General features: G+C 39.2%; 2 protein-coding genes across 3 annotated transcripts in view; both read right to left on the bottom strand.

Annotated features, from left to right (window-relative positions):
- The window catches only part of FMO2 (flavin containing dimethylaniline monoxygenase 2), an 18,438-nt gene extending 14,987 nt beyond the window's left edge, over positions 1 to 3,451 (bottom strand). The window contains exons 1-3 of one of the 2 annotated variants that reach the window (XM_012765158.3): positions 3,344 to 3,451; positions 2,850 to 3,020; positions 48 to 236 (exon numbers count right to left, since the gene is read on the bottom strand). In XM_012765158.3, coding sequence (XP_012620612.2) covers positions 48 to 236; positions 2,850 to 2,981 — 321 coding nt within the window. In that variant the 5' untranslated portion in view covers positions 2,982 to 3,020; positions 3,344 to 3,451. The remainder of the gene's footprint in view (positions 1 to 47; positions 237 to 2,849; positions 3,021 to 3,343) is intronic. The other variant, XM_076000379.1, reaches the window with a different exon arrangement.
- Positions 3,452 to 40,304: 36,853 nt separating this feature from the next.
- Positions 40,305 to 63,508, bottom strand: FMO3 (flavin containing dimethylaniline monoxygenase 3). The gene is made up of 9 exons (XM_012765165.3): positions 63,336 to 63,508; positions 62,199 to 62,336; positions 56,160 to 56,348; positions 52,278 to 52,440; positions 51,615 to 51,757; positions 48,082 to 48,281; positions 44,658 to 45,013; positions 42,696 to 42,768; positions 40,305 to 41,901 (listed from the first exon to the last, which is right to left on the bottom strand). Exons 2-9 carry the CDS (start codon positions 62,328 to 62,330, stop codon positions 41,559 to 41,561), a joined length of 1,599 nt encoding a protein of 532 aa, XP_012620619.2. The 5' UTR covers positions 62,331 to 62,336; positions 63,336 to 63,508; the 3' UTR covers positions 40,305 to 41,558.
- Positions 63,509 to 72,089: the final 8,581 nt, after the last annotated feature.

The following is a 72,089-nucleotide window of genomic DNA, read 5'->3' as shown; positions in this document are numbered from 1 at the left end:
GAGCTGCACTAATGTAGAGAAACCCATTTGCCCCCAAAATACAATACCTGGAAGCGAATATATTTTAAAAGATCAAAATTTTTGGCAAAAATCCTGAAATATTCCAGAAGTTTAGAATTGTGCAGGAAGTTTGGAAAATCTTCAGGCATTGGAAAGTCACTGAAACAGGACATTTCTTTGCTGGTGTTGGTGATGACAGACTGATAGATACTGGCTCGGCCATCTTCCACATTTTCCTAAAGGATCAAATAAAGTAATTAGCGATGATTATGCATTCAAAAAATTCCTTGATTTCCTACTCTTCTTCCTACATCTAACCCTGAGTGATGCGATTGTCTTTCGATGCTGTAGTACGACTGTAATGTTTAGGTGATGAGGTGCAGCCTGTGCACTCCATCATTCTGTGTGATGGGGTCTGCTTATTGCTTACCTGTGTTGCTTACTGGGAGCAATGTTGGCATTGGTGGGGGTGGGCACAATTCTTTTGGCACATTATATGTAGCATCCCAGGTCTCTCTCTGTTTAATATCAGTCTTCGTGACAATCAGTTCCTTTCCTAAATTTCCCCAGGGGAGGCCTCTCACCTGTACCTCTTTAGGAACCAATAAGCGCTGGCACACTGGACAGAGAACATAGTATAGAATTCCAAGGAAAATGAGTATTTTCGGGTGCCTGGAGTTTTCACGTCTTGACTTGATCCCCTCGGTCTTCACTTTATGCTTTACACAAATCAACCTTCTTTAAGCGACAAGGGTGAATGGCACACGCCAATCAAATCTTAAACACGAGTCTAATTGTTACTGAATGTACTTTGGTAAAGCCTGAGGCAGTGCCTGCTATGGTTGAGTTTATAGTTTTCTCTTCAAGTAGTGCCGTGTGTAATGTTCTTTCTATTAAACCACGAAAAGAGCCAAGTATGGTGATTCGGTGTCTTTGACATCAGCATACTACCAAATAGGCTTGTATAAGAAAATTTAAATAATGCTACTCCAGAACTCTTCTATTGATGCTTCTGCATATATAGAGACTAAGGCATAATCCAAGTAAATAGTAGTTGCTTTTTAAACTCAGAATTGGGGCAGATGTAAAGAGATGGAAAGCTTGTAGAAATGCATTACTTGAAATAAATTACTTCGTCTTACATTATCAGGACCATAGTCTCTTCCACAGAGTGGTAACATAAGGAGAGTAAACATTCGCTTCTAATCTAGCCACCACAATAAATCAATCATGCATGTTCATTTCTCATTATTCATAGAAAATCATTACTTTCCTGCCCAATCTTCAGATAAAGGCTCCTTAGGTTTTTGACAATTCTGAACAAGGCAGCCTAGACTAGCAGAAGGAGCTTGGTCTTCAGAGTTAGATTTGAGTTTAAGTCTTTCTTATTCAGACTGTGTGTGAGCCTGGACCATGCCGCGCTCACAGGATTCATTTGAGACTCATAAAAAATGCCCAGAAGATTTTGATTCAGTAGGTCTGGGCTGGTGCCCAGGAATTAACATCTTAAGAAACTCTCTCTGTGTGTTTTATGGTCATATGCATTTGAGAAACCTAATATTAAAAACATCCCTTTTGGTATGAGACTAAGTTTGTATTGGCAAAGCATAGGTCCTAGACGAACTTGCCATTCCTCCAACTGGTGAGTGTGTAGGGAGAGGCCTTTGGATGATCTCTGCTGAAATGAGAGTTTGCTTTTCATGCATTCAAACCTTTTGCTTCCATCTGATTATTCTCAGGTGTTTTTAATATCTCACTTAGATACACCTGATACATGATCCTAAAGTAATTGCTCTTGAGTTCTGAACTTAAACGTTGGTTGAATCCTTTTGAGCAATAATGCAAGTTAGGACATAATTAGAAATAGGGATTTAGCTGTTTTTGGGTCACGTATGCCTAGGTCTGAATGCCAATTCCTCCAGTTGTGTGATCACAGCCAACTCCCTTAACCTCCCTCATTTTCTGTTGGCTCAAGTATAAAATATATTGTTATTGTTAGTAGTTAACATTTATTGAACTCTATTATAAACCAGGAATTGTTCTAAGTTTTTTACATGAATTACCTCCTTTAATCTTCAAAACAGCACTATAAGATAATCGCACTTTTCTATTATTATCCCCACATGTAACTGACTAAACTGGGACACAGGGGTGTAAGTGACTTGCCCAAGACCTCACAGGTAGGAGGTGGCAAGCTAGTACTCATTCAAAGGTTGTAGGAAGGAATAATTATAAATCTTTATAGCTGTCTGTCTATGTATCTTTCTAATTTTTATGCAAATTGTGAAGGACAGCTAGCATTGTCAATCTTTGGGCTTGACTAATAGAATGAATTTAATTAATAAAACATATTTGGTGAAGAGTTTCACAGCAGTTATAACAAAGCATTACAGATGAGTAAAGTTTAGCAAACAAACAGGGTTCATTTGTCAGGGAAAAACAGTAGTGACAAGGGCTTACTCTCTGAAGAAGCATTTGGCTCAGTCATTGAGACAGGAGTGGCGTCTTGAAAATAATCCATGTTACTTCTATTTTGCAAAGTGTTCTCTAATATCTGTATATTATTAAGTAGTATATTAGAGAATCATAAAAATATGACCTGCAGCAAAATTACTGCATCCAAAAGAAGTGGTCCTTTCCACACCTTGGTTGGCTATCTGGATTGGGATGGCAGTGACCAGGGGAGAGAGGCCAGCCTAAGACTGCAGATCCTGTAGGGCTGCGTAAGTAAATACAAATAAAATCTGATCAAAGTTGCTTTAAAAATCCCTCAAAAAGGCCCACCAATAGCTATGATTCACCCTGAAATAGCAGCACAAGCTGTCCAAGACATAAAAAATCTCACTTACTTTGAACCTCCACAGCCCCCCGATATCTTCTGTCCTCTCGAAGCAAGTGGGCTCCAGGCCCTCGTCCACACAGCACTTCAGAGAGATCAGGCCGCTGACCCCTGCTCCGATCACTGCCACCTTTTTTGCCATCGGCTTCTGCCAAGGAGTGAATCAATCAATGCTGCTTCGCTGGGACAAAAGGTAAGAGAATCCTTATGGGATGATCAGGTCATTGGTTGTAAACACTGCAGCAGTGGCAATTTAATTAGCAGCACTCACTGGATAAAATGCCAGGCAAACCCCAGTCTCTTCTTCCCCTTGAGAAAAGCCAAGCTGTCTTACGGACTTTGCTGCAGACCTTGTTTACAACATCTTGGTTTAATGTTTAAAAGCAACCCATTAAACAAAGCCAAACTATTTAATAAGAAAGCATGGTAGGGATGTGAGCCAAATCTCCGGTCAGAGTTCGGAGCTTTCTCTTTCCAGCTTCTTTCCTCAGCTGTCATCCTTACCTTTGTTTCTGCCTTTTGGCACCGTCCCTTTGACAGGATGGTTTTCTCCCTGGGTTGTGCGCTAGGAGGAGGTCAGAAATGTTTTTGAGAGTTGGAGGTGGCTGTGAGAAATGGGAGGGGCTTCTTATTCCTTCAGCATTGTGCCAGCTGGAACGTCAAACACTCTCAGGAATCCTAAAATAAAGAAAGGGATTCATGCCCTGAGGTCAAGAGTAACAATGGAATGTCTTTATAGTAACAACAGATTCTACAGCATAGGTAGTTTAAAAATCCTTTTTATAATGAGGTAATAAATGTTCATTAACAATTGAGCAAATACAGATAAATAAAAAGAAGTGACAATTACCATTAATCTCACCACCCAGAAATAATTACCATTGATATTTTTTGGTATATCCTTTCACCTAATTCATATATATACACATACACAAGCAAAAAATGGAATCCTAGTCTAAATATAATTGCCAACTTGATTTTTCACTTTCCAGTATACAAATACTTTTGTACGCATAGCATCATTTTTCACGGTTGCATGGATTTCATTTAGTAGATGGTATAGTCATCCATCTAACAAATATTCATTTCTAAGCGGTAGGCACTATTTCTGGCGTAGCAGTGTGCCCGGATGAACAAGACAGATCATGTTCTGGCCTGGCTCGCTCAGACTTGGTGATTTCTGGGTTCTAGTGTCCCGTGGTTACCTGTTCCTAGATTGCTCGTCCTGCCCAGGCCCATATCTTATCTTGGTTTTTCTGCTGTGTGTATGCTGGCTTGGATGACCCTAGTGGGACTTCTAAGGTCTTCCTATCCACTGCCTTCTTTCTGGTTTGACATAGAACTGGATGACTTACCTTTGCTTACAATCTCAGTTACCAGCATTAACGTTTATTAGAAAACTAAATTAGGAGACTATAAAGTCCTTGTATACCTTAGACACAGTCTAAATGATGGAGGTAAAGGACTCCATTCCCCAACCCAACAAGGCCAGAGGCTCTCAAGACACTGAGATGTTTTATATACATTCATTCAACAAATATTTATTGAAGACTTCCTAGGTGCCAGACACTTTCTAAGTCCTGCAACTTTCTAGGTAATGAACAAGAGACAAAACTCCCTGCCCTTGTGGAGCTTGCTTTCTAGTGGAGAGAGCCAGATAATCAATGAATCAAATAAAATAATGAGAGGTATGGAGAAAAAAAGGAAGCAGGGAAGGGAGCTCGGGAGTGTAGGAATGAAGGGTTATTTTATAATGTTAAATAAGGTGTTTGGGGAAACATCATTTTCCCTGGAATTTCCCAAACTGAATTTGGTCATGATAAAAGGCTTTCTCTGTCTAATAAATAGAGCAACTCTGTGACAAGAGTAACTGACCACAACAAAAGTGATGATCAATGGTTAAGGAACAAAAGAGCTGAACACGTTTCTCAATTAAAAAGAAAAAAAAAAAAGCAAGCTTCTTTGTCAACAACTGGGTCACAAATTTTGCAAATAGCCTGTGAAAAATTATCCAACTGTATCTTCATATCTCTTCTCTAATTAGTTATGATATCAGTGGAAGCCCTATTGGAAATAACTAACCCTGACTGTCATACAGAGAAAGCAAAATACCTAGATATGCTAGCAAATTTGTTAACTGAATCCATGGCAGATGACAGAGGTAGATGGCCTGGTTCTCCCCAGAGACAACCTATGTGGAGATATTAATGCCTTCTTGTGCCAAACAAGTGTTATGTCTGAGACACCTTTGTCCACAACAGCACCCATCAGATGAGGAGCAGGTATCTTCTTGGCACCAGTATCAGCTGAGAAGGTTGCACTACAGAGGTAGCCCTGGCTGGCAAATGGTACTTAGGTGTACACCAAGGACCAACAAGCTTCCCAAAAGAATTCCGTGTAGTTGATGGTTTCCTAAGCTTGTCAGTCCTTGGCATTCCTGAGTATATGCACAAATGAACCATAAAGCACCTGGCCAATTTTCCATTAGTAAAACTTTAAGTTCTTTCAAAGATTTTGCTTTTATAAAAATGCTGTGTACTTTATGTATATTTTTTCTGCACTTATCTAATCATTTCCTCAAGATAAACACCTAAAGCAGGAATTGCTGAGTGAAAGTGTTTGCACATTTTTAAGTCTACAGTGCTCTTCAGACTCTAATGGACATATGAAACACTTGGCAATCTTGTCAAAATGCAGATGGAGATTTTGTAGATATGGAGTGGACCTGAGATACTTTATTTCTAACAAACTTCCAAGAAATGCCAGGTATGTTCTTAGGCCACATTTTGAGTTGCAAGTTTCTAATATGCTTTGCAAAGTTGTCTTCTAGGAAGCAGATGCATTTTAATAGTATTTAATTTTACAAAGTCTGTTAAATTGTAAAACTACTTTCACATACATAAATTCATTTTACTAGTTCAGGACTATAGGTAATGTTATCCATTCCTGTTTTATGGATGTGAAAACAAGCTTGGTTTGGCTACCAGAGAGTTTAAGAATAGCCAGCATGGCAATGAGCTTCTTAAAACCTTGTCACATAAAGAGCCACTGAAGAGACTTTCGATGTTTAGCCTAGAGCACACATGTTGAAAAGTGCATAATAATTACCTTCAAGAAGGCTGCTCTATGGAAAAGATCATACAAGGCCTATTTTGGGTAGAAACAAGTCTATTTAGGACCATATATGTGAATGTTACAGAAAAACTGAATTTGCCTCAGTATAAGGAAGAACTTTCTAGCCAACAATGCTGTACAAATACAGAGCGAGGTGTTTTGTAAGGTAGTGAACTATTGTTGTAAGTGCTCAAATAGAGGCTGGATCACCACTTGTTAGTAGATAATGAAGGGATTGAAGCAGCATGTGAGAGGGGAGTAATGTCACTAACTACAAGAGTTTCAGGCCTGAGATCTGAAATCTTATCATTATCACTTAAAAAATTTTTTTTTATGTACACGCCATGGAATACTATCAGTTATAGTTTTAAGATAGGTGCAAAGATGCTGAGAAGACTTTGGCTTGGATTTGAAAGTACCCTGGATACTAAGAGGGTGTTGACCTTTTCCATCCATTCACATGATTGGGGTCCCATAGTCACCCCCTGACCCATTGTTGGAAGAGTCCAGGCTCCTTTAACTGTGGATGGATACTTCCACGAGAACAAAGTACACATCAGCCCTGGTATCTCCTTGTCCATTTTTAACTTTCTGTTACATATTTCAACAGAAAACTTCTTAAACCATGTGGCACTGTCTGAGGAGCATAGAGCCATGAAGACAAGTTCTCTCATTAAGTTGCTTTAGAACTTAGACAAATGAAAATACACACTGGCCTTCATAAATCCCTTCACCGTGATTTGAGTTTTTCTGTTTGGATGAACTCATTTGTACCTCCTGTATGATGTATATAGTTCTGTCACTTCTATGCGCCTGATATTTTCTGGGGCAGCTCTTTTTCAAAATAATCCCCTGGAGCTTTTTAATCAAGAGAGTGAACTGAGAAAGCACATTTACCACCCCTTTCAAAACTCTCATCATAATAGCGAGAAAGTCACACAAAAGGAATAAATCTATGACAGCACTGAGAAAGTGAAATTTTATATGTACCAGATTTTTAAAAAGCAGTTTTATTGAGACATAATTCATATAATATAAAATGTACCCATTTGAAGTGTGAAATTCAAGGATTTTTAGTATATTGGTGATGGTTGTGCAACCATCACCACAATAAATTTTAGAACATTTTCATCACCCCCAAAAGATTCCTGTATGTATTAAGTTACTCCCCACTGTCCTTCAATCTTTTCCTACCCTCAGCCCTACACAGCCACTAATTTACTTTCCATTTCTATGGATCTGCCTATTCTGAAATTTCATTTAAACATATGGTTTTTTGGTGACTGAGATCTTTGACTTAGCATAATATTTTCAAGGTTCATCCATATTGTAGCATGTATCAGTGTTTTGTTTCTTTTTATTGTGGAATAATATTTCATTGTATGGATACCATATTTTATTTATCCATCTGTCAGTTGATAGACATTTGGGGTTGTTTCTACTTTTTGGCTATCATGAGTAATGCTGCTATCTACATTCATGTGTAGGTTTTAGTGTGGACGTGGCTTTTCATTTCTCTTGGATAAATACCTAGGAGTGAAATTGCTGGGTCATATGGTAACTCTATGTTTAGCATTTTGAGGAACCGCCAAACTGTTTCCAAAGCAGTTGTAATATTTTATTTTCCCACCAACAATGTATGAGAGTTTCAATTTCTCCATGACATCTCCAACATTTGTTATTATCTGCCTTTTTTGTTATAGTCATCCTAGTGGACGTGAAGTGGCATTGCATAGTGGTCTTGATTTGCATTTTCCTAGTGGCTAATGATGATGAGCATCTTTTAATACACCTGTTGGCCATTTGTATATCTTCTTTGGAAATGACTATTCAGATCCTTTGCCCATTTTGTCTTCTAATTGTTGAGTTGTGAGAGTTCTTTATTCTAGATTTAAGTCCTTTATCATATACAATATTTTTTCTCATTCTGGGGTTTATCTTTTAACTTTCTTGATGATGTGCTTTGAAGCACAAAAGTTTTAATTTTGATAAAAGGCAATTTATCTATTTTTTCTTTTGTTTATACTTTTGGCATCATATCTAAGAAGTCTTTGCTATCTGTAGAATAGATTTTGGTGAAATTTCTGAAAGATAGAATTTGCATGAGATCATCTTGACAAACCAGAGTAGGATCCATGGTCTAGAAGAGATGGGAGAAGCCTGGAGCAGAGACAGGAGGTGTTCTTACCAGTAGAGGCTGTGAGAGGCTCATAATCTCCATCACTTTTGTGTCACTTATCATTTACTAGGCATTGTCTAAGTTTTACCTAAATTAGCTTGCTTGTTACCACAACCTTATGAGAGAGTAAATCTTGTTATTAAGAAAGTTGATACATAGAAGAACTAAAATGCTGAAAATCACGCAGAAGGGGATTTTGAATTTAGGTCATCTAATTACACAGGGCGAGCTTTTAATTATTGCATCAAACAAACTCAGAGGTGGCACGTGTGGGGAGAGGAGTGTGTTGTAGATTAATCAAGGTAATTAAGTAAATGAGAGCCTATGCAACAGCTGGGCTGGTTCTTACTCCTTCATACTTCCGTTCATCACCTCCCAATACAGAAACTGGGAGCGGCAGCCTTTACCTCCAGAATTAGTTCTGACAGAAGGAAGTTAAGATTCCTTAGAATGCTATGTCCATTCTCATAGTCTACCACATCCTCGCATTCTTCCTAGACTAATTCCCACCTAATTTTTTGCCATTTCCTCCAATTTAGCCATTTGCAAAGAGTCCACACTTTTCCAGTTAAAAAATGCAGTCTAACACTTTTAAATCTTTAATTGAAATGTTTGGCTGGGTGTGGTGGCACACGCCTATAATCCTAGCACTCTGGGAAGCTGAGGCAGGAGGATCGCTTGAAATCAGGAGCTCAAGACCAGCCTGAACAAGAGTGAGACCCCATCTCTACTAAAAATAGAAAAAATTAGCCGGGCATGGTGGTGAGCGCCTGTATCCCAACTACTCAAGAGTCTGAAGCAGGAGGATCATTCGAGTCCAGGAGTTTGAGGTTGCTGTGAGCTAGGCTGATGCCACGGAACTCTAGCCCAGGCAACAGAGCGAGACTCTGTCTCAAAAATAAATAAATAAATAAATAAAATAAAAAAGAAATGTTTAATCTATTTGCATTTAATCTGTAAATCTACCATTTTACCGTTTATATTCTACCTACTGCATTTGTTCTATGATGCTCATTTCTTTTGTGCTTGCTTTTAGATTCATAAAATATTTTTATTCATTTTCCCTCACTAGCTTGCCTGTAAAATTGTTTTCTATTATTTTTTTTAATCTTTTTGTTTGTTTTGTTTTCTATTATTCTTTTAGGGATCCCCTAGGAATTACACTACACATTCTTGCCTTTTTTTTTTCTTGCCACTATACTAACAAGAACTTGTCTTCTTGAAGTATAAGATATATTTTTATTTTTGCCACTTCCAAGATAATGAAAGATCTACATAACACTTTAAATTCATTTGTTACCCTCTCACATTTTATAGTACTGTTCTCATGTATATTTGATTCTCCATGTGTTTATCACCTCACAACACACTTTAGTTATTGACATACTTAGTCAATATTAATTTAAATTTACAGACATATTCACTTCTTCATTCCTTAGTATTTTTATGCTTTCATGTAGGATCATTTTCATTTACCCAACAAACTCTATTATTTTCTTTAGTGTGGATCTTCTTGTAGCTAGCTCATTTTTTTTTCTTTTATCTTTTTTTTTTTTTTTTTTTTGAGACAGAGTCTCGCTTTGTTGTCCAGGCTAGAGTGAGTGCCATGGCGTCAGACTAGCTCACAGCAACCTCAAACTCCTGGGCTCGAGTGATCCCTCTGCCTCAGCCTCCCGAGTAGCTGGGACTACAGGCATGCGCCACCATGCCCGGCTAATTTTTTATATATATATCAGTTGGCCAATTAATTTCTTTCTATTTATAGTAGAGACGGGGTCTCGCTCTTGCTCAGGCTGGTTTTGAACTCCTGACCTTGAGCAATCCGCCCGCCTCGGCCTCCCAAGAGCTAGGATTACAGGCGTGAGCCACAGCGCCCGGCCTTATCTTTTTTTTTGAGTAAAAATTATTGTACTTTCATTTTTGAAAGATGTTTTCAAAAGGCAAGGAACTTTGGATTGGTAGTATTTTTTCCACGGCACTTAGGAGATATTATTTCTTTGCTTTCTCATTTCCATTATTTCAGCTGAGAAGTCACCTGGAAGTCTTATTGTTGTTCCTTTGAAAGTAATAAATCCTTTTTGCTACCCTGTGGCATGTCTTACTCACCTTGTATTTGGTTTTTGTCAGTTTTCCTACAAGGTGCATAGATTATCTCTCTGGGGTGTTGTAGAAGGCAGTTAGGTTGGGTTTGGCTAATTAAAAGCCCTGTATGAATCCAGCCAAAGGCCTAGGATATTTGCCAGCCCCACTTTGCTTTGAACTTTAATTTTTGCCTCCTCAAACCCTTGATATTTCCAAAAGTCCATTCTATCAGCAGCTGTTTTCTAAATGGCACATGCCTAAAAAACACAAAATGAAGCCACATGGCTCATCCTTAGTGACTTCCTTTCCTTTCCTTTCCTTTCCTTTCCTTTCCTTTCCTTTCCTTTCCTTTCCTTTCCTTTCCTTTCCTTTCCTTTCCTTTCCTTTCCTTTCCTTTCCTTTCCTTTCCTTTCCTTTCCTTTCCTTTCCTTTTTTCCTTCCTCCCTTCCTTCTTTCCTTCTTTCTTCTTGCTACCCTGGTAGCTCTCTGCTACTTCAAACAAATATATATATATTTAAATAATGTCTTATCTAGTTTTTATGGTTGTTCTCAGTGGAAATGTTGGCCTAATATAAGCTAGCCAGTCATAGATAGAAGACTTCAATTACTTTCAGCTATTTCTAATAGTTTTGTGCGTTTTTATCTTATTTAGGTGAAGAAAAAATTATTTCCTTCTGCTCTGGTCTTTTCATCGTACCAACATTCTACTGCCGATGGAAATCCATGCTCATAAAGAAAGCTCAGTGATTGGAGGCATCAGGAACTGCAAAGATGCTGGTAAGGTGGTAAGGGGACGTATGGAGGGATTGGTTGAAAGTCTGTTTAAAGGAGAGATCTTTTTCTTCTTTATCCTGCAAAACTACAAGACTGACCTTCCTCCATCCTGGATGGAGACTGGAGGTTTGATCTTTGTAGCAATTGAACTGATTCACTTCCAGAATTAGAAACATGAAAAAGATTCCAAACCAAAGCAATTGGCCATAAAATTTCAAAACTCCAGAGATAAAAGGATCCCACAACCTTCCAGAAAAGGAAATATAAGTCATACATAAAAGAAAGAGAATAGAAATGACAATGACAATGGACTTTTCAACAGTAATACTGAAACTCGAAGACAATGGGGCAATGAGTTCAAAAGTCTCAGGTAATATATGATTTTAAGCTTGCCCTTTTATATCTGGCTGAACTACTAATCAAATCGGAGGATGGAAGTAATATATTTCGGGTGTATAAGAGATATGACATACGCTGCTTGTTGGCTACCCAGAAACTTCCAAGTTCCCTTTTTACCTTGCACTATAGGCTGGGAAAGAGTAATCATTATTTCAGATGACCTTGCACTTAGAAGTCACCATACAATCTCCATTCTGGCCAATGAGATATAAACAGAACTCTCCCAGTGGATCTCCAGAAAACCTTTTGATTTTCCTTCATTTGTTCATTCCTTCCTCCTTCCCTCCCTCCTTTCCTTCCTTTCTTGTTCCCTTGTTTTCTTCTATCTATCTATCCATCCACTTATGTTCCATGCAGTTTTTCTTGGATCTGTCTCTACAAAGTCTAAGACTAGATGAGAAAGGAGGGCACAGTGAAAGATCACACACTATGATTCAGTGATTTTTCTTTTTTTTTTTTGTTTTTTTTTCTTTTTTTTTTTTTAAGCCTCTAAACATTTGGCAGTGATTTTTCTTTTATACTCACAGTTATTTTACAGTTTTGGCATCCTCTGTCTTAAAGTTATACTGAAGGCATGTTTTGGTATGGAAATTACTTCTTTCTCGTTTTCAATAATTTGATGAGGAGAACCTGGGAGATGTGTTGCTATACAGCCATCACGTCTTCAGATACTCCAGACTTTTTGTTTACATGTATGCCTGTGTATGCTTACATGTATGTTTAGATCATAAATTCTTGAGAAGAAGGATCTAGCTTTTTTCTTCTTACCTTATAGCACATTTCCTTGCATGTACTAGGTGCTAAATGATTATCTTCTTCAGGTTAAATTAATTTGGATTAACGTGGTAACTTAATGCACTAGGATGACTTGAGGATTATTGATTATTGATACGACCCTACTAGTTTTGAATATACGATACTTTTTGAATTTAAGGTAAAGAGACTGACTAGTATTTATCTTTTAGGGTATCAGTGAAGATTAAAGAAAAGTTTGAATGATGATTTATTTTTAAATAAATGCAGTATGATTACTTTCAAGTGTGGCAAGGACCTTGGAGGCATTTTCTTCATCGTGAGATCATCAATTATAATTGTCATATTCTTATTTTTGTGAATTTTGTGTTATAATACTACCTGATTACAGTTTGTTCTCTTAAATAGATTAAGCGTTCCCCATTGGAATATTGCTCACTTTATTTGCTTTTCGTAGGTAAAAACAGATATCATAGTTAGCAAAAGTAAATTTTAGCTCACACTGCATCTATGATATTGTGAATTCTACATAGAGATTTAGCGAGACTTATAGGGAACTATTATTTTTATAAAGCCTCCTAGAAAGTGAGATGCTGAATTTCTTATCACTCGCTCTTCTTTTACTCATCCTCACTATCAGGCGGTTCCTTATTACATTCAACCAAATCTCATTAAAACCTGTTATCAAACCAAAATTGGCCCAAGGAGATGTACAAGCCTCCTAACATCAACCCAGCTCAGCATGTAAACAAACTGAAAACCTAACTTAGGAACAAATAGTCGAATCTCAGCCAGTCACAGGTGTCCAACTATTGAAACCATGTTCAAATAAGACAGATGAGAGCTGTAGCCAGCTGGGCTATCTCTGTACTTCGTTGCTATCTTCTGTATGTGACTTCCTTTTTTCTGGCTATAACCATAACCTGCACATGTAGAGAGGTGGAGCATTCTCAGCCATTTTTGGTCCAAAATGCTGCCTGATTCCAGAATTGCAAATAAAAGCCAATGAAGATCTACAAAAAATAGATTTGATGGTATGATTTGTCTTTTAACACCTTCAATATGACCCACATTTAAGAAAGAAAATGACTTGAATTTTTGCTGGCTTTTAACTCTGCAGACACATTCATAAATTTTAATCTTACTGTATTTTGTGTAATTTAAAGCTATAAGTCAGGGATAATTTCTGGTCTATTTTAAAATATTTATATGTTAGGATTATAGCTCATATTTATTCTATGAGAAAATTTCAGGGATAGAAGACCTTATTCATAGTAACTGGTGGGGTTGGAGGTGGCAAAGTCAGTCATTTGAATGGCATGTTATTTTTAAGTAAATAAAGAATGTGTGTGTTTATTTTATAAATATTTACTGAGTAAATATTATGTGCCACTTACTACACATACTTGAGCTACTGAACAAATTGTTTCCCAGTGAAAGTCTTTCAAGAACATAGTTTCAAAAGCAAATAATATTTTATAACTAGTATATTAATTGTGGGACTGTGATTGCTTCCAAAATATTTAAGATATTTTATATTATATAATAGTTTAAGCTTTCTCTTGCAATTCTATTTATGGTATTAAATGTTCATGAACTGGCCGGGCGCGGTGGCTCACGCCTGTAATCCTAGCTCTCTGGGAGGCCGAGGCGGGCGGATTGCTCGAGGTCAGGAGTTCGAAACCAGCCTGAGCAAGAGCGAGACCCCGTCTCTACTATAAATAGAAAGAAATTAATTGGCCAACTAATATATATAGAAAAAACTAGCCGGGCATGGTGGCGCATGCCTGTAGTCCCAGCTACTCGGGAGGCTGAGGCAGGAGGATTGCTTGAGCCCAGGAGTGTGAGGTTGCTGTGAGCTAGGCTGACGCCACGGCACTCACTCTAGCCTGGGCAACAAAGCAAGACTCTGTCTCAAAAAAAAAAAAAAAAAAAAAAAAATGTTCATGAACTACTTTTTTAGATAAAGGGCTACTTCAGTCACATTCTTATCAAAATTGTCGTAACTTGTGAATTATTGAAATAAGACATGTATTTTTTCAATGGCTTTTTAACTGGTCTTGTTTCTACTCTTTCCCATTTACAAAGAATTCTCCACCCTAAAGTCTACCATTCAAGGCTGCCCTTGATTTCCTGTCACAGGACAAACAATCATAACACATAAGGAAAAGTAGAAAAGTAGTTGTATGGATAGTTCCCAGATGTTCCCAAAAGATGATTCTTTGTTGACTAGGAAGACAGGTGGGTGAAGTAAAATAAAATCTTAAGCCCCCCAGCTAACTGAATGGGTCCCCTCTTGGCCAAGGGGACCCCTGAAATTCCCTAAAGCTGAGTTGCTGGCCATGAGAAGGGAGGTCAGACATGCCCCATCATGCCCCTTCCTTTCTTGGAGACACCCTTTATAACTGATTAACAGGCCTAAGGCTATAGAAGACAAAGCTTAAACCACACCTCCAGGTCCTCAATTTACTCAACAGATCACTTGAGTAAAGGTCTGATGGCTTGTCTCTGATTAAGTCAAAACATTCCTTATCTTAAGTCAAAACATTCCAAGCTTTTAGACAAGGCTTAATTTCTTTAACTGATACCAAAGCAAAGAATCTTTAAACTCATCTATAACCCGTAAGCCCCAGCTTTGAGAAGTACAACCTTTTTGGGGCCACCTTTTTTTCAGGACCTGCTGAGGCCATGTGCTCTGGCCTGGTCACGCACATTCGGCTCAGAACAAACCTCTTTGAATTATTTCACAGGGTTTGGATATTTTTCCATTAATAGGTGTGAGGGTGCTGGGTTGGAGAAGCCAGAGAGAACTGAATTGTTCTAATGATAAAAGAGCAGAAGGTTGGCAGCGATGGAGTTGAAAACATGTAACCCCCAAATGTGACAGCTTGGCATTTGAGAAAGCAGCGAATCACAGGCAGTTCTTCCTGTCTTCCCCTTGCCCTTCTCTTCTGAAACAGGCCATAAAAGAATTCTCCGATTTTCCTCTGAATAAGACCCTCATTTTGAGGTGCTCTCCCTCATTCTGGAGGAAAGGAATGTCCTTATCTCTGAAGACACAGGAACACAGAGAAGAATCTGAAAAACCAAGTCTTGCTAAATTCGAAATTATTCTAAAATGCTAAATTATTACCATAAGATCATACCCCTTGTTAACCAAAACGAGTGACTGGGGCAAGAGTCTTAACCAATTCGGGTTTATTGAGCCATAGTTTGAGGGCATGCCCTGGAAAAACGTGAGCCACAGAAAACCTCTATGACTTGTGTTCTCCGAAGAGGTTTTTAGTAGACTTAGTATTTATACGTTTTCTTAAAAAAGGGGAAGGCATGTAGAAAGAGGGGGGCTAGGTGGAGGAACGATTGATGTCACCTCACCTTTGTTCTGTTTATGGGAAGATAAGCATTATCAGTGTAAAATCTAACAGACCTTAGATTTTGGAGGGAGACTTGGATCACAGTCCTAAAATTACAATAGACATGTCCTTATTTTATGCAAGGATATGTATCTTGAAAAGTTTGGAAGCAAACAAAGAACAATTTGTGAAGGCCTTCATCACCAATGCCTTTTGCCTTTCTGTGGGGGTCAAAGTACAATGCTTTGACACAAGTTGTGAAGTAACGTTATGCATTTGGAAAGGCAGTATTGCCAGACTCAGTCTCCAGGCTTAACTTTCCCTTTGGCATAACGAGTTTGGGGGGCCTGAGATTTTTATTATTTTTCTTTACACCCTTTTGTCCAGTTGTATTTCTTTTCTTTCTTTCTTTCTTTTTTTTTTTTTTTTGAGACAGAGTCTCGTTTTGTTGCCCAGGCTAGAGTGAGTGCCGTGGCGTCAGCCTAGCTCACAGCAACCTCAAACTCCTGGCTCAAGCAATCCTCCTGCCTCAGCCTCCCGAGTAGCTGGGACTACAGGCCTGCGCCGCCATGCCCGGCTTATCTTTTCTATATATATTAGTTGGCCAATTAATTTCTTTCTATTTATAGTAGAGACTCTACTATTTATAGTATACTTTCTATAAATAGAAAGTATGCTTTCTATTTATAGTAAGTATAGTATAGGGGTCTCGCTCTTGCTCAGGCCTATTTCGAACTCCTGACCTTGAGATTACAGGCGTGAGCCACCGCGCCCAGCCTGTCCAATTATATTTCTACACAAGTATCTAATCCTTTGTCACTCTTAGCAGAAAAACATAGTTTTCCCTGTTTCTTTGGGTCTTTATTTCTGAAGGCTCGCGTGTCACGTAAAATCTATATTAAATAAATTTGTATGCTTTTCTCTTGTTGATCTGTCTTTTTTTATAAAGGCCTTCGCCATGAATTTTGCAATGAGTGAGAAATCTTTTCTCTCCTATATTGGGGAGAAAGCGGGGGGGGGGCAGTTAGTCTGGAATCAGAGGATGGGGAAGCTCTGCGGAGCAAGAGTGGACAAGAGGGTGGGGGAGACAAGCCATGGATGGAAGAAGAGCTTTGAGGCAGGTGAGCGTCCCCGGCGCCAGGGCGGCCTCGGGCTGGCTCCGGGCGGCGCGCGCCTTTGTGAGGCCGCCGGGCCGCGGTGGGGCTGGGGGCTCCGGCTCCGGTCCCGGCGGTGCGGCCGCGGCCGGGGAGCCGGGCCCAGCGCCTCCTCGCCTCCTGCGTCCCCGCACGGCGGGCGGTGCGTGGCGGGTGTTCGGCGCGGAGCTGGCCGAGCGGGCCGAGGCAGTGCCGGAGCCCCGAGGGCAGGCGGTCTCCGGCGGTTGCCTGCCTCGACACCATGCTTGCACGAGGAAGACACGGGCGCAGCCCCGGCGGGCTCCAAGGCTGTCCCCTGCTACGGCCCGCAGTGGCGGTCGCTCGGGGACGTGTCCCTGGTGACGCTCCAGCTCTGCCGCACGCTGGCGGAGCCAGCCTCTGCCGCTCGGTCCTCAGGTCCAGCCAGGACGGGACGTGGCGAGGGGCAGCGCCCACAGCCCAGGGCGGGCTCCCTCGGCCGCCTGGTCTCCAGGACGGACCCTGAGCCGCTGGGCGCGGGCGCAGGACGGCGCGCACCTGCCCCTGGCGTGGGAGACGGCCGCGCGCTGGGCCGTCTCTGAACGTTCCACCGTCGCCCCCGCACAGACGCCAAGGAACCCACAGAGCAGCGTCTGGGAAAAGGACAGCCCTCCAGAAAACAGAGGCAACTTCCAGAAGTCGCTAAGCAGATCTTTGAAACGCCGGAGACCAGGAACCCGGCTCTGCGGAAGAGCTGTTCTCAGACACGGGCCGTTCCTGCGACGACCTGGGCCCGGTGTTCCCGGGCGTGGCGAGCGGGGCCGAGCCGGGCCCTGTGACGGGCTCCAGGGCTTGGCCCCGGTGGCCACCTCTCCCCCCGGCCCCAGGTGCGCGGTGGACCGGGGCGCGCTGGGCCACATGGTGGAGGTCCTGGTGGAGACCTGAGGCCGGGCCGCAGCCGCCACCTGAGCGCACCGAGCTCGCGACCCCGGGAAGAGCGTCCTCTGCAGCCTGCGGCCGGTGGGACAGCGGGCCCCGCCCCAGCTGGTCACGGGAGACGGGGCCACCGGGCTTCCTGGCGCGGCCAGCCCTGGCGTGTCCACAGCCCGGCCCCTCGTCCCTTCTGTGTTCCAGCTGCAGCCACCTCAGAGGACGGCCAGCCGCAAGCTGCATCAACCTCGTTTAAATTTAGATAGGTGAATTTTAAAAATTAAGTTTTATATGTTTTGGGCAGTATTTTGCCTTAAGAGATATTTTTTAACTTTTTATGCTTTACCTCTTTAGATTTTTTCAGCTATTTTCTTAAAAGTATACATTTTCTATAAACATCCTCTGCTGCTACATTAGAAACTTTTATAGCAAAACAATTGCAGTTGGTATATTTCATTTTTTTTTTAAGGTTTAAATAAGGGATTTTTTTTTTTGCAATGAGCTTCACTACACTCTGAGTCACCAGTGTAAATGTATCATGTTTTTACTTTAAATTTATGTCACCCTCTTTATTATGTTGTGCTACAATTAGAGCTTGATTAAAATCGAGAACCGTGTACAACCACTACACATTCTTTTGTCATTAGAAGATCTACGGTATGAGCCATGTCTTTCTAGACTTTAGCGTAAATTATGGAGGGTTTTATTTATGCCTATTTATATGTAAACATCATTGACATGATGATTTCAGTGATTGTTTGGAAATCATGGGCACCAGGTGCTTTCCTGAGACTCTGCCCCTGCCGGTGGTGCCCCGGCGGGTGGTGCTCACGGAGGGCCCCCTCAGGTCCCCCAGCACGGGCACCTGCCAGGTGAGGACTGTGCTGCTCGCGGGGTGTGCACAGAGGCCGGTGTGCCAGGCACGCAGGTGTTTGGAAAGCGTGTGAGTCCATGTGCTGTTGGACTGGAGAGGCCTTTAAGTTTAGAATGAAAGGAATCTGAATCCGTGTAATTTATGGCCCTTGGTTTTAAGGGTCGTTGACGGTGCTGCCATAGGAAGTGGGGGGTGGGCTTGCACCTGTCAGACCCTTGTCCCGGCTCATGGGTCAGGCTGCTTCCCCACTCCCACCCCCATATTTCCTGTTTGCCATGCTTTTTCTAATTTCCCTACCCCTTAGCCAAAAAGGTTTGTTTTCTTCTGTGCATACGGCCATCCTTTAATATTGGTGATGTAAGCCTCACTTTATTAAAAATTATCCTACAAGCAGAAGAAAAAAGCAAAACAAAAGAAAAAGAACTTCAAGAGGAAGCAGAGATGTTGAATGAGGACTTTTTATGAAGCTTTGCCTTTAGATGTCAATTGTTATTCATTCCTCTGTCTTCCCACAGAAAAAAATGCGAATTATTTGCTAACATTACACAACATTGGATTTACTTAGGGAATGGCTGAGTCCTGCTTTAAACCAGGAACAAGTGCAGAGGTTGCCCACAGGGTTAATTTATTTACTTTAAGCCCAGTGTACTCCACATTCAAAGCTGAGTTTGTGTATACGTGCGCATGGGGAGCAGTGCGAGAAGAATATGGGTATCCTGCGGTTTGCCCTTCCCTCTTCTGTTCTCATAGATGTTTCTATTCTGAGATTTTGATGACCTAATTACTATAAATGGCTAAGAAGAGGGAGACATTATCAACATCTTATTTGTACGATTTTTAAGCCTGTGGAACACCATATACTAGGAACAAGAGCCTTCTTGGTGTGCAGCTTGTTTGGAATCTGCTTTTAGAATTGGTGCCAGGATATCCAAGAGGAAGTAAAATACGTAAGGGCCCAGGCCTAGACTTGGGAGTCACAAGAACAGAGATGAGTTACGGCAGAGAGAAGAGGGCTCACAGAAGAATGAGCATTTGGACACACTAAGGTCAGACTTAGGAGAAGGCCTTGCCCTCAGGGTATATAATTCAGGGGTGGTGGGAAGGCTCTGGCCAGAAAAATGAATTCTCCATTTTCTGGTTGCTACTTGAAGACCCACTCTTGGGTCTTTATCCATTTCATTTAGGTGAAGCCTTTGATACCTCTGCTTTCTTCCTGTGTTGTAAGCATAGCACCTTACACCGTAGTTGCTAAATTGATAAAATCCAGATACCCAGGGAATAAGGATGCCAGATAAAATACAAATATTTCATGGGCTGTTTACTTATGCCCAAAAATTATACACTGTTTATCTGAAATCTAAACTTAACTGGGTGTCCTGTATTTTTATTTGTTATATCTGACAACCCTGCCTAGAAAGGCTCAACAGTGTCAGCAGATGTCAGTTATTTAAAATTGAGCATAAATTAATTTGCCAGATTTCCCCCCACCCATGATAACAGGTTTTTATGGGGAAGGGGAGGTCTGTGGGCCAAGTGTGGGCAAAAGAACAGTGAGGACAATGGTTTCTAGGAAAGTCCACTATGAAGAAAGAATAAAGATAAATAACAAATAGCAGGAGTTGTCCAAGGGGGCGGTGGTGGAGATATGGTGGAGATAGGGGGTGATGAAAAGTCTCTGTGACAAGGGGAACAGCACAAACTGGGGAAAAGAGGTGAGAATCAGTATGGTATGAGTTCAGGAAGTATGGCCAGTACAATACTGCCAGATTATTAAGAAAGAGAAAGGGAGAGGTAAGAACAAGGAAGACTGGAGCCAGATCGTGGAGGGCCTTGTTTGCTAGCCAATTCAGATATTACGCAAAAAGTGAGGAGAAGCCTTTTTAAAGGTTTTGAGGAGGGGCATGCTGTGGCCAGACTTGCAGCAGAGTGGAGGGTACATAGGGGTGGCAGGGTGTTATCAAAACTCGTGGTCGTTTCTTTCCAGACCTCAGCATTGGTCTAGGTGAAACATCAATTACATAAGTTACCTGGGGACTTTCATGCATCCATTATTCTTACCCTTCTCACGTACAAGGGAAAGTATCCTGCTACTATTGTTCTGGGAACCTGTGGCCCCAGAATATTTATCCACAGGCTGAGCATTGTGAGGTTACTATTTGCCCACAGCTTTGACGCAACTTTCAAGTGTGTGCCAGTGAGTACATAACTGACTAATCACAGCCCTCAATGGCAGTAACACAATAAATATTGTTATATAATGCACAAACACAGTCATCTGAACACAGGGAGTGGTAATAGGATACACAGGACAAAGTAGTGTCCTTGAGAAAGCAGGAAAATAATTTGCATTGGGACTGCAATTCATAAACACAATCTTTCATTTTCCCTTGTTTTCATGAGGTTCCCCCATAAGGAATCTTGTAGGTGTTTTCTAGGCTGCCTGGCACCTCTTTTTGAAAAGTTCACTTTTCAGGAAATAAAATACGAGTCACATATGAAAACATCTTCGTTGAAAAATTTAAATAATACAAACGTGTACAGAAAAAAAAAGTAATAGTCCGTAACCCTCCCTCCCATTCCCAGTCCCAATCTTCAGAGAAAACCACTGATGACAATTGGCTTTCCGACATTTCCTTCTGTGTCTACATAATATTTATATACATAAAGATAATACATTACATTTATATAAATGAGAAAATATTGGATATATTATTTTGTTTCTTGCTTTTTTCATTAAACAATATATTTTAGAAAGAGTTCCACATCAGTATGTATAGGTTGATGTCATGTTTTACTGCATGCTATTTTACATTATGGTGGATATTTGAATTATTTCCAGTTTTTCACGGTTACAAATGAAATTAATGATTGTCCTCGTTCATCCATTTTTGTGCATTTATGCAAAAAATTTTTGCATAAAAATTTTTTTGCATATAAATTTTTTTATAGGACAGATTCCTGGAAATAATTATTCCTTTTTCAATATTCAGTGAAGTGATTAAAAGTCTAGTTTGGAATCAATTCAGTGCTTCACTTGTAGTTGTTGAGCAGGTAGCAGTGGCTCCTGCATTTGAACCTGGCACTTACAGACTCTTTCTCACAGGGCTGGAGTCCACCATTGTGAATTTACCCAGGTGGTCACAGTGGGTAAATGCCAATGATTGTCAGTTATCTGAAGGCTGCTCCAGAGGATAATGAATGAATTATATATCCAAAGAGATGTTAAAGATGTTAAAGAGGAAGCTGGATATTGTAGAGAGGACACAAATATCAACCAAAGGTTGAATTAAGAGATCTTTGAACTCCCTTTCTACTTTGAACATGGTGGTTGGAAAATGGCAAGCCCTAAAAATATCATTTTTAGGGAAGGTAAGGATAAGCTCTTCAAATGGAATCCCTTAGGCTGAAAACTGCTGTCGCTGAGTTTTATCTGGCCCATTCAATGCTAAAAAATCTTTAGCTTTTTAAAAAAATTAGTTGCTAAAGATTAAAAATCCAGAAAACAACAGATGAAAATATAAACACCAGGCTTCTCTAAAAAATTTAGAAAATTTGGCTGCCTGGGCCTGCAAATTTCTTTGTGGATGTAAAGAATAATTTCTCTATGCTTAATTTGTCAACAGAATGATTAATAGGCAATCTGTCTGCTTTACTCATTTAGGTGTTGGTCTATTCCCTGAAGGCATCTGGGTGTGGATGCTTAGTGTGGGGCCAAACCCTAATAGAGCTTAAGGATTTCCTTAATTTAATACGTTAAGAAGGCAGGTCTGTAATATGAGTCAGTTTCTTAATGGGTGCAAAGTTCAGAGGATTAGCAGGGTGAGGTAGCGATGAATCTGTGACATATTAGTGATCCAGATGCTTGAAGGTGACATTTTCTTTTCTCAGAGAGAGATTAACAAACGTAAGCATTGAGGCTCTGATTATACTTCTTTTACTCTAATAAAAGAAAAGGTAGGGCCGGGCGTGGTGGCTCACGCCTGTAATCCTAGCTCTCTGGGAGGCCGAGGCGGGCGGATTGCTCGAGGTCAGGAGTTCAAAACCAGCCTGAGCAAGAGTGAGACCCCGTCTCTACTATAAATAGAAAGAAATTAATTGGCCAACTGATATGTATATAAAAAAAATTAGCCGGGCATGGTGGCTCGTGCCTGTAGTCCCAGCTACTCGGGAGGCTGAGGCAGAAGGATCGCTCAAGCCCAGGAGTTTGAGGTTGCTGTGAGCTAGGCTGACGCCACGGCACTCACTCTAGCCTGGGCAACAAAGCGAGACTCTGTCTCAAAAAAAAAAAAAAAAAAAAGGTAGTCAGTGAAGCTATAGCTTATTAAGTCTAAGCAGAGGGCAGCTGAATGAGCCCAGGTCTCCGCAGTTCAATGTAAGATGTAAATTTTAAATATATGCATAGGAATTTCAGCTATCATTTCCTTGTGGTTTAATTTTTTTTTTTTTTTTTACTCAATATTCACTTTGCCTTCAAGTTCTTTTTACTAACAGCCATGACACTGCATCCAGATATGCTTTTGTTGATTATCAAAGTATTGTATTACCAAGTTGTGGTTGGTTTTATGTCTTTATAGAGACTGGTAGATACAGAGCAAGGTGTTATGTCCAGGGTCTGCCTTTTGATCCATGTACCTGCTCAGTAAGGCCCAGATTCTCACTGAGACTTTAGGACGAGACTGCATCATCCCTAGAGGCCCTGTTTTCCTCTCCAGTCTCAACTCTATTTGAAACTATTAGGGATTTTCTCCATTTCTTTGTGCCACGCTTTTTCTTCTCTCCAGAACTTTGTGGACAGGGGTCTCTCAGAAGGGACCATTGTTCCCTTCCCCTTCTCCTTCACTGGACTCACTTTTACTTATCACCATTTGAGAAAGATCATTTTTTGCTAGAATCTGCCAACATTGTTTACTTTGTATTAAATCTTTTTTCCTAATCATATAGGTAAAATGGCATTTTATTATTTGAATTTATATTTTTTATTATAATTGAGATTGAAATTTCAAAAATATGTTTATGGTTCATTTTTTTTCCTCCTGTGGCAATGTTTTGTTTATATCCTTCATCATTTTTATCCTGTCTCTTCTTCTTCATGAATTCTTGCAAACAGATTCTGAAATTTTCATGTTAATGGTCCATTTGTTGGGTTTACTAACTCCTTGAAACTCCTTTCCCTACATTCTAGCACATTAATCTTTCTTGATTCCCTCTTCTACTTTTTTAAGTATTCCCTTTCAGTTCCCTTCTTTTCCTTTCCCAAGTGGGGTTCTCTTCTTATTTTCTTTTGGTTCTACACCCTCTCCCTGGCTGACTCCATCCATGTCTGCAGATCTAGTGACTATTTATACTCATACTAATCTAAAATCTCTCTCTTCCGTCCTCCAGATCTGTATTTCCAACTTTCTTTGTGACATCTTCACAAGCATTGCAAATTTAGCTCATCCTAATTTGTCACTATTATTTTCTGTTCTAGACTTAGTCCTTTGAGATTACTTAGTTCAGATTTACAATCCACTCAGTTTCCCAATGAAAATAGCAGTGTCTTCCTTGATTCTGCCTTTCCATTTACCACTCATTCAGGTAGACACTAGTCCATCCTCCATAATACTGCCAGAGTTCTCTTCCTAAAAAATTCTAGTCATATAATCAACCTCTTCCTGGCTTGGTTCTCTGCGGTAGACATCATAAATGACAAACTTTTCAGCATGACATATGAGACTATCATCTGGCCCAGGCTTCCTTCCTGTTCATCCTAATTTTCTACCACTTGCCCTTTTACACCCTTTATCTTATCACTGACCTTGTTTCATCATGTCTTTGCAGAATCTGTTCCTTCTACTTAGAATATTTTTTTTTTGTCTTTTGCATATTCTTCATGGTCCAGATCAGATGGCACCTACTCTGGGAATCTTTTCTTCAGATTGATAGGGAAAACCCCCACCCCGGGGCCCCATGGCTGAATTCACTACTGATTGGATACTTTTTGAATCCTGCTGGTGATTGGATGTAAAGCTTGTTGCTGTTTGATTGGATATAAAGCTTGTTGCTGATTGATTGGATGTAAAGCTTGTTGCTGATTGGATGTAAAGCTTGTTGCTGATTGGATATTAGAACTTGTTGCTGATTGGATGCTTTTTGGATCCTACCGCTGATTGGATAACTCCTCATGCTCATGGTTGATTGGTTGTGTGTAACCCCAAGAAGTGTATAAAACCAGAGGAGAACAAGGAAGTGATGCTCAGATTTAGTGTCATCCCCCTGTGAGCCCGCTGGCAGAATAAAGGCTGATTCTCTGACCCTCTGTGTGACACTTGGTTCTTTCCCTGGTCAGTCGCTGTTAACACTTGCTGTTACACTTGCTGTACACTTGCTGGAACAAAATGCCCAGGACAAATTTCTCTGCTGTCTATGCTACCCTCTTCACATCTCCTTTATACTCTTGATCAAATTTTTATTGTGTATTTTATATATATATATATATATATACACACACACACACATACATAATATTCTTCATATATGAAGTGGGTAGTACTTTTTTATAGATATTATTAAATCCATTGTGCCCATTTTGTATACATATAGAATATTATATACAATACATATATACATTGCACCATTTTTATATATACATACATACATTGATGTAGGTATATATATTAGATATACATATATGTATATAATAGGTGCAATGTTTTTAATAATATTTATGAAGAGTAGTACCTGCTTCATATATGAAGAATATTGTGTAAGTGGTGATATGAATATATCCTTTTGGAACTCAATGCCCTCATGTGCTATTTAGAAAAGATAGCTCTTGGAAAGAACACTAGATTGTGGAGCAGGAGGCTTAACTTTGCCTTTAATCCCTATATTACCTCAAAGTTTCTATTTCCTTGTCATAAAATAGGGCAGGGTGATATTAATAGAAGAAATACCATAAAGGCTAATGAATATATGTTTGTAAAAGACTCAGATGTGAAACAATATACAAGCGTTAGAGAAGAGAATCAACATAAATGAGTTCCTATGATCACAGTGCCATACCTATTATTTTACTTAATATGTTAATTTATGCTAGGATTTTAGAGACAATGTTGAACATTGAAAATATAATTTCTTTTGTGTCTGATGAGAGTAGTCTCTTAAGTGTGAGACTTGTTACAAATCTGATTGAATATCAGTGATTATCATTGATAATAAACTGGTAAAAAGGATTTTCTTTATTCAATTTGTTAGTGCATTTGCCTGGCATAGTTCTTACACTAGATTCAATCACAGGTACACTCACACGCTCACACATACACATTTATGTACACACAAACATAGGTTTCACAGATGAGCAGGCTAAGTACCCAATCAGAAGAATGAAGTGCCCCATGGGTTGGCATGCTGCCTGGCCCTTTGTCACTCCTCGATGATCCCTTGTTTTCATCTTTGCGTAGCTGGTGAAGATGGCGGGAGGGGCCATGCTGATGTGTATTTACTACACAGAACCAACTGCACAGAGGTTGTAAGTAGCATTCCATCCAATGTAGTTTCATGAAAATTAATGTTATCCATATGATTGAATAAGATATCAACAAGTGAAATTTACCAAAGAAGTTTCCAGTTGGCCCAAAAATTCAAAGTCTGAAGGGATCAGCACTTCCCTTTAGCCACACTTCCACCAGAGTCTTGGCTGGGGGGAACATTCCTCCAGCACCGGGTGTGAGAGGAAGGAGACGCTCATATCTTGAAACATGTTCCAGAAACATGGAGACCTTTATTCAAAATGTCATTCTTTTTTTTTTGTTTTTCTTCTCAAGTATGTCTCTGTAAATTTCTAGATTACTCTTCATTTGTAGTCCCCAGATTGAACAGAGGACTGTTCATGTACTTGCCTGAATGGATTTGGTGAGAGTTCATTTGGAAAGATCCTGTATGCAACAAACTGTTTACGTGCTCAAGGTGGTCCAAGGACACTTCTTACTCTAATTACCCCTCGTATTAGCTCTGTCTTCACAGTCACTTAAGAGTTTTCTTGCTTTTTCCTACACCATCACTGGTTCTAATCTTAGACTCGTGTTAAAAAACACAACAAAATAGTCTAAAGGAGCCTGTGACTTCTATCTAGCCTATTCAATTGCTACATGCAGTTCAGCAAACTCCTCATCAGCAACAGAACCCTATATTGAAGTGGTGTCCCAACTTGGGCATAATCAACATCACCCAGAGGACCCCTTAGATCATATATTCCTGGGCCCCAACCCCAGAATTTCTGAGTCAGTGTGTCTGGAGTGGGAGTTCCAGGTGATACTGACACTGCTGCTCCATGAACCACACTCTGAGAACTACTGCTTGCTGCAAATGAATTCTGTGCTTGGAGAGCTCTTTAACTCACCAGTTAGTGGTATTCAGTCCTCGCCAAAGAAACACAGGAAACCAGAGGCCTTAGAACATGTGTTAAATCTTGGTACTTTATTTCAAAGCCAATGTGTAATTGAAAATGTCTCCTTTTCGAGAAGCGGTCAAAGGCTACATTGAAAATAAACATTTCCTCTCTGTTGCAAGGGCAGCAAACAATGTGCTGCCTTGAAAATACATTTAAAAGCTGACAGCCTCTGCTTCCCTAGGTCCTGAAGGGACTCTTGTGTAATTGAGGAGAGGATGGAATGTTATGTTCTGCTGGATTCAAGATGTTTATCTCCCTCTCACCCCAGCTGACCTCTGGAAGATGGAGACAAAAAATTCTCGAGAATTGTGTCTTGGTGAGGAAGCAGGGGGTTGGGGTGCGGTGGGCAGCTGCCTGAGGCCTCAGTGTTTCTCTTCAAGTTGAAAATACAATCTTTCTCTATTCATGCGTGGTTGCTGTATTTCTTATAAATATCTAAGCTCAGAGATTGTTAACTTCTTTTAGTCTCACTTTGAAATTTTTGAGGTGATCAGAAAAAGGCTAAAGGCGTATGCCTGGCAGGTTGTCAGGTTTGAGTTTTCCCCATTCACCCATAGCTGATGCCTTTTGCTGATGTTTGTGAGAAGAGGTGGGAGGGAGGTTTCTCATTTGCTTACTGAACGGAGAGAGGGCTGGGCTGTGGGCTGGTGACTGGTTACAAAATGTAAGACTCAACTCTGGGAAACAGAGATAAGGCCTTGGAATATTTCCATTTGAAGAAATCTCTGCTCTGTGGCCCTTGACCCCAGCCAATCATAACATGAGGAGACAAGAGTACGGCATGCTACGGCTCCTTGGAATTTTCCCTAAAAGGTTGTTCTCCAAACAAATGAAAACAAACATATGAAAACAAACATATTATGTAACAATAGACAGTTGCTCTAGAGAGCATGCATTTTCATGATTTCTATATGAGGTGTGGTTTGAGCCAGTAAGGAATAAATTCAGCTCAGACTCTGCGTCTGGCTGAGAGAGCTTGCCCTAGAACCGGAGATCTAAGTGGCTGTGGGCACATTATCACCATCTGTCTTGGATTATAACTGCGTTCATCTCTCATCTTATGTGCTTCCTAGAACATAAGCAACTTGAGGGCATGGTCTGAGGCTAATTCCAGGATGTCGTGCATGCGTCTTTACCAGTCTGCCTTGATCTTTCCTATTCCATCTCTGCTTATCAGTCCCATTTCTGCTTGTCTAAGTATACCCTCGAGATCCGGTTCAAAAGTTGCCTCTTGCATCATGCCTTTCCTTATTTCCCTTTCCCCAACCAGCAAATCATCTCTTCATTCACCAGGCTCCCATTGTCTGTATTGCCCTAATCACATATTCACTTACAGTTATTCTAATACATGTTTTCTCTCTGCTTTTAAAATGCTGGCTGGCCTGTCATCTGCAGCTATGCCTAACATAGTACCCTACACATGATGTACTCAGTGTGTATTTGTTGAGCAAATAAATTATGAATGAGTGGGGGGAAAGTTCAGATCATCCTGGTTCCACTGCTTTCCCCTTTTGCAATCAAAATGATACTAACATTGTTTTTAAGCAATTTTTCATTACAGCAGCAATCAAACCTTTTGAGGACAAGAGGTCATATACAGGAGTGGATGAAACTTAAAACATGCTTGTATTCAGCCTGCCAGCATTAAGCCCCTGTTTGGTTTCTTATTTCTCAGAAAAAGTATATAGTGAAAAGTTCAGAATTATCAGGTTTCTGTCTTCCGAAACACTTCTGCCTAACAGAGGCTTGCAGGATGAAAGCTTATGTAACACATCTTTCAAAAATCCCTCTCTGATTGTACTTCGTGCCAAACAACTTTTCTTAGAAAAGAAGGAAACTGCCTGGGCTAAAGTTTTGAGTATTTGTTTGTGTTCACATCCCCACTTGGCCTTTGAGTAGAATTTTGCTTATACACATGATATTATGGAAGAGAGAAATTACCTCTTGTGAATAACCCAGAATCCAACTTTATATCTTATTGATCTGTTGGTTATTGCTTCTTTAAATAAACTTTCTTATGTGGCTGTGCTGGTTAACTCATGGATCCCTTCCTGGATACACTATGTTCATTCCTTTTTCTGTGCCTTTCATGGTTTGCTGGTCTCTCCTACTTGGTACTGGCTCGCTGCCAGTGACCACATAAAGCGATGGGGAGCTATTCACAGACTGTGATGGGCATAGCAGTCTTTGGAGTTGTGTTACATAGGGCTCCTCTGATTTGCTTATTTGAGGACATCCTTCAAGGCTCAGCTAAGCATTATCCCTATAATTTTCCCTTGACCTGCTAAGATTTCAGTAGTTCACCCTCTTCTAAAAGCTCAAGGTACTTGTCCATTGAGGTGACAGTCACCAAGGGCTATCTTGTTCTATAATCTCTTATTTAAAGCTCTTGGGGTGGGAGGATTGCTTGAGCTCAGGAGTTTGAGTTCACTCAGCCTGAGCAAGAGTAAGATCCTGTCTCTGCAAAAAATAGAAAATTAGCTGGATGTGGTGGCAGGTACTTATAGTCCCAGCTGCTTGGGAGGGAGGCTGAGGCAGGAGGATGGCTTGAGCCCGGAAGTTTAAGGTTGCTGTGAGCTATGATGATGCCACTGTACTCCAGCTGGAGCAACAGAGTGAGACTTTGTCTCAAAAACAAAACAAAACAAACAAGCAAACAAATAAAAAACCCCAAAACTCTTAGGGCCGGATGTATTTTGGAACGAGTACATTTTTGAATTTTGCTCCATAACACTCCTAGTGAGATCTGGGGCAGCAACCTGTCATCAAATACAATAAAACTTCTGCAGTGCAACACCGAGTGAGGCTTAGCCTCATGTCAACCCAGCTCATGTTTTTCCACCTTATGACTTCAAGACAGGTTTTGCTATCAAGTGAGTTTTGCTCATTTGCTATCAAAGGATTGTGGACTTACATTATGGCTTGCTTCATCAAATGGAGTTGAAACCATTTATGTACAATGATTAGGTACATATTTGTCATTCTAGGGCCTAGAACAAAAAACTGGCAGAATAGCTGCTCAAGGAGCATTTAATCATTACTAATGAGATGGTAGAGAGCCATTTCATGATTTAGTCTAAGCTGGTCTCATTTCCCTGAGCAAATATAAATAAAGAAAATTAAATTCTTAAAAAAACTCTTTTTTTTTTTCTTTTTTTTTGAGACAGAGTCTCACTTTGTTGCCCAGGCTAGAGTGAGTGCCATGGCGTCAGCCTAGCTCACAGCAACCTCAAACTCCTGGCTCAAGCAATCCTCCTGCCTCAGCCTCCCAAGTAGCTGGGACTACAGGCATGTGCCACCATGCCCGGCTAATTTTTTTTTTTTTTGTATATATATTAGTTGGCCAATTAATTTCTTTCTATTTATAGTAGAGACGGGGTCTCGCTCTTGCTCAGGCTGGGTTTGAACTCCTGACCTCGAGCAATCCGCCCGCCTCGGCCTCCCAGAGAGCTAGGATTACAGGCGTGAGCCACCGCGCCCGGCCCTAAAAAAACTCTTGATTACTCACTAATGAAAAACAAAAATCAGTTACCTTGTATGTCATGTAATACTTTGGGGGTTACAGAACCAAAAATTTAGAAGAAAAAAAAGCTTTGATATGATTACAAATACATTCTAATTTAGCACTGATATTTCTATTGGAGTAACCTATTATTGAAGATTGGGCACTAACTGAGACCAGGACGGAATATGGTTACAAGATGAATGATGTGGACATAATATTTTAAAGCCAAATGTGTATCATCATAATTAATCACATTGGCTGGGAAATTCAGGACAGAAAGGTTAGAAGTTTCTCTAAACCTGGCTTTTGAAATATAAAAATTGTTTTCATGATGAATATTAATATTTTCTGATTATATTATTTCTACAACAATGAGTCCAAATGACCAAGACCATCATTTTGCCTTCTGGATTTGGAGATGATAGACTATTTAACAACCACAGAGACAGCACACACAATCATCATCTATAATAATTTATGTCTGCCCAATGGATATAAGTTATGTAATCATATCATGTTAGAATTGGAAGGCACATTAGGGATAACCCAATTTATAACCTCTGCATATGACCAATGAACATTTGAGGTCTAGAAAGAAAAAAGTGACTTGCCTAAAATCTGTATGTCTAGAAAACCTAAGAATTGAGATGAGAACTCAGAAATTTTGACCTTAGTCCATATTTTTTTGTCTTTTCTTCAGCCATGTTCCTGAGATTTAAAAGCAATAAAGAATAGAATCTTTTCAATCACATGGGGAAGCAGTTGTGTGTTTTGACTACTTACTGACAATTAGCACCTTTTACAGCCTGGACATCTGGACTCCGCCATGCAGGTGACAATGCTTAATGAACTGAGATGTGCTTTTCAGGACAATCCCTGCTGGTGTGAAATAGTTTTGAGTGGTCAGGCATTATTGTGATGGGAGAGGTAAAATTTTACTTTCTAGATCTGGAGTTTTGTGACCTGCCTCCCAAATTTGAATTAGAACTGACCTCATTTGATTTGCATTGGAACTTACTTCCCTTCCACTAGTATCCCAAGGATGTGCCACCCACTGAGAATTTCCATAGGCCTCCAACATCATTGCTCCTTTCAGAGCAAGTGGGCTCCAGACCCTCTTCCAAACAGCATTCTACGGCCAGCAAGCCACTGATGGCAGCTCTGAGGACGGCCACTCTCCTGCCCATGATTGCCTGTCGGAGAGTCCACAGAGAACGCCTTCAGAAGAGTGTGATTTAATACTTAGGATTGTTCAGTAGAAATTAGCAGCCAAGGTTTATGTGTGAGGGTCCTCACCTTAACGTGAGAAGACATAGATGTACGTTAAGAGTTCATGCTCATTGTCTTTACTATTTTTGTTGTGATAAGATACTAAAATTGGCTGGTTCTCCTGATTATTCAATATGTCAGAAATAGCAGAGTCAGTGAATGTGAGAGCTTGAAGGACCTTGAAGGTCATCAATCCAATGCTTTCAGTTGCAAACGAAGCTTTGGCATACCAAGATTAGAAATTACTTCTTCGAGGTCTGAGAGCTAACAAATAAAATGTTCAGAAGTAGAAATCAAGCCTTCTGTATGAAATCCTCTACACCAAATCACTCCTATTTATTTTGATTCTCTAAGGGCCTTACCTCTTAATTAACCACCTTTCTTTCTCCAGAGAACCAGACGTTCTCTAAATGTGGACAAGAATGGCTTTTAACAATGTCTTTTGACGCAAAAATTGGGAAAAGAGGAGGAGTTATTATTCTTAAAGTAAAAATTCCTTTTTCCTTGTATTTTTTTATGGTATAGAACCCTAGTAAAACCTAGAAGAGAAGGACTGAGTGTGGGATGGATCAGAGAGGAACAGCGAAGGGAAGGGGTAGAGCAAAGAAAAGGGCGGGGGAAGGGCAAGATTGAGGTCCCTGGTCCTGTTTCCAAAAAATAAAGCAGTGACTGATGTGGTCACTGGCGCTGTAAGGTGAAACTCTTGGGAGATTAAGGGAACAATGATATTTTAAACTGATTTTTGCTTTGGAAATATAGACTATATAAACAAAGCCTCTGCACCTGGGCTGTAATGAAAGGTTGTATTGTGCCAACAGTGAAAAATGACTCGATTTTCTGGAAACTTAGGAGGGCCTGATTTGAGGAGCTGAGCTAACTCTTGTAGGTGATGAATTTGTAAAACTGGTGAACTCAAAGGCAGAATTGTTTTTATTTATTTATTTACAACTCAAGGCATCAAAGACAGAATTGTGAAGTCACCCAATCTTATCTCTGCCCCCCCTCCCACTTCTATGCTGGCCCTTCCTGCTTCTGTTTCCCTCCTTCCCTTCCTTCCATCATTCCTTGTAATTTACTGAGTGCCTACCATATGTTAAGCATTATATTAGCAATAGTCTTCTGCGAGGTTCAAAGAGGAGAAGACTCAGTGCTTTCTATCTAGAAACATGCAGATAGAAAGATAGTGGAGGGAGAGATGATAAGCGTCAGAGTGGAAGTATGATTCAGTGTAGTGCCAGTACTCAGGAAGGAACATCTAGGTCCATCTGGAAGAAAAATAAGAGAGGCTTCAAGGAGAGTGAGAAGAGAGCTGAGTCTTGAAAGAAGAATAGATATTTGTCAGGTAGATAAGGGGCAAGGAATACACAACCGGCAGAGAGAAAAATGTGCAAACTCAGAAAAGTAAGAGAACATGACAGAGTGAGCTGCAATTGGCTCAGCATTGCTGAACCATAAGGTGATGGGGACAGCAGGTGATGAGTTAAACGTGCAGGACACAGATCATGAAGGATATTGAAGTGCCACACTCATGCGTTTGGATACCATCCTCTATGTTATAGTGATCCCTTCAAGAATTTTGAGCAAGGAGTTGACAAGATCAGACAAGATCGGATTCACATGGAGGCTGGAGTGGAGGGCGGCTGGAATCAAGGAGACCAAAGCCTAGGACGGTATTTCAATGGTCTAGGCCAGAGACGCTGAGGCTCTGAATTAGAGCAGCATCAGGGGAATGGAGAATAGAGACAGGACTCCAGAGATATTTAGGAAGTAGATGTTGGGGGACTTGCTGACTGATTACAGGCGTGATGACCCAAAGAAGGTCTTTCCATTGTTAAGATTTTATGTTATTATTTATATGCATATTAATTATGATTTAGTGCAGGCGGTAGAAAATACTATATTACTTGAAGAAAGCGATATAATACAGGGAATTGGGTGCTTGCGATGGACAGACAGCTGAAGAAGCAGAAACCAGGGGCTGCCACAGAACTAGAGAGGTCACAGCACTACAGGTAACACCCCAAGGGCAAGAAACTACTGCTGTCACCACAGATGCCTCAAACTTACCAAGTCAGGGCCAAATGGTGACATGAAGTTCAGCTGATGTAAACACACCTGTTGGGCACAGGGGAGGACCCAGGAAGAGAAGGGTGGTCATTCCCAGAGCTCCTCCACCTCCCCTCGGGCTGGGATTCCGCCTCCGTGTTGACTTCCCAGGTCTCCTTGTACTCACAGTCCCTTGCTGTTCTCTTTCAGCCCAGGGCTCCCCGCTCAGACCACTGAGGCTGGCGGCACCCCATGGTTCACACTCGCCATCCCAAGAAAAGGATTAAGATCATACTGAGATCATTGAACATCTATAGAATATTGACGAATATTTAGAAAGCACTTTCCATTTATTATCTTTTGATAACCCTGTAAGACAGGTATTATTATCATTATCTTCAATATACTAATGAAGAAACTGTGTTCAAATTTGCTAAACCAGCAACAATCACTTGATGCTGTAATTTTTCCAATACCCTATAAAATGGGAATAGTGGGAATGCATGTGTATAGTGGGAATGCATGCGGACTTTAGAAAGTATAGAATAGATCCTCTCACTTTACAAAGTATGGAACTTTCAGAGTGCTGTTCAACAAACAACAACTGAGCAGTTACTGTGTGTCAGGCACTTTTTGCAGCATTGAAGATACAGTAGCAACAAACGAGGACAGAGCACTCTGGGACATGGCATGTAAAATGTTTCACACCGTTCCTCACCACCAGGAAATGATGGGGCAGAATATGACTAATAATAATCACTGTAGACTGTGCACCCACTGGGTGCCAGGCACTAAGCTAAGTACTTTAGATACATGATCTCATTTATTAGTATTTTCATAAGGACCTTAGGAAGCAAGTATTATTGTTTTCATTTCACTGATGAGAACCTGACACAGCCACACAGCTGACATGTGGTGGGGCTGTGAGCTGTGATTCCTCCCCTCAAGGGAAGGAAAAGAAGGGAAAAAGGAATACACCAAATATTTTGTAGGTGGCAGGCACTGCATTAGGCCATATAGATGGGAGGAAGACACACATGTTGCTAACTATAATGCAGTTTTGACCATGATTCACACAGTAACACAGGCTTAAAAAGGGCTGGTCGAACCCAGAAGTGTGAGAAATTTACTCCATGGGAAGGAAGGGCTTGGAGAAAGATCTGCGGTTGCATTAATGTTTGAACAAGGACTTGAAGAATGAAGAAAAATGTGTGGTTAGAGATGGGGAAAGGTGTTGTTAGCCCCAGGGACCATGGAAACAAAGGTGCACACCTGAGAGAGTGCACAGGGAGTTGGGCATGGTGCGGAATGCATGTCCCGTGGCAGGGTGTACGACAAATAAGAACTGTATGTATTCAAGGTACACAACACAATGTTCAGATACACATGCACATTGTGAAACGATAACAATCAAGCTATTTAACATATTCATATCCATCACTTCCCACATTTACCATTATTTTTGGTGGGGAGAACATTTAAGATCTATTGTCTTAGCAAATTTGAAGTATATATAAAATACAATACAGTATTTTAACTGTGGTCACCATGGTGAGCATTACATCTCCAGAATTTACTCACTCTGCATGACTAAAACTTTGTCCCTTTTGACCAACATCGTCCTATTTCCCCCACTGTCAGTATCCTGGCAACCACCCCATACTCTCTGCTTCCATGAATTTGCCTTTTTTAGATGCCACATGTAAGTGAGAATGAGCAGTGTATGCCTTTCTGTGCCTGGGTTGATTTCATGCTGCATAATGTCCTTCGGGTTCATCCATATTGTGAATGACAGGATTTTCTTCATTTTTATGGCTGAATAATATTCCATTGCAGATACATAGCACATTTTCTCTATTCATTTATTCATTGATGAACACTTTGGTTGATTTTATATCTTGGTCATTGTGAATAATGCTGCAATGAACATGGGAGTGCAGATATTTCTTTGATATACTGATTTCATTTCCTATGGATATATACCTAGACGTAGGAATGCAGGATCATATGGTAGTTCTATTTTACTTTTTTGAGGAACCTCCATATAGTTTTCCATGAGTGGCCATATTAATTTATATTTCCTCTGAACGTATACCAGGGTCCCCTTTTTATCCACATCCTCACCAACACTTACAATCTTTCATCTTTTTGAAAATAGCCATATTAATATGTATGAGGTAATATCTCATTGTGGTTTTGATTTGCATTTCCCTATAATTAGTGATATTGAACATTTTTTCATACGGCCATTTGTATGTTTTCTTTTTTATTGTCTGTCTTCCTTCCTTCCTTCCTTCCTTCCTTCCTTCCTTCCTTCCTTCCTTCCTTCCTTCCTTCCTTCCTTCCTTCCTTCCTTCCTTCCTTCCTTCCTTCCTTCCTTCCTTCCTCCCTCCCTCCCTCCCTCCCTCCCTCCCTTCCTTCCTTCCTTCCTTTTCAGAGTATTATGGGGATACAAATGCTTTGGTTACATAAATTACCTTTGCACAGCCTGAGTCAGAGCTACAGCATGCCCATCCCCCAGACAGCATATATTGCACCTGTTAGGTGTGAATTTACCCATCTCCTCCTTCCCCACCAACCTGCCCAACACCCTATGAATGTTACTTCCCATATGTCCACATTAGAGTTGATCAATTAGTACCAATTTAATGGTGAGTACATGTGGTGTTTGTGTATGTCTTCTTTTGAGAAATGTTTGTTCTGGCCTTTTGCCCATTTTTAAATAAACTTATTTGTTTTCTTGCTATTGACTTGTGTTCTTTCTATATTTTGTTATTAAGCCCTTTTCACATGTATGGTTTGCAGATATTTTCTCCCATTCCATGGGTTATCTCTTCACTCTGTTGATTGTTTCCTCTCCTATATAGAAGCTTTTTATTTTGATTCAATCCCATTTGTTTCTTTTTTTAATATTCTTTTTATTTTTACTTTTTAAAAATTCTTAGTGTTCTTTTACTATTATCTTAGCATATTATAGGGGTACAAATGTTTAGGTTACATATATTGCCTTTGCCCCACCTGAGTTATTTGTTTCTTTGTGCTTTTGGGGACATATCTAAGAAATCATTGCCCAGACCAATGTCAAGAAGCTTTTTCCCTCTTTTTTTTTCTTTTTTATTTCTTTTTCTTTTTTTCTATTTGTTTTTATTTCAGCATATTGCTGGGGTACAAATGTTTAGGTTATGTATATTGCCCTTGCTGCATCTGAGCCAGAGCTTCAGGCCTGTCCCTCCCCCAGACGGTACACACCGCACTCATTAGGTGTGTATATATACATCTCCTCCTCCCCTTTCCCATCTTCTCGACACCCAATGAATGTTATTACTATATGTGCACTTAATTATTGATTAGTTAATACCAATTTGATGGTGAGTACATGTGGTACCTGTTTTTTCATTCTTTGCATACTTCACTTACTAGAATGGGCTCCAGCTGGATCTAGGATAATACAAGAAGTGCTAGATCTCCATTGTTTTTTGTGGCTGAGTAGAACTCCATGGTATATATACAGGCCCAACCTTACTGAAAATCAGAACAAATTTTAATTTTGTAGGTTTCAGAATTACAGCATATGCTGAATACCCTGCCTCATCACGTCTTCAATAAAGCTGAGAATCCTGAACCTTTGAATCACTTTGAGCTCAACATCCTACATCTGAGGATGCTGAAAAATCCTGTAATAGCCTCACCTGTGGAAATTGCCTTCCAAAGGGATGGCTATTTTCCTCAAGATCTACCCCATCCACCCTTTGTTGCCATTAGACTCATAAGCAGAGTTAGAGCTCAGCATATTCCAGGGGAACAAGCCTGGCCCAGGAAGAAAGAATTTAGATTTAAGAGGGTTGGAAAGATGCCTGGATTCCAGACAGGGCGATAACCATAAATATATTCATAAAGGTGGGTTTATTCATGGAGAAAACTGTAAATCATATAGCTTGTTGGAACATAGTTATAAGTAAGACTGGAAAAGTAGTGTGAGCCATATTGGGAGGCTCCTTGCATGTGATTTAAATGGCAGAGGGGAGGGAAGAAGAATCAAGGAAGAATTTTGAGCAAGAGTAATGTGCTCAGAGACTTACTTTAGGAAGATGAAACCAGCAGTGGTATATAGGATGGACTGTGACAAGGAGACTAAAATGTAGCTGGCCAGTAAGAGGCCTATTTCAATAGTCTAGGAAATAATGATAGCTGAGTGGGAGGGGGGTGAGGGGGTGGAGATGGCATGTACCTGTAATCTCAGCTACTTGGGAGGCTGAAGCAGGAGGATTGCTTGAGCCCAGGAGTTGGAGGCCAGCCTGGGCAACATAGCAAGACCTTGTCTCTAACAAAACAAAACAAAAATAAAAACAAAAACACAAGCAACAAACACAAAATAAACAAATGAGACTACATTAAAACTATAAAAAACAATAGTAGCTGGAACTTACTTGCTAGCAGTGGGAAATTAAAAGGTAGACAGAGGCAAAAGACACATAGGAGGTAGACTTTATAAGACATATCCTTAGAATGCAAATGGAGATTTAGGCCAGGGAAAGAGGGAATGAGGCTGAAATATGAAGTCTGGGTAGTGGTCACATGCAAAAATGTGTGTGTATGTGTGCATGTGTGTGTGTGTGTGTGTGTGTGTGTGTGTGTGCGTGAGACAGAGAGAGAGCAAGAGAGAGAGAGAGAATGCCATAGGTCAAAGGCAAAACTGGGGTGAGAAGAAGGAAAGAAGATACTAAAAAGGAGCATTTTGCTGATTTAGATTGAGATCCTACTGGGAGAAAATAGAATTGCAGATGGGCTACTGCACTATAGATTATAGAAATATGGAACTTCAGAGTACTGATAAATTGGCTGGAAATCTATCAGGTTTGGGGATGATACATTGTAAGTAATATAGTTTCAGTAGCTTAAGAAAATAGCACACCTGGGACTCAAAGGGGGTTAGCAACCATTGGCTCTATATATTTCCTGGGTCACCTTGGCTTACAGCTAAGGGAGTGGAGTAGATAGCATTTTTGGCCATTTATTCATTACATTCTATTATTCTATGACATAGCATTTTCTTCTCTGTTAATTTGTATATTTGTTTATTAATTGTTTTCACCTGATAAAATATAACCTTCTTTAAGGTAGGATTATTTTTTTCTAATTCCCTATTGATTTCTCAGGTCTTAGAATAGATTCTAGCTCAGAATAGGCACTCAAAAACTGTTGGTGAAAATCACAAATTCCATTTGCTCTTTATGTTTATCATTTTTACTGAAACTTTGGACTGGAAAGCATGATAATTATTCTGGGGCTGAAAACACTGTGCTATAACTTGGATATGGTTTCTTTGGCCCCACCAAATCTCGTGTTGAAAGATTAATAAATATTATTATTGATATAATGTTGTGGCCCGCTTACAGGATGGAGGCTGAACACAGAACACAAAACGAAAATGCAGAACACAAAGAAAAATGCGGACACACGTACAAACGGTTGACTCGAGTACTAATACACCGGGTCCATTTTATTTTTATACTTAAAAAAATTAAAGTTAGTTCCTTGTACGTAACCACCCAGGCATTTCAGCAATGGCCATAAATTCTGGAATACTTAGCCTTAGGGAAGCAGATATCCCCTGACTCAAGGTTTCCAGGTGGCTGCTCTAGGCGCTAGGCATAGATCACAGACCGGACCGAGATTAGCAAGGATGGGTAAGGTGAGCCACAGAGGGCATTTCTCATCCCCAGCTTCTCTTAGGGTGCCCCCCTAAGATCTTCGGCTGAACCCTGGTGGCTGTGCCTGGCTTAGGTCACCCCTCCCTTGAGGGGTCTTACCCATCATTGACTAACTGGCCATCTTATGGGGTTTATCGTGTGGCCTCCAGACCCCCAATGCCGTAGGGTGGGGAAGCTCTTGCTCACTTGCAACTAGGTCCTTTGTTATGCCTCTAGGCAACAGCTTTGTTTATCACAGGGAGCCTGTCTGGAACACATTACTTTCAAATGCTCTGGACAGAACACGTACATTACTCACTTACTTTAATTCTTAAACTAGGAAAATATATGTCAGTCCCCTACAATATAATGTTATGTTGATTTTGATACTAATCTCCTTGGTAAAAGGCACTGTAATACTTAGGAGCTATAAAAGTAAATTTACATGGTGTCATCCAAATGTCATCCAATGATATATTCGTTACACAAAATGATACATCCACATTTTGTGTAACGAATATATCACAATTTGAGATTAAGTAATGAACAATATTATTTATTTTACTGAATGAAAATGACTTTAAAAGGAATATATTAAAGAATTTTATTCAAGTGAATATATATTAAGAATATATAAAAGTGTACATTAAAATGTGTTAATAAAAGCCATTCTAACATGAGTGAGGTGATATGTAATATCTCATTGTGGTTTTAATTTTCATTTCCCTGATGATTAGTGATGTTGAACTTTTTTTTCATATGTTTATTGGCTATTTGTCTATCTTCTTTTGAAAAGATTCTGGCATGGTTGCAGAGAGGAAGGAATGCTTATGCATTGTTGGTGGGACTGCAAATTAGTACATCCTCTATGGATAGAGTTTCAACATGAATTTTGGAGGGGACAAACATTCGAACCATAGCATCATATAAAAAAGAATCATAGACATTGGACTATAACAATTAACTCTTCAATTTTATTTGTGTACTAGCATTTATATCATTAAATGAAATAAACCTTATGGGCTGTATTTATTATAATTTTTAGTTACTTGATTTCATTTACACCATAGGTTTTCAAGAAAAGTTTTGTTTCACTTGGCAATATTTGGAAATATTTCACAGCTGGTATGAAGATCTTAAAAGCAGAATGTTACTTTGCTACCATACATAGGAAAAGAAAAAATTTAAATTGTGTACAAGATCCATGATAAATTTCAGCTTCCAAGATAAAAATAAAAGGAGGAAAACAATAGAAAAGAAGAAAGCATTAGATAAAAATGTGATCTCCTTCTCTCAATACATATATTTGCTCCACAGACCGAAGTTGGAAGTGAAGGTGTAGTGAGAAATATGTAGCATAACCGGTGGAGCCTTCTAATGACTGATGATGCTGACAGATTGTTTTATCTGCTCTACAATGTCAAAATTTAAAAATTATAATAATCAAATTTTTAATAATAAAAGGTAATAATGTTCACTTTGAAAATAAACTTTTAGGTTCATTCTGGTACCCCAGAGTTTCAACCTGTAAGTGTAGTATTAGGCTTTGGTCACAGTTTTGGCTGAATATTTAATTTTTAAAAAGGCTTCCCTTCAGCTAAAACGTATGTTTGGTATAATACTTGTTATTGTTGTTATTTTTTTTTTTACTCTTAAATGTTGGAAAATTTTTTTCCTGGTTGAGAATATAAATAAATTGAGTTACTTTGTGTTAACTTTCAATATAGACCAGGTCTGGGTGCTATGTTTCTTAGCCAGGGGAGAGAAGGTCTTGCTTGGAGCATACTGCACAAAACAAAAATGAAATATAGTAGCCAGACTCTCCCTTTTATCCTGCAAATGGTTTATTCCCAAGGTGGCTTGGGAATATCACATTATAATTATTTGGCTTAATTTGCTCTTCATTTAGATTTGAAATACAGATTTCAAACATTTTCTAAAGAACAAAAGAGATTATGTCAACATGTTTCAGGAGATAATTTAAGTTAGACATAAAGAACATAGTTCTGATTATGAAGTGTTAGTGGAGCCTGAGGAGGTATGATTAATGCACTTTTTAGATCATGACATGATTCCTAAACGGACTTATTTAAAAGGTGTAGGAGGTGTGAAAATCTTAATTTTTAAATGGTGAAGTTTCCACCTGGGTACTGTCAGTAACTTTCAGAAATGATGATTAACGGGAATGATGGTTAAAGGGAGTGATGATTACAACAACACAAGGAAAATGGCAATTAACAGAATAGCAATAGCAAGGAGCTTGAACCAACTGCAAAACAAGCAAGGCTTCTGAAGACTCCCAACAACTCGTGTCTTCATGGGTTTCAGAGCCCGGTCCCACTGGGTCAGGATGGCATTTCTGGCTCCTGGCCACTTGCCTGGGCCCACCAGCCTAAACTGGTAGGGGCTGCAAGGGCCAAAGAAAACTTCCACAGCCAATTTGGGATCTGTGAGAAACAGCCACGGGATGTTGAGCTTTGCTCCAATGAAAGAGGCAAGTTCATCCATGTAAGCAACATAATCCGTCTGTATGGTCTCGCTGGTGCCAAACCTAGAGGTGGGACAGGAAACACCACTGTGGATATCCAAAGTCTATGTAGAAACAAGAACAGGGAAAAGCCTCACATCTTTTACCAATGTCAATGTCTTCTGTAAGTAAGAAGAATAGCGCTCCCTTATCCTGTACTTTGTAGTTTTTTCAAAGAATTTTCATATTGGTCTCATTTGAAAATTCCTCAACACTGCAAGGCAGCTGAGAAAGCTATTTTAATCTCCATTTACAAATGGATAAACGGTCTTTTGCCCAAGTGAAGTTACTAGTTCATGGCCTGAGCTAATTAGTGACAGGACTAGAAATGGAGAGCCCAGTTCTCCAGATTCATTCTCATTTTGCTGAGCTGTCTTCATTACAGGCATCTGTTTGATGTATCCTCTACATCGTGGAGGATTTATGGGCTAGAGAATAGAAGTCCACATCCATGTGCTCCCAGACTCCTTTGATTTCTGGTTCTTTCTGGGCCTCCCTTCTGTAATGTATTTGCAAGAGCCCTGGAGGCCTAAAACTGTATAATGTAGATTCTCAGTCCCACTATTCACTATTTTGCACTTAAGTGGATTTAATACAATGTCAGGTACAAAGTAGGTCTTTAATTCTCTGTTGAATGGAGAATGTAGCTCACAACTGTAATATTAACGGCTTCATTCAGGATCATTTAAGATTAAAACAAGCATTCGTTCTATTCCCTTGCCATGTCAAAAAAAAAAAAAAAAAAAATAAAACAAGCATTCACGAATTCTGACTTTTCCGTGGAAATCCTAGACCCCCATTATAATAGGTGTTCTTACCATTTGAGCTTTCTTCCCATTTTTTCATCGATGTCATTCATCATATCTTTCTCAGAAGGCAAAGTACAAGTTCCTGAAAAAGAGGGAAAGACATGATAATAGTTAAATGAGTCTAGCATAGGACCAGCCTGCAATGCTCGTTCTTAAATAATTAATTATGAATCGTATTAATATTTCCATTTTTTGTCACTGTCCAGCAAAATAAAATCACAAACAAATGAACAGGGAATCATTTTGAGAGACACACAATTCATTCTTAGTCTTCTCAGAGCTGATACTTCTCACAATAATTTAAAACCATTGCCTGAATATCATTGCATCTTTGCTCTCAAACTGGTTACCAGATGTTTAAAATCAGTTTCATGGATTATATTCTAATCTCTCAGTCATATTTTAAGAATGTTATCTAATAAATTGTAGTGAAACAGAGGTAAATGAATATCAATTTATCAAGATTTAAGGGGAAAAAAAACTTCATAGGATATAATCCTGCTTTGGCCAGAAAAGGGTATTTCCAGCAGATAAGATGTAGAATTTACCGAAGCCCCAAGTGTTTCCCTGAAGAGCCAACAGATCTTGAATGTAACTGAGGATATGGACTGCCCACAAGTCACCAAGGACACAAGAGAGCCCCAGAGACAAGATCTTAGTTGAAGCTGCCCCAGGATTTCAGGCTTATATAGGTTTACAGAGTTCTCTGAAACTCAGACCAAAATTTGCTTTTGTGCCCAGAGATACTTTAAATCTAGGATGATTTCTTTGGCATTCTCGGAATCATCTTGAATGAGATTAGAACTTCCAGCCCAGATATGATTGTGACCTACAAAGACTTGCTTAATTTCCCATTCCGGCTATCTTTATAGGGAGGGTTACTTGAACTGCTTTTGTAGATATGGCCTGGTTCTAGACCTTGAAACCTGTCTTGATCTTGGGCATGAGAAGAGATTGAGAGAAAAGAGACTGAGTTTGATAGCCCCACCAGGTACTGCCACGGGGTTGCTTGTTATTAGCCCCTCTGTCCTGGTACTCTGGTTCTCCACAGTTAGGTTGTTTGCCTTGTCTTTCACTTCCCCTCTGTCTTGCACCCCAATTCCCTATCAATTGCTTTGTTTCCTATCTTCAGAGCCTAAGTTACAACTCTTGTCCTCACCGAGAGTAAGTACCCCACCCTTCCCTTAATGCCAGACTTTCTGGGCATGCACCCTAAGTGGAAGTCTGAGTAGAATTTCGTGCCATCACCTTCCTGGATACTTGGTCTTATGATCACCATCTGCCCATAATTGTATTCACGCCTCAGTGTGAATCTGATCCTAGCACCTACTGCTGGAGGATGCTGTGCCTTCCTTGCCAAATGTCAATCAAGTTTGTTGTTTCCTTTTCTCTTTAAAACATAGGAACTCAGTATTCTTATATCTTAGAGACTGAGCATCTAGCATAGCTAGAGACTTTCTGTCTCTAAGGATCCATTGTTTGTCCTTATCTAACAAATGGTAGGAAAGAAAATAGTAGCAGAAATACCAATGCTTTTCTAGCACTCACATTTTCCATAAAGGTGGATATGTAAAATTGGCTGGATATTGGTTTGGAAACATCTTTTCTTATTACTCTTTTAAGCAAGGAAATTCAACTGAGTCTTGAAGCCAAAATTTTATAAAGTTGTCATGCACTAAAGACAGGAGCTCTGGTGTTCTCAAGTCTAATAAATGATCTTCGGTAATTATCAGCTCTAAGGAGTTATAAGTCACAAAAGACTCCTCTAATAATATCCTCTACTATTGCATATATAATCTTATATAATATACTTTCAATTGTTTATAAAATATAGCAATAAAGAATATAGAATTATAGACTCTTGAAAATTGTATGGTACCCTTGTAATTAAGATAATTATTTTCACAAAGACCCAAAGTTATTCTCACTGGCATTCATCTTCCCCATCAATAAACTTCTTCTTCTACTTACCCTTTATTACTTGTGCTGCCCAGCGGGCTTGGAGGTCAGCTGTGGGGATGGCAGCCCCAAGGGACTGGACAAGGCCAATTATTGCCATGGTAGACTTCTCTAGTAGAGGGGGGAAGATGCCTTTAAACAAGGTGACCTCATTGCTTCTGCTTTTGATAATGGACTCATCAAGGAAGGGGTAGGCACTTTCATAGCCTGTTGCAAAAATGACACAGTCAATGGCCTCAAACATGGTCCCGTCCTCAAAAATGGCTGAGGTCTCCGTGAACTCCTTCACGTTAGGCTTAATGGACACGGTGCCACACAGGATGCGGGCTGGGAGGTCATCATTAAACACAGGCTCTTTCCTCAGGACTCTGTGTGGAAAATAGAGACAATCGCTAGAACTCTAAGTATTTCCCTTTTGTTTATTGGTCCATGTGCAAATGGATAAGGAAAGAGAAAACTACCGAGGATATTTTTCTGAGCCATGGAGTAGTGCCAGTAGGGTTGAAGAACAAAACTGATGTAAAGCATCATTGTAAAGTAAGAGAAGCTGCTGTTTGCTGGTCCTGTCTCTAGTCTCTGTGATCTCTCTCTTCTCTTCCATGGAGCTCTTTCCAAATACAGAATAAACACCCATGCTCAGTCCGCTGTTAAAGCCTCTTTCAGGAAAAATCCTAAAGTCTGAGTACCTGGGTATTTGTATTTTTTCTTCGCTACTTATTAACTGTGGACCTTGATAAGATTAAGGTTTCTTAAATTTTTGGTGCCTCAGGTTTCTCATCTGGAATGACAATCACATTGGTACCTACCTCACAAGGTCACTAGGAGAGCTAAAGAATTTGAAGAATTTTGCATAGTCTGTCGCACGTGCATACTGCTCAAAATGCTAGTGTCCGTTCTTAATCCAGTATACTCCGAGCTGGTCATTGCAGTGTAAAGAAAGATCAATGAGGAGGGAGGAAGTCAAAGGTGGGAAAGCCACAGCTGGCCTCTACAGAGGGGTGAGGTATGAGCCCTGTGCAGACAAAGGGACAAGGCAGGCGAGGGAGGGAGCACCTGGGAATTTAAACAAGGCCAGGAAACGAGAGGGTGGGGGCGCGGTTTGAAGCTTTGGCCACTGCAAGTCTCAAAAAAGAGAGCCTTTGACTATTTATTATTCAGTAATAATTTTAAAGGGTGAGGTTAAATCTGAACCTAGAGGTGAACTTGAGTAAAGTTGGAGGGAAGGGCATTGTTCTTGTATGGCTGTGGAAGCTGAGAGAGAAAGCCACAGGCAGATTCCACCAGGGAAGAAACTGAGCCAGACAACGAATGAGCTCCGTTGGAATCCTGGTTGGAAAGAGCCTGGTCTCCACTGCGTTTATTACCTGCCACTTATTTTAAACTTGCTGCCATCAGGTTTTCAGTTGAACCTGTTCTTGTCAAGGCCACCAGAACTGGTGTGCCAGATCAATGGTGCACTCTCGTTTCTCATTTTACTCAAATTATTAGTAGCACTTAACACAGTTGATGGGTTCCTCCTTCTTAAAACCCATTTGGCTTGCAAGTCATCACTCTCTATTGGTTCTTTTCCTTCCTACCTGGCTATCCTTTCTCTAACTCCTGCTGATATCCTCTCCTCTCTCTGAACAATGGCCCCCAGACCTTTTGTCTCCTCCACCTATACTCATTCTTTAGGAAATGTCATCAAGTTTTTTTTTCTTTAAGAACTACCTATATTCTAATGACTCTTAACATCTTACATATGGTGTGAGCCTCCCCCGGATTGTGTTTCTCTCTGCTGCTCAACATTCGTCTACCTGAATGTCTAACAGGCATTTGAACTCTCATACGTCTAAAACTAAACTTGTGCTTCTCCTGCAGCCTTTCACATTTCAGTAAATGTCAACTCCATCCTTGCTCGGCTTAGAGTCTTGAAGACATCCTTGACCCCTTTCTTGTTCTCACATTTTTTATCAGTCCAACAAAGTCCTGTTTGGGTCTACCTTCAAGCTCTCTCCAGAATCTGCCCACGCTGACACTCACTCTATGATCCTAGTTCAGACCACCATCCCCTCCCACCTGGGTTCTGGACAATAGCTTCTTAACTGGTCCCGTTACTTCCTTCCTTGCCCTACTTACTCCTCTACATTGTACGATGAGCACAGCGGCCAGAGTGACCTCTTCAATGTTAACTTAGGTCTTGTCACTGCTTTGCTCAGATGCCTGCTATGACTGCTCATTGCTATCAGAGGAAAAGCCAGAGTCCTTATGATGGTCTGTAAGGCCCAACCCCATCTGGCTATTTTTATTTCTCTGGTTTTATCTCCTGGTACTCTCCTCTCATCCTCTTTTCTCCAGGAAGAGAAGCCCATTGCTGTTTGTGGAACACGCCAGCCATACCCAAAGGCAGTGACCTGGCTGTGTCCTCTATCTGGAATCCCCTTCCCGAGACATCCTCACGGCTCTCCTTCTTCCTGAGACCTACTCTGAGGACTCTACTGGAAATTGTCCTGATGCACTTGCCATCACCCTTGCCTGCTTTGTCTTCTTCACAGCACACATCACCATGTGATCTTCTGCTAATTGCTTCTTGTCTGTTTCCCACTACTTAGCAGATGGGCTCCATGAGGACAGGGATTTTTCCTGTTTTTTTCAGTGCTGTGTCCACAGAGCTTAACACAGGAATTGACACAAGATAAATACTTTTAAATATCTGTTGAATTAATGAATTCAAGCTGATGTCAGGAATTTATAGCTTGGATTTTTTCTTCCATGTTAAAGACATTTCTTATATTACTGGCTTGGAGGATGTTATAGAGGAAGGTGAGGAGGAGAATGAAGGTGGAAGCATTGTGGCATGCATGTGCCCAATGGAAGGGCTACGTTCACGGGTGGGTGATGAGAGTGTAGGATAGAGAAAGTTCTCTTGCCTTGCTTAACTTTGCTGTTAAGTGAGAGGCAATAGGGCAAGTGGCTAAGAGGGAGGGGCTCTGAAATCAGCAGATCTGGGTTGGTTTTGAATACAGTTTCTGTTACCTGACTGTGGGACTGTGGTAATGCTATTAACTACACTGAACCCTCAGTTTCCTCATCTCTAAACAGGGGATATTAATAGAGCCCTCCTCACAATTATTGTGAGGATAAAATGAGATAACATATATTAGAGCCTTTGAAAACCTTGCTAGGGCTCTGACACATATTAAGTGCTTCAAACATGTTGACTATGATTATCATTATTCTAGTGACTAATTCCTGAGGCATTATATAATGTTCCAGCTGTGTTAATCTAGTAAGAAGGCTTGCAAAATAGGAAATCACTCCTAATTTTTCATCCTTTGAGATGTGAACTGTAATTACTCCACTAATGTTTTGATTTGTTTGGGGTTACGACACACATTAAAGGTTGTTGACACAGAAACAAAAGCCAGCAAGCATATCACATTCAACTCGGCATTACCCATTTAAAGGCATCAAGCCATAGTTCTCGTGCTTGAATCTTGCATTCATCTGCTTCACGTACAACCAGTTCGAGATGGCTGTCGGTAAGTTGTTCTTGAGCAAGGTTTTGAATCGAGTGACAATCATCATGTCCCAAGGGTAGCCATCGTCCCACACCCGGCTCATCACCCAGGAGCCACTTCTGGAGCTGATGATGACCTTACAAAACACCAGTTCAACCGTGAACATAGTGACGTTTGTAGCAGACACTGTGGTACACTCCCCAGATGCCCCTTGAGGAATGGACTTATTGGCCCAGCTGTTGAGAGTGTGCCAGAAGCCACCCTCATCTGTCGGCTTTCTTTGGGAGTTGTTTTGGCTGAAGAGAGGGTCCTCACCCAAGGTCTTATGCTGTCTGAGTTTCCTGCTCTGGTGACCTGTTGACGCAGACATGTAAAGGTCCATGCCTCATCCCGATTTGGGACAATGCCAAAGGGTCGCCCAGCTTCAGAGCAAGGTGAAGGAAGGAAGCTTCCTTTCCTTCCTGCAGAGGTATTGATCCTGAAAACACTCCCAAACAAACTTCCTGACTCTAATCTACATTCAGGGTCGGCCACCCTGTCATACCGTTGTAGGGAAATGTCTATATTTTCATCAAATCTTCTCTGGCATAGGTGACCAATAGCTGAATTCCAGTCATATTTACCCTAGTGCTTATCTGACTATTGCCGTCTACAAACAAGCAATCGTGATCTCAAAATAGGCATTTGGTACTAAAATGCCTGCCAGCAAGAAAGCATGAAATTTGGAATCAGAAAACCATAGACTCAAATCCTAGTTCTCCTATTTACTAATGATGTGACTTGGGGAAAAGTTTAACTTCTCTAATCTGATTTTCTCATTCCTAAAATGGAGAGAATCAGAACACACCTCATCAAATTTGTGTGAGAATTAAGTCCATGTGATAACCTATGCAAGATGGCTAACATTACCTGGCATGCAGTATGTGTGCAGTAAATGTCAGTTTCCCTTCCTTCCCCATTCTGTTTTGTTAATCTCTAACAATGCAGTTTTTCAGACTTTCTTTTTCTTTTCTTTTAAAGGTAATTTTTAGGCCGGGCGCTGTGGCTCACGCCTGTAATCCTAGCTCTTGGGAGGCCGAGGCGGGCGGATTGCTCAAGGTCAGGAGTTCAAAACCAGCCTGAGCAAGAGCGAGACCCCGTCTCTACTATAAATAGAAAGAAATTAATTGGCCAACTGATATATATATAAAAAATTAGCCGGGCATGGTGGCACATGCCTGTAGTCCCAGCTACCCGGGAGGCTGAGGCAGAGAAGGATCACTCGAGCCCAGGAGTTTGAGGTTGCTGTGAGCTAGGCTGACGCCACGGCACTCACTCTAGCCTGGGCAACAAAGCGAGACTCTGTCTCAAAAAAAAAAAAAAATAAAAAAAAATAAAGGTAATTTTTAAACAAAATGTCACTTCAAGGCATTTCTTATAAGAGAAGCTAGACCAAGAGGAGATTGAAAAATCAATTGAGAGTCTCCAAAATTGATCTTTCTTCCCTCTAGTTTTTCACATACACAAATACAAATTTCTTAAAACTATGGTTTCATCATATCTTTCTTCAGTTTGAGAAACTGAAATGATTTACTTTTATTTATGGAGAAATCCAAATTTTTCAGCCTGTCATTCATGTCTTTAAAATATATGACATAACCTGACTCCAATCTTTCCTTCCTGTTTTAATTCCTGTAACTTCTCTGTTCCTTAGAATCACAAGGCTTAGCTTTTAGTCCTATAACACTTTGGTGGTTCAAATATTAATTTACTCTATGACTTACAAGAAGACAATTGACATTCCTGGTCCTCAGTTATCTTTTTCTGTAAAATGGTCATAATAAAACTCTACTACCTTCTTCCCCAAATCAGAGGAGCTCATGTATATGCAGGTATTTGAGTACCATAATATATCATATGAATTGTTAATATTAAGAAACTCTATTTCAGCAAGATGAATCTACAATAATCAGATATGCAGGGCTCATTCCTGTCTTCAAATCTTTGCTCATACCATTTTCCCTTCCATGACCAGTCTCTGTCACCTCTTCAATCATATGATCTATATTTATCCTTCAAGGACTGGTTCAGTTCTACTTCCTTTGTGAGACCCCCGGGTCTGGAATCATAGCATTTAGTGCCTGAATCACTTGTTTATCCTTTGTCCCAGTGGCAGTTCTAGTTCCAGGGCAGGAATCATGTCTGTTCCATTCACCACTCTCTCTCCAGCACCCAAGCCAGTGCCTGGTATGTAGTAGGCTCTCAATAAATAGCCATGGAATGAATGCATGGATGAATGAATAAGTAAATGAATAAATGAATCACTCTATATTACTTAAATCATGTTCCAATCATTAAATCTCTAACAAGTCCAAAATGTAGATACATTTTTTTATGTGTTTTACCATAGAGAAACCTGAAATTCAAGGGAATGAAGAAGTTGCCCAGGAGTCTCAGAGTCATAACCTTAAACCTAAATCTGCACTGGTTTTAGATCAGACACATTATAGGCATCATATGTCTTGAGACTGTTGTATGACAACATCACTCCTTTCCAATGTTCTGCCTTTCTCTATTTATTTATTTATTTATTTTTTATTTCTGGATATTATGGGGGTACAAATGTTTAGGTTATGTGTGTTGCCTTCCTCCCCTCCCCCTGCAGTCAGAGGTTTAAGTGTGTCCTTCCCCCAGATGGTGCACCTTGCACTCATTACGTGTATACTTGTTTCCCCAAAAATAAGACCTACCCATAAAATAAGCCCTAGCGGATTTCTAAGCATTTGCGCAATAGAAGCCCTACCCCGAAAATAAGACCTAGTGATGGGCGTGGCTACTCAGTGCATCTGCACAACCCATGCATTTTTGTGGCAGAGTGGTAAAGATGAGCAGCCCTTCTCATCTGCCCCATCTTGACAGCTACTACCCCAGAGGTGACCGGAAAGGCGGGCAGCCCCACCAACAAGGTCGGCTCCCCCTGTCAGGTCCCGGCCATCCTGTGTGTGCTGCGAGTTGAAGCTTTGAGGGGAAAATAACACATCCCCTGAAAATAAGCCCTAGGGTGTCTTCTTGAGGAAAAATAAATATAAGACCCTGTTTTATTTTGGGGGAAACACGGTAGGAATAACATTTATCGGACAGGGGCAGGTGGGAGGGAGGGATGGGGTGGGCATATACATACATATTGAGTGCCATGTGCACCATCTGGGGGATGGACACGCTTGAAGCTCTGACTGTGGGGAGGAGGAAGGCAACACACGTAACCTCAACATTTGTACCCCCATAATATGCTGAAACAAACAACAACAACAACAACAACAACAACAACAAAAACCTTACCTGTTGCCTAGGGAAGCTCGGCTACACGAAATAGCACTTAGCTTTCACAGCAGATGCCCTCCGCCCACCTTATTCCACATCACCCCTTCCAGATGGCAGTGACCGTCTCTGTCTCTGCAGGGACAGTGCCCCAGGAACAGGGAAGCGGTACCTGGCGAGCTGTGTGGCTGAGTTCCGTGGCGATGTCACAGCCCGAGTTCCCCAGGCCAACCACCAGGACTCGCTTTCCCTTGAACGCGCCCGGCTCCTTATAGTCCCTGCTGTGGAGGCATTTGCCTTTAAAACGTTTTAGTCCTGAGTGGAAAATGGGAAACACATGAATCAGTCTGATTTCCTTTAAAAAACACCAAACTACTTTCACAGAAGTGACCTTGTGAGTGGATGTACTCACAATAATATGGAATTTTAACACTCCAAGTACGTTAGATTTAGAAGAAGTATATTTAAATTTAACCTGTTTGTACTTTGAGAGGAAAAAAATAACATTATTAAGGTATTCATGACCAACCTGAGCAAGAGCAAGACCTCGTCTCTACTAAACATAGAAGAAATTAATTGGCCAACTAAATACATATAGAAAAAAAATCAGCCAGGCATGGTGGCGCATGCCTGTAGTCCCAGCTACTCGGGAGGCTGAGGCAGGAGGATCGCTTGAGCCCAGGAGTTTGAGGTTGCTGTGAGCTAGGCTGACGCCACAGCATTTTAGCCCAGGCAACAGAGTGAGACTCTGTCTCAAAAAAAAAAAAATAATAATAATAATTCATTCTTACCAGATGTATAGATGGCAGTTTGAATTTCAGCATTTTGGCCTTACCTGGAAAGGACTCTTTTGGTATGTTGGGGTACACATGATGTCCAGAACAAATCATCACAGCATCAAAGATAGCTGATTCTTTTTTGCCATCTTTTTCAGTGATAACCTCCCATTGGCCAGTAATTGAGAAATTCGGGCACTTATTTACACGGGACACAAGGGTCTAAAAGAAATATAGAAAGAAACCTTCTTTTGTGAAGGCACATATTATGAATTTCAAAGTCCCTCAAAATAAATCAAAACACTAAATACACACACACACGCACACACACACACATCCCTGCATGGTTTTTTGTGCATGACCAGTGTTTTCTGCAGTACAAGAGTGACATGTCTAGGAGACATGACAGTGAATTTAATTATAGTGTACAAGAGGCGTGCACCATGTATAGTAATTGGCGATCAATAATTTTTGTAACAATCACTTTGTAACACCTCTCTAGCTATTTCTTTTTTTAATATTATTGTTGTGTTAAGATAAAAGATATCCTCTATAGTTAGGATGAATGTTTTCCTCAAGCTTTAGTGTGTATAAGAACCATCTAGAAAGCTTGTTAAAATACAGATTCCTGGGTCACATTCCCAGATGATTCAGTTCAGTAGGTGAGCAGCAGAGCATGAAAACTTAAGTTTCTAACACACTCTCAGGTGATGTTGATGCTACTTGACTATACCCTGAGTAGCTCTTGACTAGATTATCAATAAATATTTATTCACAGCGAAACGTCTGCCTGTTAGTGTGCTTCCTCTTTTAAAAAAAAATCTTTTATTTCTTCTGGTTATATTGGAAAAAGAACCTCTATTTGGTATTAATTGTTCTTAAAATTTTATTATATAGTATTTCATACATATTGGTGACTATAAACACACATGTAACATTTTTGATACTTATGAAATATAATAATAAATGAGCTCTTATGAATTAATAGGATTTTGCACATCATTTATTTAGAATAACTGATATTATTTAGTTATGCTATTGCAAATGACATCTTTTTTAGATTATAGTTTCTGTTTGTGGCTGGTTTACAGAAATTTAATTGATTTTTATATATTGTTTTTGCATAACACCACCTCGCCTAATTTTTTTATTGTTATTAATTCTAATAATTTGTAGATTCTTTTGGGTTTAGTAGATAGGCAATCATATTCTCTATAATAATGATGTCTTTCTTTTTTCAAGCTATTATTTCCTTTATTTTCTTTACTTAGTGTTTCTTAAATTTCTTACGATTATTGAAAATAAATTGCAATAATAAGGAATCTTTATTTTGTTCTGGACTTTAAAGGGAATGCTTCTGGCCGGGCGCTGTGGCTCACGCCTGTAATCCTAGCTCTTGGGAGGCCGAGGCGGGCGGATTGCTCAAGGTCAGGAGTTCAAAACCAGCCTGAGCAAGAGTGAGACCCCGTCTCTACTATAAATAGAAAGAAATTAATTGGCCAACTGATATATATATAAAAAAAATTAAAAAAAAAATAAAAAAAAATAAAGGGAATGCTTCTAACTTTTCACTATTTAGCACAGCATTGTCTGATAGCAATATAATATGAGCAACGTATGTAATTTTAAAATTTCTAGTAGTCAAATTCAAAAGTGAAACAATGTATAATTTAATCCAATTTTATCTGATATATTTAAGTTTTAATATTTAATCAAAATAAAATCCAGTCTGTATTTTATATGTGTAGCACATCTCAGTTTTGTGACTTAGAGGTACCATTTTGAACAGTGCAGATTTAAGATAATGCTTGTGTATGTTTTGATGATTCAAGAAAAGTCCCTTCTAATCTTAGTTTGGTGAGAATTTTCCTTTTTTGTTTCTTTCAAGCACAAATGAGTACTAAATTTCAGTTAATATCTTTTCTGAATTTGTTAAATAAACATGATTTTCTGCCTGTAACAGATTTTTTGTAGTAAATTATAGATTTATATTTGATATTAAAATATTTTCATATCCTTCAAGCAAACTCGACTCAATAAAGACAGTTGACGGGCATATACATACATAATGAGTGAGATGTGCACCATCTGAGGGATGGTCACGCTGGAGAATCAGACGTGTGGGGGGAGGGGGGAAAGGGCATTTATTGAAACCTTAAAATCTGTACCCCCATAATATGCTGAAATAAAAAAAAACCACAAAAAAACAAAAAAACACTTTGTTGGTTTTGTTTTGGGAGAATTTTTGCATGAATTTTCATGAAGGAGATTGGCTTGTAATTTTCCTAATTCATATTATCCTATCTGCTTTTGATATCAAGGTTATAATGTCATAGAATTAGTTTGGGAATCACACTTCCTTTTCTAATCTCTGAAAGAGTTTATAAAATATTGAAATAATTTGTTCATTGCAAATTTGAAAGTACTCTCCTGTGGAACTGTTTATTTTCTTTATGGGAGGATTTTTATTTTTATTTATTTATTTATTTATTTTTATTTTTAGCATATTATGGGGGTACAAATGTTAAGGTTACATATATTGCTCATGCCCCCTCCCCCCACCTCGAGTCAGAGCTTCAAACATGACAATCTATGGGAGGATTTTTAATTTCTAGGTCAAAGGAACTATAGATCATCAAAGGGCTATTCAGGCTTTCTACTTCTTCCTGAGTGAATTTTGGTAAATTTAAAAAAAAGATTTAAAAAATTTAACCAATGTAAAATATTATCTGGCAAACACTTTTATACTATTTCATCTGCATCTATTTTGTTTACCTTTTAATTTTCAATATTATTTATTTGTGCCTTTGCTAATTTTTTTCTTAAATTGCCAGCTATTCATGTTTTCTTTGTTTTATTAAAGAATAAATTTATCAAAAAATAAATTTATCAAGAATAAATTTTAAATTTTGTTAATATGCTTTATTTTCTATTTTATAATTTCTTTTTATTATCCCCTTCATTCTATGTCCTTTGAGTTTATTCTGCTTTTCTTTTACTAATTTCTTTTTTTTTATTTCAGCATATTATGGGGGTACAAATTTTTTTTTTTTTTTTTTTTTTTTGAGACAGAGTCTCGCTTTGTTGTCCAGGCTAGAGTGAGTGCCGTGGCGTCAGCCTAGCTCACAGCAACCTCAAACTCCTGGGCTCGAGTGATCCTTCTGCCTCAGCCTCCCGAGTAGCTGGGACTACAGGCATGTGCCACCATGCCCGGCTAATTTTTTATATATATATCAGTTGGCCAATTAATTTCTTTCTATTTATAGTAGAGACGGGGTCTCACTCTTGCTCAGGCTGGTTTTGAACTCCTGACCTTGAGCAATCCGCACCTCGGCCTCCCAAGAGCTAGGATTACAGGCGTGAGCCACAGCGCCCGGCCGGGTACAAATTTTAAGGTTTCAAATAATGCTCTTGTTCCCCTACCCCCACAATTACTAATTTCTTAAATTTCCTTACCTTATTAGTTTTTAGGTCTTTTTTACTTTCTAATATAAGCATTTATGTTTAAAATTGTCATGAAAATATAGCTCTCTATGCTTCCTACAAATATTGATACTAATATACAGAAGCTACATTATTATCATTTATAAATACTTTTAAATTCTCATTGAAATTTCTTCTTTGACCTATATGTTATTTAGAAAAAAAGAATTTTTAATTGCCAAATTCATGGCTATTTTACGCATTTTTTTGTTTTGTTATTGATTTCTAAGTTAGTGGAATTTTAGTCTAAGAACCCTCTGTGGTCAAATTTTATGAATTTCCCACATATTCTTGAGAAGAAGATATTAATATATTCTCTAAATCTAGAGTTAGAGAGGTCACACTGTTAAAAATGTTGACAAATAAGAAAGGGATAGTGAAAAGAAACAAATGAAAATCCAACAATAGACGTGGACTTCATTGTTATGCCAACAGTTAGTTTGTTGACAGCATCTTACCTTAAATTGTATGTATTTCAGGAGGTTCTTTTCTTTGGCAAATGCAATAATATATTCCTGGATCTTGCTGTTGTGCATAAAGTTGGGAAAGTCATCAGGATATGGGAAGTCTGGGAAACACATCATCTCCTTGGAAGAGTTGGTGAAGACCGACTGGTAAATGCTAGCTCTGCCCTCTTCTGCATGGTCCTGTGAATGTATAGTTTCAAATGAAGGAGAAATGGTAAAAAAGGGTACTGATCATGTTCGGGGCCAGTCCTAAGTAATTACTGTCATTCCTTAGTATCCACAGGGGATTGGTTCCAGAACCCCTGTGGACAACAATATCTGGGGTACTCAAATCTCTTATATAAAATGGCTTGTATAATTTGCATATAACCTATACACAACCTCCTATATACTTTAAACCATCTCTAGGTTACTTATTAGTATACATAATGCAATATAAATGCTAAATAAGTAGTTGTATTGTTTCTAAAATTTGTAATATTTTTATTGTATTGTTATTTTTATTGTGTTTTTTCCCAAATATTTTCTATCTGTGATTGGTTGAATCCTCAGATGTGGCACCATAAATGAAGAGGGCCAACTGTATACTCATTTGAGTTGGCCTTTATCCACAAGTAAATTCAGTAATATGACATACAAGTTAACTTTACTTAAACAATTAATGCTAATCAAGGGAACTTAGAATATGGAAGAATATATTCTTCTTAATATGTTTTCTAAGGGAAACAAATTTTGAATATCATTATTTTTTTAGGAATATGTAATTAGAATCCTTTTTTTCTTGAGCCATTAAATATGGTGCCAGATATTTCCCAAAATTTATCTTTGAATGATTTTAATGTGTCAACTTATGAGCATGAGCATCTAATGGTCAATTTATAAAAACAAACAATGACAGATGGCTGTTAATAACATTTGTAAATATGAGCATTTTAAAACTTAATCTTTTAAAATTAAGCTTAGAATTTCTACACTGTATAAAATAATTAGTACAACCCCTATGGAAAATAGTTTGAGATCACTCAAAAACTAAAAATAGACCTACCATTCAATCCTGCAATCCCATTAGGTGTCTACATAAAAGAAAAGAAGGCTTTTCATCAAAAAGACGCATGCACTCAAATGTTTATTGTAGCACAATTCACAATTGTGAAGATGTGGAATCAACCCAAGTGGCCATCAATTTATGAGTGGATTAATAAAACGTGGTATATGTACACCATGAGTGCTACTCAACCATTAAAAAAAGGTGAATTAATACCTTTTGCAAACATCTGGATAGAACTGGAGACCATTTTCCTAAGTGAAGTATCTCAAGAATGGATATACAAATACCACATACGCTCACTATTAAACTGAAACTGACTGACGAGCACATATATGCACAGAAGGAAGTAAAACTCAGTGGAAATCAAGCATGGAGGAGGGGGTAGGAAGGAAGGGGCCCAAACTTACCTAATGGGTACAATGAACACTATTTGTGTGATGGGCACAGTTGTAACCAGGACTCAGACATTACAAAAGCAACTCGTGTAACATAAAACATTTGTACCCCCTTAATATTTTGAAATAAAAAATAATAATGTGTTAACTATGATGAACCTAACATCTAGAATTTATAGGCATTGCATGCCTTTTGAGCATTTATGTAGGTAATAAAGATTTAACTTTCAGCTATGTAAAACTATCTGAATTGGCTATACGAACTCTGAGAAGCTATAGAACTATGATAATAAAACTTTAGAGGAGCTATTAAGTGATGACGAAGGAAGAAAAAGAACATTGAAGAAAGAATGATCAGCAATAAGAAGATTGTGACATTGTGTTGTGGTTCTCAACCTTGGCCACACACTGGAATAAACTGCGGAGCTTTAAAAGAAAACAAGAGACGTGTGGCCCCCTCTGAGAAAATTTGATTTAATTGGCTGGGAGTTTTAACAGCTCTTCAGGGAATTCTAAAGTGCAGCCAAGTTGATAGTCGCAGTCCAGAGTTACACAAATAGCAGCTAATGACCAACAAACTAGCGTTACTGCAGAAGAGCTCATCACAGAACACATTTGTTACAGCTGTGAGCTCTGCAAAGCAAGCTGTCGAAGTGAGTAAAAGGCATCAAGTTAAAGGAAAATACTGTTAGGAGCATGATTAGGAAAAGGTGGAATCTTAGTTTAACTCTCTTGAACCCCAAGGCTCATTATGAGTAGGCCACAGGTCTAGGTGGAATGACTTTCTTTCTCAGGAGCTCTCAAACAATAAATTAATAAGTCTAAATTTTGGCCTGAAGTTTCATGATGAAAGGTCAAATTGTAGATCTCTATGTACAGTTGCTAGTTCATAATGGAAGCATTGAATATGGGACATTTCTGATTAGCGTTCACATAACTCAAAGTTGTCAGGGTCCCCAGAATATGAATTTTTAGTATATTATTGTAACAGTACAATCATGTCAAAAGCCAATATGGCTGCAGACTGGTTATAGACAAGTAACTATTAACAAACAGTTAATCAAGTTTTCGCCATGCTCATTTCAGAAAACGATGTGATCTTGATCTAGGGCATGAGTTTTCTGCTGCTCATGTGTTCTGTTGGCCCTGTTAATATGTATGTGGGGCGGGAAAGTAAAGGAATTTGTAGCTAGTGGTGAGTTGAGCAGTTTGATAGAGAAAATAACCAGCATAAGGAGAGAGGGAACATTAAAGAACACGTTGATATACTGTCTAGGAAAAAAACCAGAGGGAGAGTTAATAAAGTGTTGTATGCTCAGAAAAAAACAAACTTCTATTCATGAAAACCTCATGCTGAAATTCAAAAAATTTCCTGATTTATTGTCTGGGGAGCTCTTGAGAAAGAAAAAAATTTCACCTAGACCTGTGGCCCAGTCACAAATTATTTTATTGTCTCTGTGATCAAAGAAAGTGAGAGAAATATGTTATTCTGACTCTTGATCAAGGTTAGAAGTCGGCACTAGAAGGACTTAGGGAAGTGCTATAGGAGACAGCTTCAAAAGTATAAACTAGCTGCACTCTTCATGTTTTTCACACTTGACGAATGATTGGATCCCTCTAAAAGAAAACATAAAAGAATGTAAAATGCTGACTTTAGAAATGAAAAGTCATGGAAGTACAAAATTAGCACAACTACATAACATAATCTCATAATGTGAATACTAGTACATTGCCACAGACTCCTAAGGGTGTTTGAGAAACCCTGCTGTTTATGACATCATTCTCAATCTATAAGTCCCCTCACAGTGGCAACCTCTCAATAACCAGGGATATTAGTTTCTTGTGGCTGCTGTAAGAAATCACCACAAACTTTGATGGCTTAAAAGAATAGAGATTGGATCACGCCTGTAATCCTAGCACTCTGGGAGGCCGAGGTGAATGGATCATTTGAGCTCAGGAGTTCAAGACCAGCCTGAGCAAGAGCAAGACCCCGTCTCTACTAAAAATGGAAAGAAATTATCTGGACAACTAAAAATATATAGAAAAAATTAGCTGGGCATGGTGGCACATGCTTGTAGTCCCAGCTACTCAGGAAGCTGAGGTAGAAGGATCGCTTGAGCCCAGGAATTTGAGGTTGCTGTGAGCTAGGCTGACGCCACGGCACTCTGGCCCAGGCAATAGCCTGAGACTGTTTAAAAAAAAAAAAAAAATAGGGATTTATTCTTTCACAGTTATGGAGGCTGGCGGATGAAAATCAGCATCACTGGGCTGCAAACAGGGAGTTGGCAGGGCTATGAAGGCTCTAGAAGAGATTTAATCCCTTCCTCTTCCAGCGTACGGTGCATGCCAGCATTCCTTGGCGTTTTCAATGCCAAGAGGCCACCTATATTCCTTAGATTGTGGCTCCTTTGTCCAACTTCAAGGTCGGAGCACAGCATCTTAAGATGTCTTTCTTCTGAGGTCATCACATCACCATCTCTCTTCTGTCTTTCTGTGTTAAATCTCTCTACTTCCTCTTTAGAAGGACACATGTTATGGCATTTGGGGCTCACCAAATCACACAGGAAAATCTCTCTGTCTCAAGATTTTTAACTTAATTGTATTTGAAAATGTCCTTTTTCCTGATAAGGTAACCTTTACAGGTCCCAGAAATTAGGATGCTCTATATTTGTCCATTATTCTGTTGTTCAGCCCACTGGCCCCCAAAGATTCACATCCATCCCACATGTAAAATATATGCACCCTATCCCAACATCTTCAAAGTCTCCACCTATTGCAGCATGAAATCAAATTCCAACTCTCACCGGTGTATTATCAGCTCATAAATCCCAAATCTCATCATCTAAATAATCTAAACAAGGTATGGGTGAAATTGTGGGCATGAACCATCATGGGGCAAAGTTCTTTTCCATCTGTGGATCTGAGAAACTAGAAAACAAGTTACCTTTTTCCAAAATACAATGGGGGAAGAGCATGAATGACATTCCTATTCCAAAAGGGAGAAAAAAGAAGAAAGGAAGGAATCACCAATCCCAAGCAATTTTGAAGCCCAGCAGAACAAACTACATTAGGTTTCAAGGCCTGTGAATAATCCTTTGTGCCCTCAAGCCCCTGCCTCCTGGGCCTGAGTTGCTACCCTTTGGGCTATCCTTTCATTTTCTTGAAGAGTAGCACATGTTTGCAGTTGAATAATAGTTTTATTAACCTACAATACCAGGTTCAAAGTCTTCCTTGAGCAGTGAGACAGCAGCAAAGCCTTTTGCTGTATTTCCCAAAGTTTTACAAAGTAAATTTGAATATGAGGCTTTAAGAGCACTGCATAGAAAATGTGGCCAGGCCAAGAGGTCACTTGGTGGAGTGGCACCTAGCAATTTGCAGAGGGATAAAGAATGTAGGCTGGAGGGAAAGGCAATCTGGAATTGGAGTCTTCTCTTCGCCGTTTACCAGCTGTGTGATTTTTTTTTCTTTCCTTTTTAAGCTTCAGATTAATTTGTAAAAGAAAAATAATCATACCTAGCTTCTAGGATTATTATAAAGCTAGAAATAAATGGGAAATCATTTGACAGTTAGGAAGTGCTCAATAAAATAGACCTAAGAGTCATCACTATGCAAAGTTGAAGCCCTGCCAGCCATTCCAGTAATGTAATCAAGGCTCCACAACATCGTACAAGATGCCAGGTGGTTTCCAGAGTTCTTTACAGTGCACAGAATCCCTATGTTAATAAGAATAATATCTCATGTCTATATAGTATGTAAAGAGCTTTACAGATATTGTTTCATTAAAAATAACCATTTTATTGAGGTATATAATATAATACTGATTTTGTATTTGAGGACGACATAGTGGCTTAAAAGCATGCCTTTTTAGAGGGGCTTCCTTAATTTACATATATTAGTGGGCTTATCAGAAGAAAAATAAGACAGATGGGGCAGGCTAGGCCGGCAATGTTCCTAAGTTTAGAAACGCTGATGCAGTGGAGGGCACAGGGAAGCTTCCATTCCACTGTTGTCAGGCAACACAGGAAGTGGTTGAATGAGTGCATATATGTGTGTTTGAGGATAGAGTCTTTATTATAAGTGCACAGAAACAAAAGGGAATTGAAGAACTAGGAAGCACTATATTCTATTCTTGGTTCCGTTGGCAGCTGTATCAATTATGTGGTTTCACACAACCAAAGTTACCCCCTGAAACTTTAAACTCTGTGGTTCAATCACTAAGAAGGCCTCAACAAAACACTAAGGTAACCTCAACAAAAAAATGGGAAAAGCCACTGAAGTTTTAAATGAATAACTCATTTAATTCTAACTGCATAAACCTAATCACTATTTGCCAAAGATTTTATGCCCAAGCGGCCCTCATTAATGATTTGTCGTGGGTGAACTCTGTACGCAGAGGGTGCGAAGCCTATTGTGTAATTCACTTCTGACTTTCAAGGAGGATACTTTCCCGCCTGCCCCTGATGTGGATTCCAAGCCTAATAGGGACAATAGCTGCCATGGTAACAGGTTTGGAAGCCTGTGCTCAAGCAGCATGTTTCTGTGCATGTCCCAACTCACTTCCGTATATTGCAACGATGCCCTACTCACTGAGAATTTCCACAGGCCCCCGATGTCATCGCTCCTCTCAAAGCAGGTAGGCTCCAGCCCCTCTTCCAGACAGCTCCTGATGGAGGCCAAGCCACTGACACCAGCTCCAATGATGGCCACTCTCTTCCCCATGGTCACCTGTGCAAAAGCCCAGAGAACAATTCCAGCAATAGGAGGGCTGAAAACCTATCTATCTATCTATCTATCTATCTATCTATCTATCTATCTATCTATCTATCTATCTATCTATTTGTTAATTTTGGTTTCAGTCTTTGGCTTAATAAGAAACTTCACTTTGCACCCAAGGAAAAAAAATGTTTGGCATTTCTTCTAGTAATCTAACTACATTTTGCATTTCTCTCAAATTTCTAAAGAGATTTTTTTTTCTGAAAAAAGAAGCACTATTTTTTTCATCTAGCTCTCCAAAATTAAGAGTCCAATGATCAGCATATATATTCATCTTCCTTGCCTTGGACCTTTTGTGCTTTTCTTTCTCTGCCAAAGAGAGTGAGCAGGAGAAAGAAAAGGAGATTTGCAACTAAAATGTGTATACACAGATCCAACGACCCAAACATATACATATGTATGGACATGTGAGTGAAAAAGCAAACATGTATGTGTATATATGTGCACACACAGACATATATCTCTGTCTTCTTTCTGCTCTGACACAAGATTTGATAAGGAACAAGATCTGGGGATGTCTGTATTTCAGCATGTCATGTAGTCACCCTCTTTCTCTCACTAGTAATATTCCTCTCAGTTAAATAGAAAAGGCAAGTCTTTAACTAAAAACAACGTCTTCCCATTAGCTGCCACCCCTAATCTCCATTCCCTCCTAAGAAAATTACATTTCCTAGCCTTTTCCTGTTCCTGACACTATGTTTAGGCTCTACTACTACTTCTCCCATTATTGTTTTCTTTTTAGACAAAAATCACAGACTCATGCAAAGAAATAGACTTCAATGATAAAATCGTGACCCACAATTCTCAGAAACAAATGAAGAAACTGCCTGCATTTTACGTCATTCTCATTCTATATTTGCTACAGAACTATAGCATGTTCCTTCTTCTTTTACCAATCCCACTCTCCTCTCTCTCAGCCCTTTATAATATCAACTTTTTTCTGTTTTTTACCTTATCTTTGTCTTCTTTTCTTCTGTATGCCTAAGTCTTGTTCAAGTTGTCTGGGCAGTTTGAAAGAGAAAATACTTTCTGAGCCCACACTCTTGGGGATTATTGGAAAGTGGGAAGAGCTTCTCTTAAAGAGGTAGTCATTTCTTGGTCTTCTACCAGGTGAGCTCACACCACGTCCCCGTGATCGTGATTGGCATTGGGTGGGGAGAATCTGGCCAGTCTCTGTGGCTGTCCAGTTTCTGCTTTTCTGTTGGTTTTGGTAAACACAATCTACTCGTCACACTCCTGGACCCGTGGCCCTGGGATTCAGGTAGTTTCTCCCAAGTGATTTTGGGGTTTTCTATTGCATTTCATCATGAGTTATTTCAAAATTTACCTTATTTTTCTCATTCCTACTTCTTTTGTGGATACCTCTTAGTAGTTCTCCAAACACTAGCAAATTAGCTATTTAATTGAGATAGCCCACCAGCAATGATGGCTTTTCAATACTCTCTCTTTTTATGTCCTCTCTTTTGATATTTGAGGTCAAAGGCCTGTGTTTCTCAAGTTTGCATTTCTTTGTTCCTGGGGACAGTATGTGATCTTGGAAAAGATCAAATTCCATAAATTGATCCCTTAGTTCCAGATAGCAGATGCAGTTAATAGCACTAGGGGGAAGAAGGGTGGATGATGAAAAATTACTTAATAGGTACAATGTATGTTATTTGTGTCATGGATATCCCAAAAGCCCTGACTTGATCACCATGCAATTGATGCATGTAACAAAATAACACATGTAGCCAGTTAATTTTTACAAGTAAAAAAAATTACCAGATAAAATTATGTTGGCAGTAAGACTAAATAAACTGTGCCTAGCTCTCAGTCATGAAATATAGTGAAACTTCTAAAAATTGTTTAGCAATCAACCATATTCCTATATCAGTTAAAATTATGACATCTCACCCATATTAACCATTTAGTCCTTTCATTAAGCAGGTGATATTTAGCATAAACTGGTATATATGTAATTCTTGAGGAATTGACCCTTCATGTCTTTTGGAGATAGGAATTTTCATTTCTGAACCGTGGTGAAGTAGAGAGTCAGACTTCGAATCACTTATAGCCGTGTGGCCTTGGGCAAGTCACTTAACCTCCTCAATTCTTAGTTTCTTCATTAATAAACTGAGAATACTACACTACAATTATCTGGCTGGGTTGTTGCAATGATTTGAGGATTAGAGGGTTTAAACACACACAAAAACACACACACACACATCTGTACACTTATACATATGTGTCTATAAAACTTGGCATGTAGTTAGAAATTAGCAAATCCTAATTATGTGTTATAGGTAAAAATGCAAAAATACCACAGGTTCATTAAATTTTCCAGGGCTGCCATTCAGCCAACATGATTTTATCTTTTCTCATTTTAAGGGCAGGCAGGACCCACCTGATTCTACCATGGCCTCTGACGTTTCTTCTTTAGGAGATGGAAAGGGAACTCTCCTCCTTGCTGCCTTTTGCAGGAATATATTCTATCAGCCGTAGACATTTATTGTCCCATCTCTCTTCAGCCTAGCTTTTGCTTGCCACAATTTTCTGCAAAGCCCCTCTTTCATCTTCAGAATCTAAAATGCCCAGTCCATAGCTGGGGAAGTAGCCACTCCCTGCTTCTTTGTCCCCCCTGAATCCCAAAGCTGTTACAAAGAAACTTTCATCTGTGCACGGCTGCCAAATTATTGTTGCTGCAGGAAGATCTGAGTAGAGGACCTCATATTCTGTCATCTTGCTCCAGATTTTCTTTGTATTTCAAAGAAACTCTTTGTTCTTTTGTCTTCTAATTAACTTTCTAGAGGCAGGGCATATATCTCTTGTGACGCTATGTAGTCATATCTGATAATGTATAATGGTTGAAATGCTCATATAAAATGATGATGGATTTTGCATATTCAGATTTTATTGCCAAAGCTCCTGTTCCAAAGACATGGTCCCTTTATGGTTCATATTCTGAAATAATATTTCAGGAAGGGTTAAGTGCTCAAGGAGGCTTAGACAGTCCATTGTACTCTCTACTACAAATTTAAGAAGCATCACACATGTTTCTAGTTTCAAAGGCAGATGAATGTTGTCTTGATTTTCAAAGATAGGTCTTTTGTATGTTTTTAGTTGTCTATATCATGTACCTGTGGGCCCTAAACCACTGATGTAAAATTATGTAAAAATTCTTCCTTTAATGAGATTTTTATTTTTTTCAATAATAATGATAATGGTGATGATTATGATGATAAAAATAGAATACTTACAGTTTTTCTTAAGAAAAAAGACATATATTATTTGATCTAGCAAGTCTACTCTTGGAAATATGTTCTACAGAAATATAAGCATAAGTAAATTTCAACAAGTTGTGTGAAGAAGTTTTTATTTCAGTGATGTTCAAAGTGTCAAAAAGTAGAGAAAAAAATGACTGCTTTTTGTCAGAGAAATGGATAAATTATTTCATTTCCTCCATGGAATATTCTGCAGGTACTTACAAGCATGAATTAGAGCTATTGAAGATGGCTTGGAGAAATACCACATTAAAGTATTGGAAAGAAAAAATCAATGTGCAGAAAAGTACTCATAATATTGTAATTTCAAAAATAAACAATGATTCTTAAAAATTCTATATAAATGTTAATATAAACACAGGTAAACACTCACTCATATTATCTGTAATGGATTTTGATCAGAGAGAAAAACATGAATGGATATATACCAGGTTGTTAATATGCTTTACCTTGAGGGCTAATCATATGTGAGTAGATGAAAGAGCAAAGACTAAATAAATAAATTAAATAGAAAAAACTATACTAAAAATATTTTGGTAGGGAAAAAATAAAATCTAAATGTTTTAGAACTTAGGTAATAAATGACTACATTTCATCCTGGAACAAACATCAGGTGTAAATTAGAAATCTAAGACAAGGTTCGGCTGTGATTCACTGTGATTTTTGAGCCTTGGATGCACTGTTGAGAAATGTTGACTTAACATTAGATCTAACGATAGGCGTAGAGTGGTTATTTCACTTTTTCTTTTACAAAGGCGCCAAGTCTCTGTTCCTTACATTGCCAATGTTACCCTGGGAGCAAGGAAACCAAAGGGGCTGTGATTAAAGGAAATAAGTGAAGAAGAGCTTATCTTATAACCTGAGTTCCCATCTGAAAAACTTCCTTGACAGTTGATGAGGCTACAAATAACCATAAACCACCAGGAAAACGGCAGCAAGTACCAGAGCTTTCCAGAACAGGAGCCTGGCAGAATAGCAAGATCACTTTAGTGGCTGGCTGGATTTCTGGTCTTGGTTGCTTTGATAATTTGGTGGGAGTAGGGATGAGGGACAAGATAGTCTTTTGGGCCCTATTTCATTTCCCAGATCCTATCAGCTATAACTGGATTGGTATACAAGGGCCAAAAAAGATTTCCCAAGCCAGTTTTGTGCCCAAGGGGAGTAGGGACAGTAGTTTGGAGTTTATGCCAGAGAAGGTGGCCATTTCATTCATATAGTCTGCTGCTCCTAGAGTGATGGGTCAGCCAGGAACACACATGAAGGCAAAAGAGGAAACAAAACAGGAACCTTATTAGCTAATCTTAGCTTGATGTTCATGTTTGCATTTAAAAAAAATAATTTTCAAAATTTACTTTCCACTTAGAATCGAATAATTTTAGAACTTGAAAGAACTCTAAGGGTTAAATGTCTGAATGGTCTCACTATGACTTTTTTTTTTTTTTTGAGATGGAGTCTCACTCTGTACCCTGGGCTTAGAATGCCTTGATGTCAGGCTAGCTCACAGCAATCTCAAACTCCTGGGCTCAAGCGATCCTCCTGCCTCAGCCTCCCGAGTAGCTGGAACTATAGGCACTAACCACCACTCCTGGCTAAGTTTTCTATTTTTAGTAGAGACAGGGTCTCACTTTTGCTCAGGCTGGTCTTGAACTTCTGAGTTCAAGCGATCCTCCCGCCTCAGCCTCCCAGAATGCTAGGATTACAGGCATGAGCCACCGTGCCAGTCATCACTATAACATTTTAAGCATGGCAATTTTTCATTATGTGGGACTATCCTTGGGATTGCAGGATATTTATTAATAGCTTGCCTGACACCTAGTCAATAAATGCCAATGAAAACTCCCTAGCATTAGGAAAATAAAAAAAATAAAATAAAATAAACTGCCCCATACATCTCCAGCTGTTCCTATGGGCAAGTATTGCTGCCACTGAGAACCATTTAAAAGATCAACTGACCTATTTTATTTTTAGACAAAATAAAAATGTGAAGGAGGTTAATTTTTTTTACTGAAATTGTTGCTGACTAGTTCAACAAATATTTCATCATCTCTAACCATATGTCAGGCACTGAATTCGGTGTGAGCATATAAAGATTTGTAAGACACAGAGGACAAAGTCTGCAAAGGAGACAAACATATAAGCAGTTTATTTTTCCATTGCATACATGTGTGTGCACACACACTCACACATAATGTCCAATGTGCTGACTTGCATGACATATTCAATAGGCAAAATATCAGATATGTAAGGTTCATGGAGGGCAGCTGGTAGGAATTTATAACAAGGGAGAATGCATATGATACCTTTCATTTGTATGTTAAGCCACATTCATGTGCACTTTTCATTCATTAATCTAGTAAACGAGTGTCCACTATGTGTCAAATGATGTTCAAAGTGTTAGTGACACCTACCCTCTGACTTATTCAAATGATCTCTTTTGTTGCTGCTTTTCCAGTTTTACCCTTAAATGTCTGACAAAAGTAGTATTTATATAAAATTTAAGACCCCCCCCAGTAAGTTTTGAAAAGAGTTACTTTTCTCTTTCCCTTAGACAATATACATTAAATGAATATTTGCTATTACAGTCGAGATTCTGTAATCTCAGATAGAGATATTCCCCACCCAGCTCCAGAACACCATCAAGAGGAGGAGATCCATCATTTATTGGCCTACAAGTAATACAGAAGCCACTTAAATATTATCATTAAAAAAAATTAAAACAGTTTTGAAATTTCTTTAAAAAATTTAAAGTATATGATAATGTTGCATATTATAATAAAATATTATAGTGATGATTATTGTGGACTTTTATTTTAAACAGTTGATTTGAAGATTTGCATATATTTGTTCATATGAGACCTAATATGTTTGTAAACTAGTTTTGTTGGCTTAACTTCTGAAGATGGCTAGGAGAGATTAAAATGTTCTTTGATCTTTTTAGCAGAGAACCTAAAAAACCCTGCTTAAGCACATAACTCAGCATTTTCTGGCGTGATAAAGGTTAAAGTTGTTATATAATCTTGATTTCATAGTAAAGTGATTTTTTTCTTTTGTTTCTAGATATTACTTAAACTCAAAGTAGTTCCTATTTATTTTGGTATCTGAACTTTCTCTCTATCCATTATCTACAATGCCTTAGTTATCGTTAGTTATCACTGCATAAATTTTCTTTCTAAGAATAAAAGATAGATTCTTGCAAAATATAGGTGTCATACCTTATAGTCTTTCTAGTATTTTCCTCAGCACCCAGCATTATTTACTGAATGGTTTTAAGTTTTAGAATTGGGGCCAATTTTAGAATCAGAAGCATAGTACAGCAGAAGAGATTATGGGATTTAGCAGTTTCCCTGAAGTTAAGCCCACTTAAATTTACAAAACTCTGACAAATACTGTTGTACTTCTTCTCATTGACCTTTACCCTGTTGATAATATTAACTATCATGACATCTTTCCTAGGGATTATGATCAGACCTGGAAAAAAAATTGTAACAGGACTATTTTCTTTTCAATTGGAAACCTCATATCCCTGGCAAATAAATCAATCTTGACAATAAATATAAGCATTAGTTAAAGAATGAGATAAATCAATAAGGATCAGATAAAATTTATGTGTAGTCTTCCTAATGAAACTTGAAATTACCAGAAAACAATCTTATTTGTCTTCTTCAGTAGACATCAAACCAGTGAATTATCCATAAGTTTCATATATGAGCAGAACATCTAGTTAAAAATCCACCTAGTGCTAAGGTTGGCAATGTCCCCAGCCCTAAGAGCAAGGAATAAGACTAAAGTATGTTTGTGGTAAAATTATGGGGCTCACGATTTGAACAGGGAATAGGGAGGAGAGAAAATAAAAGAGAGAAAAGTGAAAGGAGAATGATCTGAATCAGGCAGACCTAATTTGAAACTCAGCTCCAGTGTGTCTTAGATGCGTGATATTGAGAGAGTTATTTCGTTTTTTTAACCTTGTTTTGTTCCCCTAACTCAGTAAAACAGGGATACTGCAAAAGGTGGTCACAGGGGTAGATTAGCTGATGCGTATGAATATATGCTACTTGGCAGAGGGTATTTTTGCACACAGGCTCATTTAGCAGCAAAGCACGATCTCCCTGGAGTAAAGCACAGCTGGTAAGGAAAATACTGGCACAAAAATATACTCTTCTGTTTCTGAAAAGCTTTTCTTAGGTTAAAACAGTATGTTTTGCAGCTCTCAGTAGAGGTAAGCAAAGCAGCTCTAGAAATCTAAAAGTGGCCTTTGTGCAGTCACTTAAGCTGAAGCTAAACCAAATCTGTATTGTCCTGAAACACTTGTTAGAGCAATGGTTCTTAAATATCAGGGAACCGCAAGGTAGCGTGAATGGATTACAAATCAACGCAGAACAGATTATCATTACCAGGCCTTATCCTGAGCCTACTGGATCCAAAATGAAGGGTGAAGTCCATGAATGAATCACTTCCCCTGAAACATCCCACTCCATCTACCACCCCTCAAAGATAAGGAAGGGATGAGAAGTGCTTCCCTCAACATGAGAATTTCTGAGTTTAAGGATCAGAAGAAGCTAGTATGCAACCTAGACCAGGCCACACTGGATTTGGTACCCTTGTTAATGCTGGCTTGGGCTACCTCGCCACCCCTTAGCAGGAATAACTGGGCATTCTTATCAGCACCCTGCTTCACGTGTTTTTAGAGCAATGATACTTATATTAATATTTATGCTTAACTTAGCTAAAGTGAAGGCCATCTGGTTTTTATTCCAGAGTGTGGGTTTGAGATACTCTTAAATATTCTTGACTTATACAAAGTTTAGGACTAAAAAATCACTTCTTCCACTTGCTGCATGTTTGATCTTAGGTAAATGACTTCATCTTTCTGAGCTTTAATTTTCTCTTTCATAAAATGGGAATATAAATAGTGGCAACCTGATAGGATTGTGTTACAGTAGTAAATTTCTATATTAAATGAATATTTTCTATTACAATTGAGACTCTGAAATTGCAAATAAACAAAACTCAGGGAAACAGCATTCTGTATATGCTGCTGATTTAAAAAGTTTATTTCTATCTAGAAGTGCTACAAATTACTTTTGTATATTTGTAGAGAGCTTGGTGTAAAACAGGTTCTCAGGAATGCCAATTTTCTTCTGACTCCCTCTCTCTAACTCACAGCAACTTTTTATGTTCTGCCTTGCTTGTTATTTTGTATTGAGTTATTATATCTCTTGCATCATTATTTAATTTTCTAGATTTGTCTTCTCTTTCCAATTACCCTTTGGACTTTTTGAGGGAAGGGAATATGTCTTAAATTCACAGTGCTAGTGCTAGTGCCCAGCACAGGAATTTGAAACAGAAAGTGCTTAATAAAAATGTCAACTGATTTAGGATAAAAATACTAAAAAGAATGTTGAAGAGGAGAGGCAGGAGTTTGTGGTGAGTGGAGTTAAGTGTATCAGATTCAGAGTAACAAACACTAATGCTAGGTACGTTTAATCTCTCCCCACAATTCAGTTTTGGCTTCTACATAGTCCCACCTTCATTACTCAAACTTTGTTTCTATAATCATTTAACTTGAATACTTAGGTGAAAAACACTTACATAAAGAAAATATTTCCAGATGATACATATTAGAAGCTAAACTTAAGTTTGATAGATTGGACTCGAGTTGTGTAGACGAGTAGATACATCTAGCTTTCGTATTATCCCCCCAGCGATCAGGTGGCACAAATGTGTTACAAGTGGGAGCTGAATCAAGTACCTTCTTTCAAAGAAGGGTGGAGAGCATGACTCAGATAAAATTTGTTTATGAAGTCAGATTATAAATAGTAGGTTGACTCACTGCTAAGAATATTAATTTCTTTTCATTTTAATTAGACTAACAAAATGGAAAGCTTAAAAGTGAAAAAAAATCCACCCATCTTTAAAGGAAAATGATATCATTTATTCAGTTGCATGAACAAAATGTCTCTCATCGCCATTTGGAAAACAAAACAAAACAAAAATCTTCCATTAATGTGGCTTTATGTGAATGCAAATCAGAATGGTGGAGACACAACACACATTTAGAATAGAACTCCAAGGATGGCACCAAGCCAACAGAACCCTTTTAAAGACAGGGAATATGGTGGAAGGGCAGACAGCAAGGGGTGGGGAGGAGGGCAGGTGGAACAACAGGCAGAGGACCTAAGCTTGCTGGATTTCAAAGATAGGGACTGTTTTTCTAGTTCTATAGAAGAGTTCAAACAGGTCAAATTCAGAACGTCTTGGATACACTGTGAAGCCCAAACTGAGGACATAGGGGTGTAGAAATGACTAAAGACACAGAGGCATAGAATCAAGGTCCTGTGTAGTGAAATAATTATTTGTCAGCTGTATATAGCAAGCAAAAAGTCAGTGTAAACTGGACATAAGAGGGGGTTAGACAAGGGGAGGTTTACTCACATCATCTGGATCT

This window comes from Microcebus murinus, chromosome 2, assembly GCF_040939455.1.
Source record: "Microcebus murinus isolate Inina chromosome 2, M.murinus_Inina_mat1.0, whole genome shotgun sequence".
NCBI lineage: Eukaryota > Metazoa > Chordata > Mammalia > Primates > Cheirogaleidae > Microcebus > Microcebus murinus.
The sequence above is the reverse complement of the archived record's forward strand: the minus strand, read 5'-3'. Positions and strand labels throughout refer to the sequence as shown.

Coding starts and splice junctions, on each gene's coding strand:
- FMO3 (XM_012765165.3), bottom strand. CDS start 62,330: ATGGGGAAGAGAGTGGCCATCATTGGAGCTGGTGTCAGTGGCTTGGCC. Junction 56,349..62,198: donor GGGGCCTGTGGAAATTCTCA/GTGAGTAGGGCA, acceptor ATACATTCACAG/GACCATGCAGAAGAGGGCAG. Junction 45,014..48,081: donor GGCTTGATGCCTTTAAATGG/GTAATGCCGAGT, acceptor TTTTCCACACAG/AGTCCTGAGGAAAGAGCCTG.